This window comes from Psammomys obesus, unplaced genomic scaffold (genome assembly GCF_907164565.1).
Source record: "Psammomys obesus unplaced genomic scaffold, mPsaObe1.curated_primary_1811, whole genome shotgun sequence".
In the NCBI taxonomy this organism is placed as follows: Eukaryota; Metazoa; Chordata; class Mammalia; order Rodentia; family Muridae; genus Psammomys; species Psammomys obesus.
This window is the reverse complement of record NW_026596040.1, coordinates 22,529,777-22,601,357: the sequence shown is the minus strand read 5'-3', so window position 1 is coordinate 22,601,357 and position 71,581 is coordinate 22,529,777. Positions and strand designations below refer to the sequence as shown.

At 40.6% G+C, this 71,581-nt stretch overlaps 2 protein-coding genes across 8 annotated transcripts in view; one reads left to right on the top strand and one right to left on the bottom strand.

Moving 5' to 3' along the window:
• Positions 1–18,542: 18,542 nt before the first annotated feature.
• Positions 18,543–52,321, bottom strand: Csnk1a1 (casein kinase 1 alpha 1). 7 transcript variants are annotated; one of them, XM_055622958.1, is made up of 11 exons: positions 51,672–52,319; positions 50,967–51,073; positions 41,219–41,345; positions 40,124–40,222; positions 37,737–37,820; positions 34,437–34,576; positions 32,708–32,786; positions 32,017–32,091; positions 30,568–30,674; positions 28,888–29,036; positions 18,543–21,423 (listed from the first exon to the last, which is right to left on the bottom strand). In XM_055622958.1, exons 1-11 carry the CDS (start codon positions 51,792–51,794, stop codon positions 21,416–21,418), a joined length of 1,098 nt encoding a protein of 365 aa, XP_055478933.1. In that variant the 5' UTR covers positions 51,795–52,319; the 3' UTR covers positions 18,543–21,415. The 7 variants fall into 7 exon arrangements, with proteins under 7 accessions (XP_055478933.1, XP_055478936.1, XP_055478939.1 ...); XM_055622961.1 differs by having other exon boundaries at positions 28,924–29,036; XM_055622960.1 differs by lacking the exon at positions 18,543–21,423 and adding an exon at positions 26,975–27,057 and having other exon boundaries at positions 28,924–29,036; positions 51,672–52,321.
• A 13,344-nt stretch (positions 52,322–65,665) lies between these two features.
• The window catches only part of Arhgef37 (Rho guanine nucleotide exchange factor 37), a 46,084-nt gene continuing 40,168 nt past the window's right edge, over positions 65,666–71,581 (top strand). The window contains exon 1 of the mRNA XM_055622914.1: positions 65,666–65,759. The gene's annotated coding sequence lies outside the window, so the exon portion shown is untranslated. The remainder of the gene's footprint in view (positions 65,760–71,581) is intronic.

Sequence of the window (71,581 nt, the reverse complement as noted above, 5' to 3'; positions counted from 1 at the left end):
CACACACACACACACACACACACACACACACACACACACACACACACTTTTTTAAAACATCCTAAATGGACCTGTGGTGTTTTGAATGAGAATGGTCACTCTAGGCTCATATATTTGAATACTTGGTCTCTGGTTGGTAGAACTGTTTGGGAAGGATTAGGAGGTGTGGTCTTGTGGGAGGTGTGTCTCTGAGGTTTCAAAAGCCCACCTTCTGCCTTGTGCTTGTGGATCAGGATGTAAGGTCTCAGCTACTGTTCCAGCTCCATAGCTGCCTGCTTGCTGCCAGGCTCCCTACCATGACAATCAGACCCACACCTTCTGAACTGTAAGCCCCCACTAAACTCTTTCTTCTATAAGTTGCCTTGGTCATGGTGTCTTCTCACAGCAAAAGGAAAGGAGACAAGACAAACCTCTAGTGAAGGTGGGGCTAGCACCAGGACCACAGAGTGCAACAGCAGAGCTGAGCCAAGAAACAGAAGCCACATAGGTACACAAACACTCGCAGCCACACATAATAAATAAATAAATGCAATAAAGCAGGAAGAAATTGTAGCTCACTTGGAAAAGTGCTTGCTTAGCATGCACAAGACCCTGAGTTTGCCTCGGTAACCACCCTGAAACTGGGCATAGTGGTGTATGTGATCACAGCAGTGACTGAAAAGGTGGAGGCAAGGAGGATTAGGAGTCCAAGGTTATCTTTGAATATATAGTAAGTTTGAAGCAAGCATGGGCTGTGAGAGACCCTGTCTCAAAACAAATACAAACAAAACAAAAACAACAACAACAAAAAACCCCAACCATTACCATTTTGGCGGCTTTGGTGAACCAGGGCTGTAATTTAAAAAATTTAATTTTTTTTTTTTCAAGACAGGTTTTCTCTATGTAGCCTTGGCTGTCTTGGGCTTGCTTTATAGACCAGGCTGGCCTCAAACTCACAGAGATCTGCCTGCCTCTGCCTCCCTGAGTGCTGGGACTACATGTTTGCATCACCACGCCCGGCTGCTAGGGCTATAATCTTAGCAGAAGGACTGAGAGTTGAAGGCTGTTCCTTCTAGGCGATATAGCCAGACCCTGCATCAAAATTGAAGCAATGCAATGAAAACCCCTACTGATTTCAGGATAGTCTCTGGTTTTTGTTTTTTATTCAAGACAGCATTTCTTTGTGTAACCTTGGCTGTCCTGCATTCATTTTGTAGACCAGGCTGACCTTGAACTCACAGAGATCCACCTGCCTCTGCCTCCCGAGTGTTGGAATTACAGGCCTGTGCCACCAGGCCCAGATACATTCTTTGTTGTAAAACACAACAAAGTTTTTGCCTTGCTCTTAGGAAGAATAGGACAGAGTGAAAATTTATGTTTTAGTTCTGTTGTTTGTTTATTTGGTTTTGGTTATGGAGATCGAATCCAGGACAGGGTACAACCTAGGCAGAGGGCTCTGCCACTGAGCCACAGCCCCAGGTTAGAGTGAAGACTGTATACACAGTTGTTGTTTTTTTAAAGAATATTTTATTTTTTGGATTTATTTATTATGTACACCTGCACAACAGAAGAGGGCACCAGATCTCATTATAGATGGTTGTGAGCCACCATGTGGTTGCTAGGATTTGAACTCGGGACCTCTGGAAGAGCAGCCAGTGCTCTTAATCAGTTGTTCAGACACAAGAACCATCTAGCTTGTGTTTTATGATAGGTTTTCATGTGGCCCAGACTGATTGCCAACTCACCATATAGCTGAGGATGACCTTGAACTCCCGATCCTTCTGCCTGTTGAGCCCAAGTCCTGGGATGCGCCGCCACTCTCCCTGGCACAAGAGCTATCTCAGGATAAAGAAAAGAGTCAGCCCGGCTCACGACCTGTGTCCAAAGTCCAGTCCAGCCACCCATGCTCCGGGAGCCAAGAGCAAGTGGAAAGCAGAGGGGTTGGAGAGATGGCTCATCAGCTAAGAGCACTTGTTGCTCTTTCATGGCATCTAGGTTTGATTCCCGGTGACACGGTGACTCACAATCTTTTATAACTCCAGTTCCATGGAACCTGATGCCTTCTTCGGAACTCCGCAGATGACAGGCATGTATGCGGTGCACATACGTACATGCAGCCAAAAACACTGATACACATAAAGATAAATTTAAAAAAAAAATTGGGGGAGGGGTTAAGTGGGAAGCAGAAAAAGAAAGATTTATTCAATATGGCTACATTGGAAGAGGGGCAAAGATAGCCAGAGAATTCTCAGTCTGTCTTCCAGGCTTCTGGAGTGAGAGCAAAGTTTAGAGGGCCGAGGATATGCATGTCTGAGCAGTGCAGTCAAGGCATGGTCGCTCATCATTGTCTGGGCTTTAGCCTCATCTGTAAAACGGTCTGACAGGTTGTTAGCTCTGTGTAAAATCCCTTTACAAGTCTTCCATCAGGCTGGAACCTTTTCCTTCTCCCAGCATGAGATTTCCTGAGGAAATTCCTATTTCTTTCAGGTCCATTGTTTCAATAGTCTGAAATTATCCACATTTATTAGGCCAGGTACAATGTCAGAATTAAAGCCAGGGTCTTGAAGGTATGGCTCAGTGGCATCGCATATGCTGAGGGTCAGAGGCCTTGGGTTCACACACACACACACACACACACACACACACACACACACACACACACACTGCCTCGTGACTGGGGTTTCATCCTCACCAGCCTCGGCACTAAGGGATGTAGCTGCTCCACAGAGAGAATGAGGCTTCTGGTTAGAGCAAAGGCTAATGCACAGAAAAGTCACCACTGCAGCAGCTTTACCTTTATTAGACGTGGGAAGAAGCCAAGGAGAGAACCCTAATGGAAACTGAGATGATTAATGTGGCCCAAAAGAGGCAGGAATCCAAGTAGATTCAGATACAAAAGCCAAGCTAATAGCCTGAGCGAAAATGCTAAGGGCAGCGAGTCAGGGGCCAGCATCAGCCTCTGGAAAATTTTCCAGAGTGGGTCAGTGACTTAGTAGACTCTGCATTGTGTCAGCGCCAGCTGTAAATAGCTCAAACAGCTGACACCAAATGCTTCCAGCAAACTGGGCTTTGAAAAGCACATCATTGGATTGATCTGCTAATTACAAGGGCTGAGGACCCAGTTTGTCTGGCAGAGGCAGTGAGCTAGGTTGCTTGGGTGAGGGGCAGAAAACAATCCTGATTTTCAGCTCAAAGGAATTTCAGGAATCAGACACCGCAATTCAATCCTGCAGGAGAGAGGCATCCCTAAAAGGGTTTCAGCCTCTTACTTGAGACCTGAGGCCCCAGGGCAGAACAGCCCAGCAGTCAGTCACACCAGTGAATGGACTGAAAACTTGCACCTTCGTTCTTGTTCTAGAAAAGTGGTTCTCAACCTTCCTAATGCCTGGACCCTTTAAGACAGTTCCTCATGCTGTGTTGACTCCCAACCATAAAATTATTTCGTTGCTACTTCATCACTGTAATTTTGCTACTGTTATGAATCAGAATATAAATATCTGACATGCAACCCGGAAAGGGATCATGACCCACATGTCGAGAAACACTGCTTTAGAAGCTACTTCAGAACAACCTTTGAGAAAAGAGGTGGTCATGGCATAAGGTGAAGGAGAAGTTGGTAGTCTGTCTACTGATTTTTTTTTTTTTACATAGTCTCACTATGTAGCTCAGGCTGGCCTTGAATTTGGACTGGCCCTTTTGCCTCTGCTTCTCAGTTGCTGGGGTTACAGGCACGTACAACTATGCCTGGCTTGTTCACTGAACTTATATTCTAGGTCAGCCTTGAACTCCCTACGTAGCAGAGGATGACTTTGAACTTCTGATTCTTCTGCCACTACCTCCTGATTGCTGAGATCACCATGCTTGTTGAACGCGCTGCTTCGGACTGAAGTTAGCGCTTCGTGTATGCTAAACACGCATCCTGTTTAGTGAACTACACCCCTCAATTAGATGCTGTTTTTGTTTTGTTTGTTTTTCTCTGTGTAACAAACAGCCCTGGCTGTCCTGGAATTTGATTTGTTGACCAAGCTAGCCCTGAACTCAGAACAGTTCACCTGCCTCTGACTCCCCAGTACTGGGACCAGAAGTATGTACCACCACACCTGGCTCTAGCAACTACTTTTTGATAAAAGACATTTCAGGCTTTTTTCTTTTTCCTCATGATTCACAGAACTCTAGTGACCAAGGGATTTCAGACATTTATAGATGCTGGACAGAAAAAGAAAGTACTGGGACAAGATCCTATAGCTATCAGCAGCAAAGCTTTGAGTCCACTGGAAGGGCCGTCAACTACAACAGACACATGGAAATTTGACTCTTGGGCCTATAAAGTTACTAAAAATAGAAAAAAAAAAAAAAAAGCCTGACACTGCCTTTATTTTGTATCTACTTTTCTCTTAGAATTCAGGGTCAGGCTGCTGCCTCCATCCTACCACCCCCAAGACTGGGTTTCTCTGTGTAGCTCTGGCTGTCCTGGAACTCATGCTGTAGACCAGGCTGGCCTCTAACTCAGAGATTCACCTGCCTCTGCCCTCTTGACTGGGAGCTGGTATTAAAAGCTGGGCAGTGGCGCAAGCCTTTAACCTCAGCACTTGGGAGGCAGAGACAGGTGGATCTTTGTGAGTTCAAGGCCAGCCTGGTCTACAGCATGAGTTCCAGGACAGCCAAAGCTGCTACACAGAGAAACCCTATCTTAAAAAACAAAACAAAAACAAACAAACAAACAAAAAAGTGTGTGCCACCACTATCTGGCAAGGCTGCTGCTTTAACTCCACACATAGACATATTGGCCCTTCCCAGATTGTCTAAGAGTCAGTGAGAGCATTCTGAGTTCCCTTCCAGGCTGAAGACACAAAGATAGGAGAAATGGAGGTACCTGATTTCTCTAAATGTTCAGAAAAGGAGCAAATAATGCTCTAAGACCTCAGTCACCTTACAATCCAAGACCAGCACAGCCTTGCCAGCAGATCAACCCACAATGAGCTCACTCCCTGCCCTCGTGGCTTTTAAAGTCTTAAACTGGCATACGCTAATTATAATGGTTTCATTGTAATAAAATCACTCAGCCCCATTACACTTTCTTGTCCCCTTCCCACTTCTGCTAATCCCTTCCTCCTCCTAACTAGCCCCCTTATAATTTTATGCTCCCCCCAATCTAATGACATTAGAGTTGCTTCTAATGGACAACTTCCCAGTGGCTACACCCCTGGGAACAAAGCCTCCTAGCAAGCATTAACTGCCTATGATCTCCGAGGGGTGGGGGTGGAGGGTGGGACCTTGTGAACTCCTCCTCATATTTTAAAATACACACTTAAAAGATCAATCCTGTACTAAGGGTTGATGGTCTTTTTTTTTTTTTTTTTTTTTTTTAATTTTTTGGATGATTCCTTTCTAAAAAGATTTTTTTTTTTAAATGTGCATTGGTGGTTTGCTTGCATGTATGTCTGTGCAAGGGTCTCAGATTCCCTGGAACTAGAGTTACAGACAGTTGTGAGCTGCCATGTAGGTGCTGGGAATTGAACCAGGATCCTCTAGGAAAAGCAGCCAGTGCTCTTAACCTTTGAGCCATCTCCCCAGCTCTGGGTTGATGGTCTTAAAGGTCTAGCAATGACATGCTCAGATTCGTCTTGTCCTAAAAATTTTGTGTTTGTGTATCCTTGAGTACGCCATGCCTGGCAGACTGTGGCGGGCAGAGGACAACCTGTGAGAGTCAGCTCTCTCCTTCCACCATGCAGGTCTAAAGATTGAACTCAGGCTACCAAGACCAGTGGCAACCTTCCCTACCTACTGAGCCATCTTGCTGGCCCACGTTACTATTTGAATCACCAATCTTGCATTCTCACCTTCTCTGGTCTACACTCCCTCCTGAAGAAGAATGACTACATCTTTGGGTGATATCTACACTCAGTTTGAGACCCTATGTCCTATAGATTTTACCTGCCTCAACACATCATTGGCTGAGCTCTGGCTATTTGTGAGTTCATCACTGAATTGGTTCTAGTATGCTCTCCTTTGAACAGACACGGATGAGTTCTGACACCTGAGGAGCTCTCAGTCTGAACAATCACAGAAATATGATCACAAATATAGTTAGGAAGGAGCTACTGTGAGGGCAGGGGAGCAGCTTTCCTGGTGAGCATGGGGATGGACATTTCCCAGAGATGTGCACGCTGGGCTGGTAAAGCGGAAAGCATTTCTGAGAGAGGCCGGGTGCACAGTGAGTCTTTTGAGAAGCAAGTACCTGTGAAGTGGGGGTACAGGGGTTACAAACTGGAGCCGGGGTAGAGGCCCAGACATAGGGCCAGGCCTTCAGAAACGATAAAGGCCAAATTAAGGGAGTCAGTGTAGATGGATGTGAACTGAGAAAACAGAACCAGAGAAGCAGATTTAGCTTCGTTTGTAGATACAGTAAGCGAACAAATACACCGTTAGCCACTGAAATGCATGGCTCCTGACCTTCACACACGAGAACCTCAAAATCGAGCTTTCATGTGGCAAAGCACTGAGGCACACAATGAGCCAGAGTAACAAACCACCTGAAGCTAAGTATGGGCTGTAGCTTAGTAAGCAGAGCAGCTCTCAACTCACCGCCATAGTCTGTCAGAAGAGGCAGCACATGAGAACAGTAAGCACACATGAGAAAGTACTTGGGTTTTAAAATCTGCCTGTAGAGTCAGCCTCCCTTGGAGAAAAAAACAAAATTCAAGCTGCCAAATTTAGGTCTGCAGCACTGATCTTCTGAATGGGAACTTTAAAAGCTAGACTCACAAAACCTGGATCAGGTGTTGTTAAAAATTCCTTTTAGAAATAAGTGTGCTGGCTTTTTGCCTTTGTCCCTTCACCCTGGAGGTTGAGGCAGGTAGAGTTCAAGTTCAAGGCCAGCCTGGTCTAGAATTCCAGGCCAACCAGGGCTACCCAGTGAGACCCTGTTTCAACAAAATTAAACAAAACAAAGCAAAACATTCCTTTTACAGTTAGGGAGATAGCGTAGTGAAATTCCTGAATCTAGGGGGGGCTTTTGTTTATTAAGGGTTTTAAAATTATATACAGGTAAAAACCTTTACCCTTATTTTTGATAGAGCACAAGTCCAGTGAGCCAATGGCACAATCCTGCTGAAAAACTAACACTGCTCTAAGTGAGGTTCAATTGCCATGCTTCTTCTAGAATCTGAGGACAAGAAACAGCTACAGCAGAAATTCTTTTCATCCCTTATTCCTACGCCACCAACGCAGAGACATGGTCACTTACTCCCCCTGCTTCCTCAAACAGCTGCTTGTCATTTAGGGGAAAGTGGCAACTCTAAACCCTCAGTAGATCTTTCCTGGCTGTGTTTGTGTGTCTCCTAGCAACGGAGGGAGTTGCACAGCTTGTTTTCCTATGTGACAAGCCCTGAAAGAGAGGCAAGGAGCCAGTACAAAAGCCACAAGCTTACCAGGCCAGGGCTCTCTTCTTTCCTGGAAGGAAGACCTAACTTAGATCCTGAGGATATGCAGTAACCGCCTCTCAGATACTTCCAACTGTCTCTACAAAGCCTGCGACACAGAATCTTAGAACCAAACAACCTATGGCAGTCACTGCCAAAACAGGCTGGCTGTCCTAGCACCCCCACCCCTAGGGTAATATAACTTGTTGGTGGTATGCTTCCACTGGCTTTCCCTACTGCATCCTCCTGGCAGGCTCACACGGCTCATATTAAGGAGAAGTCTACTTTGCCCTTGTCCACCACAGCCATTCGAATTAGGTGTGCTGCCTCAACAAGCAATAACATCTCCTCTTTGACCTCTCCACATTGTACTGTTAAAGCCTCTGGGTGTCCTCTCCATTCCCTTTCTCCAGTAAGTTCATCATTCTCTGTCCTCTGTCCTCCTGTCCCTGGAGCTGAGTCCAACTCTTCAGTTGTAGACCAAAGTTTTCACTATAGAATTCTCCTTGCCCTGGCTGTCACACCCACACCCACACCTCTGTCCCACGCTGTCTTCCGAGTGTCCCAGAATTCATGTAGCTCTAGTTTTGGTAGAAATGATAAGGGATACATAGGGTAATGTTCAATAGGTAAAGTTCTTGTTGCAAGGACGAGGACTTGAATTCAGATCCTGAGCACCCATGTAAGTCGGGGGTGTGCAAGTGTAACCCCAGAGCTTCAGCTGCAATGGGGTGGCTACCCAAAGCACACTGATTGGTCTAGCTCAGACAGTTCTAGGTTGACTGTGGATGGGCTGGCAAGCTAGGGCAGCAGGTAAAGGTGCTTGCTGCCAAGTCTGAGCTGGAACATATATAGTGGAAGGAGAGAACCAGCTCCCACAAATGTATGCATAAACCACCTGATAAATGTGTATGTAAGATCACCAAAGCTGTTGGACCCTGCTGTTAAGGTCGAAGTCTGGCATTACTGGATAGCCCCTGAACTTGGTGATAAAATGATGGACTCCCTTCCTCAGCTGGGTTCTCTCCTCTCCTCCCCCTTTTCCTCTAAGCAGTGTCCCACAGCCCTCAGGAAGATTACAGGCCCAACCGTATCTCAATAAGAAACCCCTTTACTATGCACTTGGGAATTCCTGGAAATAACCTCCATGCTAATGAGACAGATGTCTTGGTGTCTCATCTCTCAACCAATGCCCTTTATTCATATCTGGAGCTCTCTCCCCCATACCCATAGGATAATTAAGTTTCATTCCCCTTATTATGATAGGACCGTGTTGCTGCGTGTAAATGAAGTATCCCTGGCACTCCTAGCCCCAGTAGAATCAAACACATTCATCCCCCAAACTCCTCCCACTGCCCAAAGTTTATAATGTCCCTGAGTCACAAAATAAACTCTTTTACTCCATTCCTCCACCATGACTCTCTGGGACTCGTCATCTATTCTGGGGGGGAAAAAGGACTCCCCTTCTCCCTGAATAGAATTCAATTTGCCACTGAAGTCCACTCTGAGTTGGTCTGGTTGGACTGCTGTTAGCATGGCAACTTAACGGAAGGGCTGTAACCATTCAGTATTATCGCTGGCTTTGGCACTCCCAAGTTTCTGCTGCTCTCTGGTACTGGCAATCTCATTAGAGAGAGCTAATTGTAACATAGTGGAAAAACTCTTTTCCACACTCCAGGTGAGATCGGGAGTCTTGCAACATGGACCTCGATCCATGTTCTCTAACTGTTCCTGAGGCGAAGCGGAACCTGAGACTCCAAGGTTCTAACTGTTCCTGCCGGGAAGCTGGCAATGCTCGGACTATCCCTCGAGAGAAGCGTGTACTTCCAGTGTGGTGCTCAGAGGTGACAGCCCAGCAGCAGCGGGTAATGCAGAATGACACAAAGTGGGGTTTCATTAACATTTGAGCAAGTCCTTCACCTGACTTCATTCCATTCACAACCAGAAATCTAGTGCTTGTCTTCTCAGACAAACAAGGCCATGCATCAGGTCCCAATTTATCCTTTTGTTTATGTATTGCCCTGGCTGTCCTGGAACTTGCTCTGTAGACCAGGCTGTCCTCAAATTCAGATCCACCTGCCACTTGCTTCCCAGTGCTGGGATCAAAGGCATGTGCCAGAACAACTGACTCATCCTGGTTTCTAATTGGCCTCTCTTTTCAACAGGATTCTCAAATTTGACTGTGCATGGTCCATGTGAAATTGCTGGACCTTACCCTTCTATGGGTTTAGGGCAGGGTTTGAGAATGGATTTCTATTGGGCATGCTCATAATTGCAGCACTGCGGCAGATAGAGTTCAAACCCAGCCTGCAGATAAGAACTGAGACATTGAAGAAGAAAAAAACCTCTTTTCTACCCCATTCATAGTCAATGGTCCTGGGCTATGGATGTAGCTTAGAAGTAGTGTTTGCATACTAATGAGGCCCTGGTTTCAACCCCCAGCAACCTGGCATAAAGTGTATGCATATATAATATGCATTTTGTTTTGTTTAAATACATATTTTTCTCATTTATTTATTTTTATGTGCATTAGCATGAAGGTGTCAAATCCCTTTGAACTGGAGTTATAGACAGTTGTGAGCTCTCATGTGGGTGCTGGGAATTGAACCCAGGTCTATTAGGAAGAGCAGACAGTGCTCTTAACCACTGAGTCATCTCTCCAGCCCCCTGTAATATGCATTTGTTTACTTTTTTTCTTGACATTTTGTTCTGTTCATTTCTTCTATCACTATTTCAAACATAGTACTTGGAGACAAAAAAGGCAAAGGGTGAGGAATCCAATTAAAAAAAATATTTAGCTGTATGTATGTCTGGATCTATCTACATGCATGTGTGTCCACAGAGTCAGGAGGCCATCAGATGTCCTGGAACTAGAGTTACAGGTGGTTGTGACACAAATGATGTGGGTTCTAGGAACTAAGCTCAAGACCCCGGGAAGGACAACAAGTGCTCTTAACACTGAACCATCTTTTCAGTACTGAGAATCTGAAGTCTTTAAATTAAGTAGTATCTTCCCAGGTGTCTGTGCGAATCTGTATGTGGGTTCCCCCCCCCCCAGGGGACAGGTTTTCCCTGTATGGCCTTGGATATCCTGGACTCACTTTGTAGACCAGGCTGGCCTGGAACTCACAGAGATCTGCCTCTGCCTTCCTGAATGTTGGGATTACAGGCATATGCCACTGCACTGGGCTTACATGTGGCTTTATGAGATGCTTTGGCAGCAGTTTAATGTATGGGATTTCCTTCCCCAAGTATACAGCACTTCTTCCTTGATGTAAGGCTAGAAACAGTAGAGAGGTTAAGGCTCAGCATAAAATGCTTCGCTAGCATAGATGAGTTCTAGATTTGAATCCCAACACTGCTGCAGACAAGAGGTACTTAGAAGACATTTAAATGTATTTACCTCAGGGGGCATTTTATCAGCCCCCAAATAGGAACCTTTCTTCAGTACAAAGTAGTACTTTCCCAACAGTTGGCATCACATACATGATTTCATAGAACACCAGATCATTTCAAGAGTGAACTTGTTTTCTAGTTACCATCACCTCCATCCTCCAAACACCTTCCCCTGTTTAGGTTCATGTTGCTGGGCCAATTTCCTCATTTTGTTTCCCCCTCCTGATACTAACACAAAGATTTTTTGTTTTTGAGGCAGGGTTTCTCTGTGTGGCCCTGGCTATCCTGGAGCTCACTCAGTAAATCAGGCTGGCCTTGAACTTAGTGGTCCACCTGCCTCTGCCTCCCAAGTGCGCCACTACGCCCTGAGCATTGGCAGCAAAGAGGGAAAGATCACACAGAATCTCTAGACCAGCGGCTCTCAACCTTCCTAATGCTGAGACCCTTTAATACAGTTCCTCATGTTGTGGTGACTCCAACCATAAACTTTTCGTTGCTACTTCATCACTGTGATTTTGCTACTGTTATGAATATAATGTAAATATCTGATATGCAGGATGGATGGTCATTGTTATAATTTGAACATAATTAAAGCATAGTGATCAATCACAAAACAATATGTAATTATATATTGTAGAATATTTAATTCTAATTACAAAGAAATGATATATATTTCTTGAATCATGGTGTAACATGGGTAACAGTCTTAATGACAACAGTAAACTATATGGCTACATTTTGCAACAGTAAGTGCAAAGTTGCTTCTTTCTCATCAGATCAGAAATGAACTAGGCAGTCTCTGCAAGAGCACAATGAAGATCATCTTCCACAGAAAGTCTACTTCTGTAGATAACCAACAAGCTGGAAAACCCTGTTCCACAAAGATATGTTGCTGAAAAAAAAAAAAAAAAGGTGGCGCAATAGGATATGACTGCACACACTTGATCCAGCATTTTGTAGTTGGCACTGTAGAGAAATCCGTTCCCATTGCGTCACTGTTAATAACGTCAGTGAACTATCCTTGTGCTGTCTCAGGAACATCTTCAACTTTGACTACAAATTGGCTTCTGGCATCACCATAATCTTTTTGCAGATCTGGTTCAATGTCATGTTCTTCAAAGAGAGCAGATAAGGTAAGCAACATGTATGTAAATTTTATTTTTAACCTTTTCTTTTCTCTTTTTTTTTTTTTTTTGCCAAAGTTGAAGTTTCATTTAGAATGATCAAGTCTTTTCAGACAAACTGAAGCATGTTGCATATGGGCCTTTGAGTTAATAAAGTTAACTCAAGATAGCAAAGATGTCAACTAAGTAAGCTATTTTCTGCGATTCACTTGTATTGCTGAAAAGTGCTTTGAATTGTGGTCTTGCTTTCAGATTAAAAAACATGCTGAGTTCATCATAAAGCTCAAAAACACGTTTTAAACCTTTCCTGCAGCAGCGAGGTGTTGTGGCGCATGCCTGTAATCCCAGCACTCAGGGAGGCAGAGGCAGGTGGATCTCTGTGTTTGGGGCCAGCCTGGTCTACGAAGTGGGTCTAGAACATCTAAGGCTACACAGAGAAATGCTGTCTTGAAAAACCAAAAAAAACAAAAACAAAAAACTCAAACAACCCAATAATAACAACAAAAACCAAAACAAACCAAACAAACTAAAAATAAAATAAAATAAAATAAAAAACCCAAACCAAACCAAAAGCTTTCCTACAGCCAGGCATTGGTGATGCATGACTTTAATCCCAGCAGAGGCAGGTGGATCTCTGAAATCAATGCCAGCCTGGTCTACAGAGTGAGCTCAGGACACTCAGTCAGGCAGGGCTACACAGAAATACCCCGTCTCAAAAAGACCAAACCAAGGGGGCTGGAGAGATGGCTCAGAGGTTAGGAGCACAGGCTGTTCTTCCAAAGGTCCTGAGTTCAACTCCCAGCAACCACATGGTGGCTCATAACCATCTATAGTAAGATCTGGTGTGTAGACAGAATGTTGTATGAATAAATAAATCTTAAAAAAAAAAATGAACCAACAACAAAAAACCTTTCCTCTCAGTAACCATCTCACTTCAGTGTGAAACAGCAGAGCGTTTCAGCACATGCAGAACAAAGTTGGGGGAACAGTTGGTTAAAAAAGTGTTTGCCTTTTGTTTTTATTACTTCTTATTACTCTGTGGCAGCATCTTTGTTGCTAATATTTGCTGATGAATCATACAGTGAGTTCCGATGACTTTTGGTGACTCATTCAGTACCAAACGCAGAAATCCAGATTCACATCCTACCAAAGCTGGAAAATCATCTGTGCAAACACCATGAACCTTTTCATAAGAGATCTTAAGCTCTTCCAAAATGAGTGAACTGTACATAGTTGTTTCAAGAGGTTTGCAAAAAGGAAACTCATCTTTAAAGTCACTGTCATTAATATACCTCACGTAAACCACTAACTGTTAACAGTTTCAAACATCTGTACTCATCAAACTGGATACCAAATATTGCAAGTTGAGCAGAATTTCCTGATCAAGACTAGCCGCCAACATGTCATCTTTCTTTGGACAATGTGCTTAGATAAGGAAAGTGCACTCAATTGCGTTGCAAATTCATCTCCCATCATAACAATGTCCCTGGGAGCTGGCAACAGTAAATCCTCAGCAATGGTGTGGTTTCATAGCTCTGGCAATTCTGAGTGCCACCAAGTATGAAGCTGCCACAGCTACTGTGATTTTGTTTGTGCTACTTGCAGCCTGGTGTCAAGTCTGGCTTTCCTGAGTCCACCAGCTCTGCTTCTAAAATAGCTGGTATCCTTGGCGGTAAAGCTCAGATGCTTGCTATCAAAATGGCAATTTAGCTTTTTCAGCTTCTTGTATTTGACTGATAGAACTTCACAACAAATATTACAGCTTCTCACTTCCTGCTGTAATACATATGTATGTCCATCCTCGATACATTTTCCTTCCTTTTTCTTTTTCTTTCCAAGACAGGGATTCTCTGTCCTGGAATTCTTTGTAGACCAGGCTGACCTCAAACTAACAAGAGATCTACCTGCCTCTGCCTCTTGAGTGCTGGGATTAAAGGTGTGAGTCACCACGCTTGGCTCACCTTTTCTTGATGTTCTTCTCTATACAATCCATCGTCATGGGATGGTTTTCTAATAAAAAGAACATATAACAACAGCTTCCATAATACAAATGCTTAGCCGGGTGGTGGTGGCAGTGGTGCACACCTTTAATCCCAGCACTCTGGAGGCAGAGGCAGGCAGATCTCGGTGAGTCCCAGGCTAGCCTGGTCTACAGAGTGAATTACAGGACAGCCAAAGCTACACAGAAAAAAAACCTTTCTCAAAAAACCAAAATACAACAGGAGCCCCCCACCCCCCCCAACAAAAAATACAAAAGATAATACATGGCACAGTTTAGCCAATACAGTTTGTTAGTCTCCTATGAAACTAATTTTGTTTTAAACAAACCTGTTTATTATCACAGGGAGGCAGCATTCACACTCTTCACAGCTGGATATAAAGATCGCTCAGCATCCAGATTAAGTTCCCATGGCACAGATGTATTTTTTTGTAGTAGCTGATGATTTTACACTTACCCAATAATTATGTTTTACCTCCATACTGCTACTTTCAACGCAGTAGCTGCCTTCTACATGTGTGATTGGTCCATTTAAGTACATTATTGCACTGTTATATACACCTGTATTGATGTTTAGGGTGTAGTATGGGGTTGGTCCAATGATGTCATCAGGCCCAGTACTCTCATGTGGGTATGTCTACATGCAGGCAGACCTGATTGGAGAGGGTTAAGAAGAGTGGTATCTCATTTCCTAAGACCATCACAGAGTATTCCTTTTCTGGTGGTCTTAGGCTAACTTGGTGGACCCCTTTGGAGCTCGCAACCACAGGCTGAGAACCACTGCCATAGACAGAGACCAAAATCATAAACCGAAGGGCAAATTCCCAACCCATGAGAGTTGCTTTGATGTGGACCTTACGTGCACTGCCCGCTGAAGCACCACGCAGCTGGGGCCCCTTTCCTAGCCTTTCAGACAACATACACACTTGGTTACCATGCATATCTTCTGGCCCATGTGTGCATGTGAGCTAAGGAGCTTGTGCGGAGAAGGAAGCAAGTTTTAAGAGTTTCCTGCATGGGCTGGAGAGATGGCTCAGAGGTTAAGAGTACTGGCTGTTCTTCCTGGAGGTCCTAAGTTCAATTCCCAGCAACCACATGGTGGCTCATAACCATCTGTAGTGAGATGTAGGCAGAATACTGTATAAATAATCAATCTTCAAAGCTTTGATGGGGTGCCCTCTGTGGGGAACCTTGGGTTTCATTTCCCATCCCAACCCTAACTTTTGCTTACCTTTGGGGGTAGGGTGAGGAGAAACTAACAAAGGAGGGACTTGGGAGGAGAGATTGGAAAGACAGGTCCACTCCTGCTCCTCTTTCCTTGTACTTGAATGCTCTAGAATACCTTCCTTTGAATATTCCAGAATACCCATTACACTGTCATGTGTTCATGACTTGTTGATGGTGTCCTGGACTATTTATTCCTAAGTATATACATGGGCATACATTAAGTGCAGTTGCCCTAAAAGACATCAGACCCTCCAAAGCTGAGATTAATGCTGTTGTGAGCAGTCTATCATTGGTGCTGAAAGTAAATTTAGATCAGTATTTGGCTCATAGCTGCTGGGCCCAACCTGATCAGACTTCTGAGGGACACCTTCAAAGATGCCAGTTTACCATGATCATCTATTTTAAGACTCACTAAGGTCACACTCTAAGTACTTGTACCCTAACAAAAGTAGGAAGACAAGTTCTCAATCACATGCAGAACCCCTACTGTGGGTTTAGCTCTGCGCTGGGCAGTAGGAGACAACTGAGTTATTCTTTCTCATTGTGACTGGGGAAGGAAATGACAAGCTAGATGGGTAATCCTGAAAGGCTCAAAGTTGCCTCCGGGTCTAAGAGCTCAACAAATGACAGATGTGGGTGGACCTGCATAGAGTTGGGTAGAGGATCCCTAAATAGGTGACCCCTGGAGGCCCAAGAAAGGGTCACAACCCCACAATGGCCAGGTTGAGAGCCACTGATCTAGGCAGTTACTTGCTACTGGGAAGCTTTGCTCCAGTGCTGCAGACACTGGGAAGTTGCCTGGAAATAGGCTAATTAAGTAATTGGGTCACAGACACAAAGGATCATGAAAGTGGACTGTTTGGGAATATGGGAAAAATATGAGTAATAGGTTGTCCATGATCAAAATATGTATTTGTATGAAATGTCATAATGAAATCCACTGTCATATAGTTTATACACTACTTTATATATACAGATCAACTAATATATACCCGGGCATGGAAATGTTCTAATTGTATAATTATTTCTATTCACAAGGAAAAATAACAACTCAATCTCATGTAACAGAATCCACACTATATTCCTGACCATTAGACAAGAATTGTATCTTAAATCTACCCAACACTAACTTGCTAATAGTATTAAACTGATTTAAAAAATTGTAACTGGGTGGTACCTTTAATGAATGCACTCAGGAAGGAGGCAGAGGCAGGCAAAGCTCTGAATTCGTGGTCAGCCTGGCCTAGCGAGCAAGTTCTAAAACAGCCAGAGCTATGCAGAGAAACCCTGTCTCAAACAATACAAAGGCAAGCAAGCAAACAACAAAGGAAATCCTAATTGCTTTTTAAATGAAGTTGCTGGCTGACTTTTTATTTTCTTTCACTACAAACACCCAAGGGGAGTTTACCACTGATAACAAGATTAAGTTTTGCTGAAGGAATAAGTTGTGGTGAAACCACTGTGGCTTAATGATGCTACTAAGAAATTTAAGAGGTACCATGTCATCATGCAGTGCCTTTAATCTCATTGGATCCCGGTGAGTTCAAGGCCAGTCTTTTCTACATAGTGAGACTGTCCTGACAAAAGTTGGTTTGTAGTTGTGACAGGTCATCTTGAGTACCTGTCTACTTTTTAGTTTCATTAGTAAGACACAGAAGGAACAAACATGGTTCAGTATATTCATAAAAGGCAAACAGGGAAAGTGGTACATGCCTTTAATCCCAGCACTTGGGATTAGAGGGGCAGGCGGCTCTCGAGGTCCAGGACAGCCAGGGCTACACAAAGAAACCCTGACTGCACCTGCACACACATACAAACTTGAACACATCTCTCTTGTGGGTCTGGTGCTCATAGGTGACACAGGCTTATTTTAGCACAGGGTAAGAACTTGGGAGTTCAACACCATCCTTCATTACACAATGAAAGACCTCAATATTAGTGCAACTTGAGATCTTTTTTTTTTAACCTCAAGGCTTTCAGCTTCAACTCCATGTTCTATTCAATGAGTGACTTCTGTGTTCAAGAGTCCACTCATGACTCAAGAACAAGCAAACAGCATCTAATAAAGTGCAGACAAATCTTACAAACCCGTGTTAACTCAAACCTTTTACAAATGCATCTCCCCAGCACCTATGTAAAAAGCTGGTGTCAATGGCTTCAGTGTTGGTCAAGTGGAGACAAGCTTGTCTGCATCAAAACCCAGATAGAGTAGACAGATGTCAATCTAATACAGTATGTTTAGTATAGCAGGGAAGGATTCTCAAGGCCAAGAGGTCAAGACCCAGCGGGGAAAACCCAAACCACACTTCGTTAATCCCAGCTCTTGGGAGGTAAAGGCAGATGGATCCGAGTTCAAAGCCAGCCAGGTCTAGATTGAGTTCCAAGAAAACAAAAACACCATTTCTCTCAACACAACGCTTCAGTACTGTCACATGAAATACACAAGGCTTTATGGAAAGCAGGGGGGTTTGGATGGGCAGTCCCACTTTTCTTTCATCTCACTGACAAGGATTAAAAATGATACAACTACCTAAAACCCTAGTTTGCAAGATGGATCTTTTCCTCTCAGCCCCACCAAGGCTTGTCTGGAACTTGTAACCTCTCCTGCACACCTTTTTATTTGCTGACATCTAAAAAAGAACTTTCTCCCATTGATTTTTACTTAAAGAATCAGCATCAGCAATATTAATTGGCACAGACACTGCCATTCTGAAACATCCAAGTAGGCTCCATGTTTCAACAGATGCACATTTTGATTATCTCCTTTCTGGCACCCAAAGGATGGTCCAAAGGTTCTTTTTCTGGTAATTTTCATTACTTTTCTTCTCGGTACTCTGAAATGTAGAATTTCTATTTGGTCTTTGGCTGATTCAGAAGTACACAGTAAATGGGTTAGTGGTAGAATGCTTGCCTGGCAGGCAGAAGACTCAAGGTCCCATGCCTAGTTGCAGCTGAACAATCCTGACCAACAAACCCACCAAAACATGTACTAACTACACTTGACATTATCCCAAACAGGTAAGGAGAAAGTCATTTAAAATATTTGGATACTACTGATGTGCCTCAATGACTGGGTCCCAATATGCTCTAACAGCAACACTTTAAAGCAACAACACAACCTGGGAATGTAGTGTAATGGGCCCTGGATACCTCTCACTTCCCAATACTACACACGGGACAGTACACCTGGAGTAAGTTCCTGATTTCTGCTACATGTGATACAGATATCCTCACATCCTGGTCATCATCTTACAAACCAGTTTAGCTCAGTAAGACAAAAATACAAAACACGAAACCCAAGCCCACTTTTAGCACATTTACAGTGACGTTGCAAGAATCTTCAGTTAACGATCTGTTAAGAATGGCCCTTTTTGCAATCCTCATGGCTCATTCTAGTTGAATTACAATAAACTATTCTTTATTATCCCAGCAATTTCCAGGAAAGCAGCCTGCTGGCTTAGACTACACCATCTCTTGTAGTTCATGATTTATAACAATTCACCTTGTGTTACAGTGCACTCTGAAAATATTTACAGTACGATTGGGACTGAAAGCAGGGAGGAAGTCACAGCAAAGGCAAGCCTTCTATGTCCACTTGTGGTTCATAAGAGCATATGCACAACCATGCGGGGAGACAACCAGCCTCTCCCTTCATATATATTCTTTTTTTTTTTATTTTCTTTTTATACCTTCCCAAAACAGACATTCAACAGTAGTTAGAATGGCCATCTCCCAACATTTAAAAAAGCTGCATCACCCAACGGGTGAACAAAGAAAAGAGTGGTAACCTAGAGTTCAGCTGAGTCAGCCACTGTGGAGCCTTTAGTGGTGAGGTCTTCCAATTTCAAAGTGATGTGTCTTCAACGTATACCATCATTTTAGTGGAAAAACATAATTAATTTGGTGAAATGAGATTCATTTCCAGACAGGATTAGTAACAGCATTCACTGAATTTCACTCTTCTTTGTGAACTGTGAAGAAAATGAATGGCAGCTAGACGATCAATGGGATTCCAGCTCCAGCTGCAGATGGAATGACAGTATACCAGGACAAAAACATTTCTATATTCTGATTCACAAAGCTAACAGCAGTTTTAAACCTGCAACTTAAATTACAGACCAATGACACCACAACCCTTTCAAATGGCAAAAATACAAAAAAGTGTTACAAAAATATTTCAGAAAAAGTGCATAGTCTAAGTGCATAGTAAATAAAAGCACTGAAAAATATCTTGCTAGAGAGGGAGTTCAACTTGGAGTTATTACCAAAGCTGAACTGTTTTATCTTACACAAACTATAATAATAATAAAAAAAAAAGTAGCTTGATGAGACTGATTTCTGGCTAAAAGTATCAAAGGGTTTATTAGTTAAGAAACATCTTAACCGAGAGGCATGGTTAGAAAAGAAACATGAAGCTGCCACATCATCAGATCCACCTCTTAAGACTGTTTCAGCTTTATGGTACCAATACATCTCAGGCAACAGAATGTGGCAATCACTGGATTAATTATTGCTGTTAAAAAAAAAAAGAAAAGAAAAAACCCACAAGAAATTAATTCTGACACAATCTTACCAAACACATATCAATTTACATTTCAAGATTATTTTACAAAATACCTACAGTTGCACAATAGGCTCCTGGCAGCATTTTCAGAAAAATGTTCTTTTAATTTATCCTCACATGCTGTAAATTAATAAATTACACCATTTAAAGAATTCTTGTCAGTAAGTTTTCCCTTCTCTTGGATCAGAGAAAAAAAAAAAAAAACCAAAACCAAAACCAAAACCAAATAAAAACCTAAAGAAACGAGAGCGTCCAAGAAAGACTGGAAGTGTGCACAGGTATCTACAGAAGTGTGGGGCTAGATGGTCAACAATCATTAGCTTCACACTGTATGACACTCTCTCAGCCATTTCACAAGGATTTTGGAAAAAAAAAATTATAATCTAGTTAAACCCTTTAACACTTTCACTCTTGTTCAGAATCAGTCCATCTGCTAGCAGGGGGCAGCAGGAGTCAATGCCAAAGTTCTGGCAGCTGCAGTACGGGTTTGTGCCTGCAAGTTATAAACAAAAAGTGAAAGAATGCCTTTCTCTTCAGGTCAAAAAAATTTTTCAGTAAAGGAATATCATAACAAATGGCTTGAAGTAGTCTTATCAAAAACTCAGGGCAAGCCGGGTGCGAAGGCTCATGTTTTCAGTCCCAGCATTTAGGGAGGAAGAGGCAGAAGTATCTCTGAGAGTTCTAGGCCAGCCTGGTCTATACAGTGAGTTCCAGGCCAGCTAGAGCTACAATCTGAGACTCTGTCTCAAAATATAAAACAGAACAAAAAATTGGGGAGATACACTTCATAGTGAGTCAGCAAGGCATTTTGTTGTTTAAAAAAATTTCACTTCCTTACAGAAACAGTTTTTAGTTTTTAATGAACTTGTAAACAAAAAGCTCCCATTTCAAAATAAAAACAAATCCCAGATCATATAGATGTTTACAGTGATTACATTTATCTAAGCAACACACATACATGTTCAGTTGTAAGACGGTAACTAAATTTCCGTGACAAATATGCTTTTTAATAGCAAGAACATTATAGAGTTAATGCAGAGTCCTAAGGATAATCTAGTAGTCGCTATGTTTTGTTTTTTTTTCTTACGTCTTCACTTTAGATGCTGTTATTTCTAGCACAGGTAAGCAGGCAGAGTCTTTCAAATGCTCAAACACTGGAATCTTTGGTTGCTACCATATCAGCTGGCTTGCAAACAAGAAGCCAGCCATTTAAAGAATGTTTTAAGTTAACAACTTGCAAACCCCAGGGATGGAAAACCCTAAGAACACACAATTGTGAACATTTACAACCATCACAACTGTGGCCGAAGACTGTTCATGCCGTTCTTCTGAAACGAGATCTCAAAGCAGTATAGTTCAAATAAAAGGTTTTAACAAAAAATTGGCATATGCACAATTTCTCCACCAATTCGTGTGTCAACCATTTAGGTAACTTTTCCACTTGAAAAAAAAAAATGCAATAGAAAACCAGACACCATGTTTCACTACCTCAGTTAATATTCACAATTACAGCGGCTACAGCTCAGGATCCGCATCAGCAATGCTGTCCAGAGCCAGTTTATACTGAAATTAAGTTCTTTACACCAAGTAAATGGTTGTCCACAACCACTGGCTAGTGTACATATGAACTAAAATGTCTAGATTTGGGGAGAAACAAATGCTGCTCCAATCATCTGCTCTGCTGCTTCTCTTCCTCAATTCATGCTTAGAAACCTAGTAAAAAAATTCAAACAGAAAAAAGATGTTACAAGTTTTAAGGAATTTTACAAGTACTCCCAAATTAGATACATAATCACTTTTTAATGGCTGCTGTTTTTATCTAAAACATCAGCTACCTAAATTTCAAAACAGAATATATGCATCTCTAAATAAAGCCATTTCCCTTCATCTGGAACGACCCAGGAATAAGTCTGCCATCAATTAAAGCCTCAGCACCCAATTCCAAGTTGAGTTGCTAGATTCAAATGAGGATGCCCAGTTCCTCACCTTTGGTACCCAGGACACATTGTATTTCAAAAACCCAACAAGCAAATGAAAAACAGATGATGTTACTGCAGCAACAAGAGAATGATTCTATTCTAACTAGATCAGAAGCATGAATTTCTGTGTATATAATTTCTGATAGAGATTACATAAGCTTTAGTGAATTCATTTAAAGCCTAAATCTATATACAATTTCTAGACAAAAACTTTTATATTAATCTTTACACTTCTTTACCTCTGCTGTTGCACTAAATAGATCGTGTAACATCACTGATCTGCAAACTAAAATGCTTATGTATTTCTTGTGCTGTCCTGCTGTACAGTTCCTGCTAGGTCACAAGGGGAAACCAGGGCTTCTTCATAAAGCTGCTAGTACTAACAATCTTTAGAAAGGCAGGCCCTTTTTGGCTTGAGACTGAATAAACACACCCAACAGCCATTTTGTCTATTCCCTTCTGAACACCTGAGATGACCTAACTACCTTCTATTTTTAAACTTCTTTAGCAAAGACAAAAAAACAAACCACCACCACCAAAAAACCCAAACAAACAAACACACAAACAAAAAACCCATGCTTTTGTCAGTAATAAATCATTCCTTTTTTTTCTTCAAACACTGGTAGAGTATTTTCTTTGGGCTTTGTGCAATATGTAAAATTCTGCTACTTTTAAAACAAATATCTTTTAAGAATAAAACTAGAAAGACATTATCAAGCATTTATAATCATCTTTTTTTTTTTTGATAAATACTATTTCACCAGTTAACTAGGAGCTTTTCATCTGGGAGGAAAACCAGCCACCCTTGTGTATTTTGTAAATACAGAGTGCTAAACTTTATGTGCAAAGATGTGTTTTACTCCCCCTTCCCAAAGTGTCTCCTAAGAACGAACAGGTATATAACAAACAATAATTTCATAATCCTAAGCTCACAGAAAGAAAACATTTTTAGGTTATGAAATAGCACTGGTAAACTTACAACAATCACAGACCCGTGTGTCGGTACATATACATGTGTAGCACACACCTATGCATTCAAGAGGTTGAAATTAGGTCCTTCCCAATGGCTCACCACCTTACCTATTTCAATGCAGGGCCTTTCACTGAACCTGGAGCCCACAACTTAACAGGCTTGCTCTGGGATCCTGTCTCTACCTTCCACATGCTGTGATTACAGGTGAGCTATATATCCATCCATTCTTAGGGGTTCTGGACATTCTGGTCCCTGGTCTGTGCTAAGTGTTCTATCTATAGAGCCAGCTCCCCAGCCACAGTAAGACACACTTTAAAAGGTTATCTAGTGAACCTAAATTACATCTATAAATCTGACCACTAAGACTATGAACTAGCTAAACAGAAATGACCTTTACCCCATCAGGATTTGGCTTTAAGTACTGAAGTTATTCATAAACACTGCAAAACCAAATATGATTTCCCAGCTAAAACTGGTATCCCTCCTTATAATAATTTACTGTAATGTTAATTATATTTTAGTAATTTGATTGTTACATTGAGTATCCTTCCACACAAGCAGATTTGAAGTAGAAAACCAGTCACTACAAACTAAAAGCCAAAATATAAGACAACTTGGTTTCTTTAATAAAGGGAAGCTCTAGGTCAGAGGTCTATCTGCATGGAGCTGCTAGGTCAGGCTATGGTTACAACTGTTGAAGGTCAGCCTAACAATATTCCTTGCAGGAGTCAAATGCAGACACAGTTCTTCAGCTACATAGGCCAATGGTAGATGTTCTACCCAGGCAGCATCTCTTCGACGAGCTGTCCTTTGGTGGGACTCAAGGAAAAACATTTTAGCAGGTCTCCAACATTCAATCTTCAACTCCTAACAAGCACTCTCTTCACTGTCTTTTAGTCTTTTGTTTGATTTTAAAATCTTGCAGTCTGGGTGGCACCTCTGGTTCTAGAGTACATCTTCACTGTAACCTCAGTTAAAATCAATGATGAACATGTCTTGTTCCTACGGGAGGGGGAAAATGAAGAACATTACCAAAGCTAGAGGATTAGTGTGATGATCCAGGAATTATGCTACATTTAAGTTTCTTCTCAAGTATTCAAACAGAAAACAGTGTTTATTTTTATGTAACAACCATACTTTAGCCCTTAAAAAGCAATCTATAAGAAATGTATCTTTTATTCATGAATTTCAAACATGTCCAATTTGTAAAAAGATAGAACCAGAATCCACTTAAAATAGTTATGATGTTTTGAGACAGTTTATCCTGCCTCTCTACATACCTCTGTATTGATCGGATTATAAATAAGGGCCACCAAGCGGCTATAAGGTTTATACATTCGTGGAGGGTGTTGGAAATTTAGGCTCCTTCCACAGTATAAGAACAAAACTGAAGTTATATTCAATTCAATAATCACTGTACAATGTCACTTATATTAACTAACTTTTCCTACAACAGTCTTATATGGGCCTCTGGTTATACAAAGTTAAAGTAGGTGAATTTTGAATCAAGCTGCCAGTATGTACAAGCTCACAGCAGCCTACCAAAACCAACAACCCAACTATCCTATTAACTCTTCTCTACAAACTAAAGCTGTGAAAGATGAAAGCATTTCTTAATCATCAACTGGCAATTTATGTGTTAACAGGCTCAAATTATCCTTGAATTGTATCAACAGGTTAACAATCTGAATTAGTGTCTTCTCAGATTTCATTTTCTAGCAGGTTTCTATAGTTGTTAAGCTTAAAATACCTGTTAGGAATGGATCCATCCCAATGGCAGATGGTGGGCATACTACAGCATTGAGGTTCAGGAACGCTGTCTTCTGAAGGTCATCATCCATAGAAGTGGACATGCTGACAGTTAATAGGTCCAACAAGCCTTGGAGATATCTTTTGTATTTTCACCTTCATTTATTCTTGGACTGTTTTATTCTCTCCAGCTTTACTATCCACAATGAACAAAGCTGACGAAAGTCCCAGACTTCAGCAAGAAGATTGAGTTCCCTGGTCTTCTTTAGGCTGAGTGTATTCATAGTAGATGAGTCTTTCCAGATCTCTCAAGGTCTTCCCTTCTGTGTTTTGGTTAAGTTGCTGAATTATCAGCTGTGTTCCTGGCAGCAGTTGGTGAAGCCAGAAAAGGTTAAAGCTACATGTAAATAGGAGGTGAATCCCTCTGCTGGGGAACCACTGATAATGGGTAATGTGAGGGAAAGACACTTCAAATCTTTGATGGCCAACACAATTTTCACAATCATTTATATTGTAATAAAGCAGATTAATACTTATGTCTGCAACAGTGAGCAGTTAAAGACAGTAGGATAGTAGAATCCCATGAGGATCTAGCTAAAATTCTCTCCCACCTTGTCCAAGAAACAGTGAGCTTAAACTTCATCTGTATGTATGTGTGCTTCTGAGAAGAGATCTCACAAGGGAACTCAGGCTGCCCTCAAACTTGTCATTCAATTATCTCAACTATTTGTAGGTACATTAGAATTAATTGAATTTAAAGGCTTTAAAAAATGTCTTTTTGTCTTTGCTCTTTCTATGTCACAAATAAGCACCTTTCTAATAATCACATATAGTTGAAGAACACCAAGTAAACTGGATTGCCAACGGCTCAGAGTGAAGAGCCCCCGCCCCTTACATGAATAAAAGCAAAAAAATTAAAATATTGGAGCACTTCAGCATTGGGGGAAAAAAAAATCTAAGAGACACAAGAAAAAACAACAACAACAACAACAACAACAAAAACACCCTTGTCTCTTGGTGTTGACTGGCTCTGGAATGCAGCAATTGAAAGGCCTAGAAGAAAATTATCAGAGCAGAAACCCACCTATTACATAATGAGCACATAAAAACTAAACAAGCAAGATTTGGAAGAACCCTTGAACACTCAGTGTGTGACTAGATCTTTCTGTAATCTATGAAAGAAATGTACATTAAAACAAAAACAAAACAAAACATCTCCGCCCCCCCCCCCCGGCCCAAATCAGTAAATGTTGCTTGCTGAAGATTTTTGAAATGGAATTCACTTATATGGAAGCTTCTGAGATTATAACAACAAAAAGTTAGAATGTATATCTATAAGAAGCACCTTTACATTTTTTTGTCTTGAAGACAGTCCCACTATGTAGCCCTGGCACTTCTCAAACTCAAAAACGACATCCATACGGATTATAGGCACGTGCCACCACCCCCAGCCACTTTCTTTTGAGCAGAGAGATAATGGTGTTACCATTATTGGAAGATTCCATGAAATCGAAAAGTCCTAATACAAAAACTGAACCTACAGTTTAATACACCGTATTTCATGTAATCAACAACCTACATAATGTGAGAGACAGAGGGTCTAAAGACTAGGTTTCTCATGCTTATTTTATGCTACCCTTAGGTGTATGTACACAGACAGCTTTTTGATTATACACTAATTTTTGACAGATGTTTAAGAAGTCTAAAAGCTCAAAGTCCCTTGTTATATTCTGCACAGTGGCCTAGCTTTTGTGCATCTGTGTATAAGTATGTGTGGTTTGAACAATCCCCGTGGTTGCTCCTCTAATGCTTTTCACTTCTTGGAGTCCGGGTCTTTCATTGGGAACCTGGAGCTCATTGATTAGGCTTAATCAGGATGGCCAGCAAGACTCAAAGCTTTGCCTATCTCCACTCTGCTAGGCAGGGCTTGACATACATCATTACAGTTTGCTAGCTTTGTTGTTTTGAGATGGGTCTCAGTCTTACTATGTTACCTTGGTTGGCCTTAAACTCAGAGATCTGCTTGCTGGTATTCAGGGCATGTGTCATACCAGGCTCAGCCCTTGCTGGTCTTTTCTTTCTGTTTTAGTTTTTTTCTTTGTTAATGACAGTGTAGCTTTGGCTGTCCTAGCTTGCCGGCTTTCAAAATGTTAGGTTCTAGGGATTGAACTCAGGACCCAATTCTTAGAGGGCAAACACCAACTTAGCTTATCTTTCTTGCCCCAGAATGACACGTTATCAAGCACTATTTTGCTAATGATCAAAATATATCTCTTGGTACCACATTCCACTCAACTACCCGGCGAGAGGAAACTCTATTGCTCAAGCTGGGCAACAGGCTGAGACTCTATTGCCCAAACCAGGCAAGAGTCTCAGTAGCTGAGACTCTCAGTGTTTTCTGGACTTAGAAATGTACCTTTGAAAACAGTCAATAGTAATGTATTTGCTTATTGAAAAGTCTAACATTACAAGTCCATGTATTTGTAATAATCTGCATGACCACTGTGTTTTTATCTGTTTTAAGATTTTAAGTTACTTTCATGAAAAAGTTACGATACAGGAAGAAGGCTTAAACTTTAGTTTAATCACTTTTCTTTTTCAAGGAAACATACTAACTCAGTGGATCCAACTTCTCGTCTTTAATACCTGGATAAAGCAGGACAAAAATTCTGCTTGTTTATTGATTAAGAAACATACAGTAAATTGGAACAATAAAACTAGGTTAAAATTAAGATACTTCTTTCTGAAGTCTGCTGAATGCCTGAAGAAAAATGTTCTAGGCCAGATAAGATTTCAAGCTACAATTTGTGATGATCCTATTATCCCAGCCAGCTTTAGGGGAATCAAAAAAAGGGCTTCATTTCATGCAAAAAAGGACCAGTATATTATGGCTGTCAAGCTTACTAAATTAGTTAAGAGACTCTACTTGCTTTCCCCCTCAAAAATGAAACCAACTCTCACTAATACTTGCTACCCACTTCAACACAAGCTTTCTTAGTGTATTAAGAACTTTGAGGGAAGCATCAAAGTCCAAACTGAGGCGCAGAGGCTGAGCAGCCTCAACACACTGCTATGCTCTGTAGTGTTGGCCTGATCATCAAACCCCCACCTGCACTAATCTTCAACTAAGCCCTTCCCACATACACAGACATAGAAAGGAAGCCCCTCAACTTTAATGACAGCTGCTGGGATCAGGATGACATCAGCTCAATTCATTTCTTCAATGTTCCTCAGATAATAGAAGACCCTCTTTTTTCCTTAAAAAACAAAACAAAACCCCCCAAAAACAAAACACAATTTTATGTAGCACTAGCTATCCTGGAACTAGCTCTGTGGACCAGGCTGGCCTCAAACTCAGAGATCTGCCTGCCTGTGCTTCCCAAGTGCTGGGACGAAAGGCACATACCACCATACCCAGCCATGGAATCTCTCTTTAAGTTTATTTGAAAACCATGTTCAGACTGGAGCAGTCTTTCAGAAATTAAGTAATCAGAAATCAAAACCCAAACCTTACCTGCCCACTACGTGCACAAAGCAGGCAGGTTTTAATAGGTAAGCCCCAGAGAGGGAGACAGTAAAATGGAGATAGGAGTTGAACTCTAAGGCACCAGAATAGGGAATGATGTGCTCTAACAGTTCTACTCCTCAGAAGCACTGAAAGTGCCAGAAAGAGACAGATACAGACTAGAATTTAATGGCATTTGCTTCAGTTATCTTCAATCGACAAGGACCAACTACAGGCTTCAGTTCCACACTGATCTCTAGTGCCTGAAGTTTCTTAGCATTTAAATAAAGCACTCCTCTTAAGAATCATTCTGAAATTAAGATGTCATAGCTCATTAGCAGAGAGAGAATTTATGATTTTGGAAGTTATGCTGAGCTTTGTAGTTAACAAGGTGCTCTGCAATTGAGAAGATTAACATGCTGAAGGCAATGCCAAAACTCACCTCTTGAAATTACATCATGGTCACATTTTCCCATTAAATGCTAAAGCATTAACATGCAAACAAAAATTTTATCTTAACACTGTTAGTCTGCAAGTAAGTCAAAATATCACGGCTAACCAGATTCTTTATTAAAAAAAGAAAAAAAAAATCAACAAGTGTTAGGTCTAGGATTTTGGATTGATTGGTAATACCATATTCCCAACACCAAATGTTTATTTTGGAAAAGGGTTAATGAATGAGTTAAAAAAGATGCAGTTGTTAAAAATGACCCAAAATCCCAAGAAAAATGATATAATATACACACATATATGTATATACAAATACATATATATGAAAAAGGACATTTGGGTTTAAAGTTAGTAGTCAAATTTTCCAAGGACGTCTTTTTTTTTTTTTTTTTTTAAATACAAAGCCAAATTATTTGTATTTTAAAACCACCTCCTTGATCTAACACTGTTAGAACGGAATGAATTACCCAATTTGCATTTAATTTTTTCCTTGTAACGTCACTTGGTTCTTGGCTACTAACCTTTCATGTTACTCTTGGTTTTGTCAGTTTGCTTGCCTGTGGGGGTTTGGGCCTGCTGACCCTGCCCACTGGAAGAGGCTGCCTGCTGTGCTGCTTTCTGCTTTAACATTGTCCAATCAAATGTATAGTCATATTGGTGGTTCAGGGTCCTGAAAAAGAATTCAAATGTCATGTTAATCTCTTAATAATACTGTTCAGCTAAGTAATCCTACTCACTTTTTAAGACAGTGGAGAGCATTTCCTTTATTGTGTAGCTCCCGTGGTCTGGAACTCTCTAGACCACTCTCCTCAAGCTCAGATACCTGCCTTCCTGTTTTCCAGAGTACTGAGATTAAAAGGCAAGCACCGCTGTGCCTAGACCCAGGGCACCTCTTTATTTTAAAGAGTATTTTCTAATAATCAGAGTAACTTCTAAGATTTTTCTCCCTGTAAAAAACTTTAAAATTGCTCAGTAAATAACTACTTCTCAGTTGTCAAAACTGAGGGGAAAATGTTAACCACTCTAGTCTTATGTATTAATAAAAACAAAAACAAAACAAACAAACCCCAAATAAACCAAAAAAACTTCAATCAGAAACTGCCTTTTAAAATTTCTCCAAATAAGCACCTAGAATAGTAGCACACGTCTTTAACCCCAGCAACTCAGAAGGTGGATTTCTATGAGTGTGAGGCCAGATTACACAGTAAGACCATGCCTTAAAAAGCAAAACAAAACAAAACAACTGAGTCATAAGTACTCTGAAGTCCAGTCTTAACTAGCTATGGCACAGAAGATGAATGCCCAATCCTCCAACCTCTATCCCCTAAGTGCTTGAGTCCTGGTATAACGCTGGAAGATTCTGTATTTTAATGCCTTTTCCTTTTTTTTTTCTCCCCCAGTTTTGCTGTGTAGCCCCGTCTTGGAAGTCAGAGATCTGCCTGGCTCTGCCTCCCAAGTTCTGAATGCCACCACGCTCAGTTTTAAATGTTTTTTTTTTTGGGTACTGAATAGGGTGGGTTCTGTACCATTGAACTTACTTTTAAAGATTTAAAAAATCATTTACTTTTAAAAACCTATTTTGAGATTAATATAATCACATAATTTCTTCCTTCTCTCCTCCAAACATACCTATATACTTGTGCTTGCTTAAAAAAAAAAAAAAAAAAAATCCATGACCTTTTTTGTTTCCCCCTTTCCTGAGACAGGGTTTCTCTGCATAGCTTTGGCTCTCCTGGAATTGCTTTGTAGACCCGGCTGGCCTCAATCTCAGAGATCCACCAGCCTCTGCCTCCCAGAGTGCTGGGTTTCCAGGCTGTGTCACTGTGCCCAGTCTATGACCTTTTCTTATGAATTGGTATACCCCTATCTCTCTCTCGTCCAGGAAAACCCTGCTCAGCATGTTTAACTTCTATGTATATGTTCAGGTCTGACCACTGGGCAATAGACAAACAATTGGTGTGCTCTTCCCTAAGGAAGACAATTTCTCCTGCTCTTAGCATTCCTTAGTTTAAGCAGTAATGCTGATGAGACTGTACTTCATATCCCTACGGAAGCCAAAGGTATGTGATTCTGTGACACTAAAGTTATGTTTGGTTAGGTGTCGGCCAACATGAGTGGTAGAAACCAAATCTGAGTTGTCAGCAAGAGCAGAATGCCCTCTTTAACCGCTAAGTCATCTTTCAGCCTCTGCAGCCACTGACCTGAAAAGGATGCGGAATAGCTGCCTCAGATACATGTAATCCGGAGCTTCCTCAAAGCGCAGCCCACGACAGTAATTTAAGTACATGGCAAATTCTGCAGGAAACCCCTATCAATACAACAATTGAAACAGAACAAAAAACAGAAACTCCAAGTTAGGGGGGGGGGGGGGAATCAAAGTTTTGAAATATAAGCAAAACAAAATGTATAAATAAGTTGCTTCAGTACCCCATAGAGATCTATGCTTGCTTTTCTCATAAATTTAAGTGTAACCTCACCATCTCATTTTAAAGTATTCAAGATGTTCTTGTTGTCCTGGCTAGTTAGCTTATTTTGTGGTTGTTAACAAAATCTAGACTCAGTAAGGAACTGGTGGAGCATTTTCTTGACTAATGACTAATGCTGGAATATCCTTCTCACAGGTAATGGTGGCACACCTGGGGAGCAAGCCCTCCATTTGGCTTTTGCTTAAGTTTGTTATTCTAGGTTCCTGTTGATTTCCTTTAGGGATAAGAGAGGAAATAAATGCCTTCTTCCCAAAGTTGCTTTTGGTCACAGTGTTTCAGAGCAGCAATAGAAACTACCTTTTCCTATAGAGCTGTGTTCCTAAACAATTCAGAAATTACTCTGTGGGCAATACAAAGACAACTGACTTTTTGTCACACTAGGAAAATAAGTAGGGTAGGTATGTCTTCTTCCCTATGATCAGATGTCTTTCTTGTGATGTAAGATTTTTTTTTTAAATTAACATGACTACTTTGTACTTACTTCCTATGCACTGTCTGGATATGGCTATACTCATGCATGATACGGCTCTCACATGTGGAACAGAGAACAAATTGTAGGAGTCGGTTCTTTCCTTCCACCACTTGTCTATGGGATCAAACTCAGGCTATATTTGGGGGCAGGGGTCCTTACCTTGCTGACCTTCATACCAATTAAGGTTCATTTAAAAAAGATTTATACTTATTTATATATGTGTACTCCGCTTGCCTCATGTGTACTTGCTGGCCAGAGAAGCCAAATCAGAAAAGAGTGTCTGGAGCAGGAGTTACCAGTGCTAATAAACCACCCAACGCATGTACCAGGAACTCAACTTGCATCCCCTGCTGCAAGTATTTTTTTTTTTTTTTTTAAGATAGAATCTCTCTACATAGCCCAGGCAGTCCTGGATAACCCCAACCTCCTGACTCTGATTCCAGAATGGTGGGATTAAGTCACAAGTGTGACATCACACCTGGCACAACAAAACTTCTTAACCACTGAGCAACCTCTCCAGCCCACATTTTTTTACTACTACTAAAGTCTTACTACTTTAGCTATGGATGCACAGAACTTGCTGTGTACATAGACCAGGACTGTCTCTGCCTCCCAGGTGTTGAGATTAAAGGTATGTATCAACACACCAGGATAACATTAATTATTTTTAAACAGCCATTACGTATACTGACCTTACACAAAACCTCAACAGGAGTGGACATCTTCTTTTCACTAATCTTTTCATATTTTTGTTTCTTTGTTGCAGCCTGTAAGAAAACGAGAGTGCAAAGATGGACTTATTACTTAGAAGAAATGCAGCAGTAGAGCTCACTAGACAGAGATATAACTAGAGATATAGTATGTGACAGCCAAGTAAAGAACGCATAGAATCAAGTTCATATTAGATAAAGCTACTCATGAAAGAATTGAGCATTTTACGTTCTCCTTTAAAGGTTCAAAATTGCTACTGAATTCTATACTACTGACTTACTGCACACTTTAACATCAAAAGCCCACCCATGTTTCCACCTAAATAAGGCTGGTGGTCACCTATGAATACCGGCACAAAGAAACTAGATTTTAACAATTTCATACTGAAACAATTAAGTTTTATTCCTCCAAATTAAAGGCAAAAGCAAATTAACTTTGGCGAACCTTAGATTTGAAAAATAATTTAAAGGACACCTTCTGTAATGTTCTCTTTCTTTTCTTTCCCCCCCTTTCAAAGCTCTCTTCCCTGAGATGGAAGTGCTCCTTACTTCTGTTGCCTAGGTTGCTCATAATCTACTGGGCCCATACTATCCCTAAATTCTGGGATCACCTGTCTCATATTTCTCCTTCAACTAAGATCAAAAAAACCCAAGCAATTTGAGTCTGACTTACTTTTAGCCCTTGCCATGGCAGACTGGTTCTATTAAAATACATCAAAACATATCCTAAAGATTCCATGTCATCTCGGCGACTAGAAAAGAGAATATTATTTTATGAACCAGATTATGGGAAAACATGAAAACTAAGTACTGTACACAAAAGAAAAGCAATGCTCATAAACCAGGATAATATCTGGTATCTTACAAAATTAAGCAATTAAATAAAAGTTCAAAACAGGTAACTATTCATAAGATTGTCATAAACCTTAAAATTGTCAATATAGCTAGATAACTCTCTATATTAGCAAATAAAATAATGAAAAACGAAAAGAAAGATAAGTCTCAGTTTTACAACTTCTAAAGACCAGAGGTGCTGAAATGAAACAAATGAAAGAACTAAGCAATAAAGGTACACACACACACACTTACACACATGTACTTTTAAGAGGAATATACTTAACGACAGGAATCATTTTTCTTGAAAAGGTAATACTTTAAAGCGCATAAAGTGAACGCAGTCACAGAGTATTCAGAAATTCACTATTTCTATTGATACATTTTAATTAGTTCTCAACCCAAATTGTTTTTGTTTAAGGAGAAAAAGCTAACCAGAGATAGAAGGGGACTGGAAAAACCAAACCTCAAGTGCAAAAATAGGAGACACAAAGATTGTGGTCCACTAATCACCTTCTCATTTATTATGAACCTCCTAATTTTTAATTTTTGTTTGTTTGTTCTCAGATTAACCTCAAACTTGGAGGTAATCCTGTCTCAGACTAGCAAAGTACTGGGATTACAGGCATGAGCTACCAAGCTCAGTTCTTACAGTGTTTTCTTTATAAAACTCCAGTTATTGGAACATGGGTCCAAAAATGGAGTTGTGCAGAGGAAGTGCTTGAAAAAACTCTTAAGAAAACAAGGTTAGAGTCTCGTGACTTCAAAACATGGAATTGTTCTTGGAATGTGCTTTCGAGGCCTCCCCAGCCCTCCTGGGTGTACTGGATAGGAGTGAGCTGTAGATTATTCACTACAACTGAGTACTGTTACTTGTTTATTTGCCCCCCCCAAAAAATTATTTTTTTGGTTTTTACCATGTTTCTGTCACATGCAGCTTGTCCTTTTGTCTATGTATACTATGTATACTTTACTCATTAGACTCTTAAGCCCCAGAGTATAAATTGTTTGACACGCTGAATAAAGTTGTCTATTACATGAGACTTTAGTCAGCCTCATTTTTAGGCTCCATTCTCCCAGTTTCACACTGCCAACTAGAGTGGTAAGCACAGACAACAAGACTCAAATGCATAATGCTTAATATTAGCACCTAAAAGGTAGGTATTATATTAAATGGCAAAAAGAAATGTCAAAATCTAATTATGTTTCCAATTTCCATGTTTTAACAGGCTTTCCATTCCTTCCTTTTAAAAACAGGGCCTCACAGTGTGGACCCGGCTAATCTAGTACTCACCATGTAGCCCAGAACGACCCTGAATTGCTAATCTTCCTGTTCCAGCCTCCTAGGGCTAAGATTGCAGATATATGCCACCATATCCAACATTTAACTTTCTAATCCAGAGACAACTTACAAGAAAGAAAATATAAAGTCCTAATTAATTTGCTTCTCTGCACTAGCTAAAAACAAAAGGTAAACAATAAGCAATTCCTTATGTTCTCAGCCAAGAAGCATCCTAAGACACCCAAAGCCATCAGTTTGGCTCAATTACGGGTTTGGTAAGACTCACCTCTGCTCAATACCAAGATGTGCATTGATGCTAGCATATCGGGCAGTGCCAGTGAGGTTTTTATCTTCTCTGTATGGTATGTGTTGCCTTGTCCTGTTGTCTCTGTACTTTTTGGCCAAACCAAAATCAATAAGGAATAACTTTAAAAGAGAAACAAAGAGACATTAGGTTTCTAACCTTTTTCAAATAAACAGTCTTTTACTCTTTAGTACATTTAAACACCAAAATGTAGTATAAGTAGAACAGATAATAGACTTAACATACCAATAAGCTTTTAATTACTACTCTTCACAAGAAACAATAACCCCCACCATCACACCTAGCAATTTATCCTTGTTTATGTAACTCATCTGCTCAGTTCTTACACACACAGTAGCCTGTCCTCACATATTAAGTATGTACGTGCCCCACAGTAGAGTTGTCAGGTATGCTTATAAAATAATGACAGCCTTTTTATAGGGTAAAACAAACATGTTTCGAATCTATGCACAACTCTTCTGGGTCTCTTCTCTTCCAGAGGGCACACTTCAGTATTTCAATCAAAAAGCTTATCATGTAAATAACACAATCCTCAAAGTCTGATACAGTTAATAAAACATTTTAAAATAATAAAAAGAGCATGCATTACATTGTTTTAAGATATCTTAAAAAATGTTAATCCAAAAATTAAAAGCATAGCATTTAAATTAAGGTGGCTTACAGATTATCTGCTTAAATGAGCTAACCCAAAACCACATTAGCATTTTAGAAGATAATGTTTAGTTTTATATAATTTATATGGTACCCAAGGAATAAAGTACTAACAACACTTTTTGTAAGTAACTCAGATTTGACCTACAAAACTGAAGTTTTTAAAGGGAAAACCTATTTTTTTTATTATAAGGTAACAAAATTCATTCCTGTATATCAATGTATTTGAAGTTTTAACTTTTATAAGAAAAAGCTCTACTTAACTTACTATGCTATAATAAATTCCTACCTTCAACATTATCAGGGTAGACATTTTTGTGTGCACATAGAACACACTCAGACTAGTGACTTTTCTAATTTCACCTATACTATTCTTTTCATTAAACTATTGGGTCTCCTCTGCCAGTGTGGAATCTGTGATGTTTTAGGAAACATGTTACCTTAATCTTTTAAAACAAAAAGAAAAAGTTCCAGGCTAGCTAGGCAGAGTTATATATAGTGAGAGGCCCCCTAAAAAACAAAACATAACCTGTTTCTGCCAGGTACTATCAACTGTACTTTTATTTGGTCTACTATAAAACAAGACTAAGTTACTACTGAGAGCTACACTGGATAACAAAAGTCCTGTCAATCTAGTACTATATCCCTAAGCAATCAAGTTATTTAGGAGCATGGGTAAGTATTTTAATACATATAGCTTGCACTGCGCATCCCTGTCAGTAAGAAAACCAGCACCAGTGTACTAACAGTCAATGAGCATACAATCTGCAGACTGACACTGAAAACAAAAACTAACAACAAAGCATATTCAGCTTCATGGTATTTAAAACATTTATTCATAGAATCTGAGGTTTCCTTGTATTCCAAGTGGCTAATGTGGATTATGTATGACAACTACCACTCAAAGCTAAATCTCCATTTGCAACTCAATAAGCAGATACTGTGTAAACAACCAAGACTGATTCAAGAAACCCAATACTCAAGTTATTTCCTCTACAAAATTGAGGAAACAGTATTAAAAAAAAAAAAAAGTAAAAAGCAAAAAAAACCCTAAGTCAAATACTAACTCCTCAAATGCCCCAGTATTTAATAAGAAACTAAATAAAGATAGACCTAATAAGGAAAGTCAGTATTAGTTAAGCGTAAGGACCGCACCTTTTCATTAGTGGAACAAGTTACTTTCCTGTAAACTCTTATTATTTGCAACCTAATTAGCTTGTATATTAACAAAATATTAAAACATTTATTTAGATTATTAAGTTGTTATGCTGCAAAATGTACAAATGGATGGGTAAGTAAAAATGAGGCTATTAAGTTTTTAAAAATTGTTTCTTTTTATAATGAATGCATTAACTCATGTGCTTTCACCCCCAACCAAGATGTACCACAGCAGTAAGCTCTTTTGGGGGTTTATTTTTTGAGAAAAGGTCTTAGTATGCAACTCCCTAAGTTATCTGGAAACTCCCTATGTAACTAGTCCTGGCCTGAACTTTCTGTGATCCTCCTCTACTTGTGGGGATCACAGGCATGCATCACCCCACTCGGTCTAATAGTGCTACTGAAGCTGGGTGGTGGCGGTGCATGCCTTTAATCCCAGCGCTCGGGAAGCAGGTAGATCTGAGTTCGAGGACAACCTGGTCTACACAACAAGTTCCAGGACAGCCAGGGCTATACAGGAAACCCTGTCTCAGAAACAAAACAAAACAAACAAAAATTTATATTGGGTCAGGCATGGTGGTACAGGTAGGTGGATAGGATGACTTTCAGTTTGAAGCCAATCTCATCTACACATCAAGTTCCAGGCCAACTAGAGCTACAGAGACCTGGTCTCCAAACAAACAAACAAACAAACAAACATACATACATCATGGGGATGGGGTAGGGCAGGGCTACAATTTCGAGGAAGTAAATAAACTATAAAGTGATTAAATTACTGAGTTATTTAGCCTGCCCAAATCTAAAACAGATGATATACTGTTATCTTCATGTTAATAATGGCCACTGACCATTTAGGTTTTTTTTTTTTAACCTCCTTATATTGTCACTATTCTATTATAAATACAAAGTCTTCTAGTCTAGAGCATATAATGCTCTGTAAGAAACCATTTGGTGAAAGCTAAGAATTGACAGCCTGAGGAATCAAGTCTGAGAAATACTGACTGTGAAACCTGACCTATACTTACCTGAGGATCTTAGGGAAAGAGGAAAGTACAACGGAGTGGTCACTACAGCAAAGCGAGACTCAATTGTGTATTAATTTCTCCAACTCCAAACACCTTTTTAAAGCTAGCCTACCTCAAGTTTATTTTTTAAGTAAAGGCTCCAATACTAAACTAACAGCATTTCCTCATATCAATGTTAGACATCTAAAACAAAGACAGTATCCTATTTTTATTTAGGTTTCATCTAAGTTTAAAAGTTTTAAGCAAAAGCCATGAAAATCTTAGTAATGTTACATGTTTGCCAAGTATGTCTGAATAATGCCAACGTAAGAGGTGCTTGAGCAAGATCTATATTCTCCAGAGTTAAGTAAAAGTATTAAAACAAAACAATAAGAAAGAAAAGCACATGAATTTGGGGTTGAGGTTGGAATAGGAGACAGTTTCAGACCTGGTTTAATCCTGAGAAAGATGGGTCCTGAGAAGGACTAACAGTCATGCTTCTTTTCCTCTTCCCCACTGGAGATTCTAAACACTGAACAGACAATAGAGGTGGCAGTGCATCAAACAGTAGTGCGTACATTGCAACAATGGCCGGCGCAGACAGGCAACACCGAGGCATCAGAGAAAGAACAGGGTAGCCAAATGCCATCCTTCTTCCACCAAGCACTGTAGCTTCTCAGTTTTCCAAATAAAAATCACATGCTCAAGAACATTGAATTCTAGAATACTTAAGTTTTTAATGCCATTATGATTGTGTCACTGCCTGAAACAGGGGTATCAATGGTGACATTTGGCTATTTATTTTTTAAATAAAAAATGGGGAATTTGGATCTGCAATCTTTGATACCACAATCTGCCCTTCCCCCCAAAAGAATGTATGGGGGAAAAATCTTCAGTAAGGAAGAGGTAGAAGGCATTTAGTCACCTTAAAATTTATTTTTAAAAGCATGCAGGGCCGATTACTGGAAGAGATGAGCAAATTCACTACAATCGGAGTGGCTACTCCTAAATATCAAATTCAGAACAATTTCCAAGTTAACAAATTTAACTTCAAAAACCAAACTCAGAAGCTGCCCCTACCCCATCAAGCCTGATCCCTTATGGATACAAAACTACTGGTACAAGCTGACTGAAGGAGCTGGTCTTACACAATGGGCACTTTCAAGCTACCGTAGTACAGAAAACACCAAAAAACCAACTATAGAAACATAACACTCAAGTGTCCAAGAGGAACATTTTTATGTGAATCTTACAGGAAGCACTTCACTTCTGTCCTACAGTCTCTGAAACTGCTACAGGTAAGCAGTGACACAAAATCATTTTACTCTGTACGAAAGACAGATTCTAAAAAGGATAATGGACTTCAAGACATCTATGTGATTAAAGGAACTACTCATAAGAAGGGGGAAAGAGGGTGAGGTTTTACTACCTAGGCCATTGTTTAAAGGGAAGGCAAAAACCATGTACTTACTGCTCTGCTACTGTGCAGAACAGGGATAACATAGGAATAACGGGTGTTTAAGGGTAAGAAAACAGGAAGGAGAGGGCTGGGAAATGGCCAAAAGAAGAATCAAACTACCAAAACTGCAGGAGAAAAAATTAAGACCGTTATTTTTTTTCCAACCAATTACCAGGTTTTACAATAGTAACTAAGAACCTGGATGCTTCAAAGAGAGAAGCTACATTTCTTCACATGCAATTTGGGGATGCAACATAAATTATATGGCTGAAAAGCCCTTCAATATATGAAGTTCATTGAAAAATCTAATTGCCTAAAACTTGGTAGGACCAACATTAATATCGCTCACATTAGTAACACCGGTTCTAATAACGGCTCCAAGTTGGCATTCATACAGGCAAACAAAGTAAACATTTACAGCTGGACCTAAAACACCACATTCCCTAACTGGTTAACAAATGGGAAGTTTCCTTCCAAAAAACAAACAAAAAAGGCTCCCACCCCCCCATTTGTCCTGAAGTTGAGAATTTCTGAGATCATCAGATCGGAACATGCTTCGTGCATTGCCAATGCTGCCTGTCTGCCCGAGCTCAACATTGAATGAATAAAGAAAGCAATTCACTCAATAAAACTAAGCATTGCAGACAAAATTTCAATATAATTAGTTTCTAACTGCAATCATGCGTTACTACTATCACCCCATATGTGGAACCATGTCAGGAACCCCCAATAAGCACTCATTTTGCTATATGAATGTTCAATTCACTAGTCAGTATTTTCCTGTAACAGCATGGGGGAGGGGTGGAGAACTCACCCAATTTGAAACCCAAGTAATAAACTGTAAGCTACTTTTGAAGCAGGCCCAAAAGTTATTCTTTTAAATACACCAATCCAAGGACTGAAGATTTCTCAGTATCAACCATGCTCAGTCAGCAAGTGTTAATGCCATACTGACAGATGGGTCAGTGGTTGCCACACTGGCACAAGCACATGTATTACAAAACCCACAGTTTAGTGTCCAAAATTAAGATCTGATTTGTACCATCAAGGAGGGGTTATATGTAAATGTTTTCACTATTTAAGTGAATGAAAACTAGATACAATTGTCCCAAATTAAATTTAGGTGATTAAAACTCAATAAAAAGCCCTTGGAATTTTATATTTTCACATAAATAAACTAACCTTGGTTGGTTAAGTTGGAGAGAATATATTTCAAGTTACTAAGTTAATAGAGTTAGGTGATTATGCTAGCACAATCTCTTAAGCAAATTACAGCAAATTCAATTTACTATGGCTTTTTAAAAGATTCAAGAGTTTATCAAAGCAATCTGTATCAATATTTTACTCTGTTCTTTCATGCACAGCATTTAACTAACCTTATTACAGTGACGCCCAATACCCATTAGGAAGTTATCTGGTTTAATGTCTCTGTGTATAAAATTCTTTGTATGCACATATTCAATTCTACTGATCATCTGAAAAAGAAAAAGGGTAGAAATAATACATGATAAAGATAAAAGAAAGCAACTCATAATTTCTCAAGTACTCCAGTATGTTAATTATTAATAATCTATAATGACAGCACTAGAAAAACAAAAAGTGGAAGAACAACAAAATCCTTCATCTCTTTCAAGCCTGGCTATCTGGGCCTAAACTTGTAATGGTTTTTGGCCTGTTGCTCTGCTAGTATGAATAATTAAAAACACCGGCTGCTGGAAGTGATGGTACTCACCTTTAATACCAACCAGCCTTAGTACAGGCAGGTGGATCTCTACAGGTTCCACACAGTAAGAAAGAATGGTTTCTAAGGACTACATTCCCAGAAAGCAGTTTTCAGCAACTTCTTTCTCATGTTACTGGTGTTACTCTTCTACCATAGAACCTTAATTTATTTTTGTATTGTTCTCTCCTTGCCTTTTAACTCCTAGAAGGGACGATTTATTCTACTTTGGATACTCAAGTAGTAAACCTAAGGAGTCTCAAGCCAGGCTGGCATTTCTAAAATATCCTGGTGTTGTTGCTTCAATGCTATTAATGTTCCAGATTTTTTTACGTTAAGTATCAATTTGGCTAAAGATTAATTTTTTGTTATTCTGGTGCCTCATTAATTAAATAAAAAAGGTTTTCCATCACAGACAGGATCTTGTATAAAGCCTAGGCTGGACTTGAATTGGTAACCCTCTTCAGCTTCCCAAATGCTGAGATCTTCAAGAGCCTGTGCCACCATACACAGTAAAAATTCAGAATGCTACACGTAATGCTGTATCTTATTCCCAGAGGAACCCATTTATAAAACACACCAGACTGTACACCTGAACAAATAACCTGCTACTGTAGGACAACAAACACATTTTTAATGCTTTTTGAGAAAATTAGTGACACATGGGGTTACAACTACTCTGCTCTATGAAATGTTGACATATAAATAAGCTTTCTCAGTTTTTAATTTTTTTTTTCAAAAGTTCACACACCTGGTCAGCTAACATAAGTACAGTCTTCATAGTGAACCTTCTTGAACAGAAATTGAAGAGGTCTTCAAGGCTGGGCCCCAGGAGATCCATGACTAGCACATTGTAGTCTTTTTCTTGTCCATACCACCTAACAAAGCAAAAGTCAATACAAAACATTAATTATCACTTAATATCATATAATTTCAATTGTTTAAAGGTTAAGGCCTATTTCTTAGGCATGGTAGTTCACACTTACTAATCTCAGTACTTGGGAGACTAAGGAAGATGAGTTTTAAACTAGAGAGATTCTATCTCAAAGACAGATTTAAACTTTTTGTTTATCTAAGGTAACATTTTCTCTAGTCACAAGACAAAATCATTAATACTTTATAAAAAAATAAGGAATAATAAGACCTTTTCCCTCTTGCATGGCCACCTAATAACTTTTCACCAGCATAGTTCAGTTTTGTAGCCATCTGTATTACTTTAATTCTTTGTAACTGAAAAAAGGACCCCAGCCATCCCACCACACTTCAGGAAGGCCTCTTATCATTGGCTCCTGGCTTCCTTCACACCAAACTGCACCTCAATTATTTGTCCTCTGAAAAGGAATTCCATTTTTGCTTAGTTTAGTATTGTAAAAGTAGTAACAAAACATGATTTTTATCTGTTCAAGAATTGCTTCAGCTATCCTATGTTATATTGTACATAAGTAAAATCTCACTCCAACAACTCAAGTGTCAATACTGTTAATTTTTCTTGTTGCAAGGACCAGAAATCACTACAAGTTTTTTCACATTTTAATGTCTGTAAACACAAATTCTTCTCAGAAACAATATGGAGACAAGCTGGCTATATACAGCAAGCCTCTGTCTCCAGAAACAACTAAAACTGATATAAATGACTTAAAAGCCTAGCCTGGTTTCTTTGTTAATACTAGGTACTAAAGCCAAGATTTTACCATATTTAGAAATATGTGTTAAAAAATACCGAAAAGGAGAGAAAAATAAAAGCTATGTCAAAGGCGTTACAAATCTGCATGTGGCTGTGCTTGTCAGGAGCCTGAGGCAGAGCTTGAGGCCAGCCTAAGCTACAGGGTAAGATGAAGTCCTGTCTCAAAAGATCAAAAGAGAGCACTAAGTACCGGTCTCTAGGAAACAAAGTGTTTTAAAGCTATTATTATTATTTTTACAATTTTACTCTAACATGCATTCTGTTGATAAACAGTCCTGATTTTAAAACATCAGTTTTAACACAAGAATATGAAGGTTTTTCTAGAGGATAGTTTACTGTACAATGTACTATGGTTTATCTTTTTTAAAAAGTTATTTATTTTAACTAGTCATCCCAGATACTCAATACTTTATCTCATTAATGCCATCTATCAGAACACAGTGGGTTTCAAGAGAAATACAAAATAAAACCTCATTCAGTTGGCTCTAAACTCAGACCTTTACTGATAGAGCACATATTCAGTTGTATCAAATTTTCTCCCTAAAATCTTAGTAAAAAGGTCATTAAACATACAATGTATACTTGTATAAAAACCATGTCAAATAGTGGCAGGCCTGTTATAGGTAACTACGCACTTTCCGACTGGGTGAAGCTAGCTGCACAGGGAGGAATTCGCATCTGGTACTATAAACTTGGTCAACACTCTATGGTTGGGAACTCATAGGTGGGAAAGCTTCCACTATCACATTGCTAACTGGAGAATGTGTGCATATCAGAATGTCAGTGCACTAGCACTGCTGCCAGCTGCACTCACAGGCTCCTTCCGGTTTATGTTTATGTGCTTACTGTCAAGACTCCTAAACAGTGCCGAAAATAAGTAACACAACTGAAGATGAGCCTTAACTGGGACTTCTATATCATGTTCTCAAGACTCAGGGAGCATCCCAAAAGAATATAAGAGCTAGAGAAAGGGGTAGAACATTTTCTTCTGGACCTAAAAAATATGGCTATTGTACTCTTGAACTCTCTCATCAGTTCTGATTATCAGCATAAAGCCTACACACCACTCAAGCTATTGTACATTTATGAATCTGATGCTCAAGTAGCTGACACAGAAATCTGTTGAGTCTCTTGGTACTCAAGTTATGGACAACTGTAAGCCACCATGTTGGTGCTAGGATGTGAATTCCAGTCCTCTGAAAGAGCAATGCCCTTAAATTATTGAGTATCTCTCCACTCATGTAGCTACTTACTATCATGGTTAGGATCTGAAAAAGACTCACTTCACTGGATTCAAACAGATGACTTCAATGGTGTTGTCTCCCTTGAATCTGACTGTACTCCTAGTTTTATGTGAACTTTGTACAAGCCAGTCATACGAAGAGGGAACCTCAATCTGTAAAGTGGCTCCACTAGATTGGCTTGTGGGCAAGCTGTGATGCAGCTTCTTGATGTGAGCAAGTCCAGAAGGTACCACTCTTAGGCTGGTGGTCCTGGATACTATAAAGCAGTCTGAGTAAGACAGTAAGCAAGCAGTATCCTCCATGGCCTCTGCATCAGCTTTTGCCTCCAAGTTCCTAGCCTGAGTTCCCTCAGTTGTGCTATGCTAAAATAAACTAATAAGCTAAAATAAACTCTTTCCTAAAAAAGTTGCTTTTGGCCATGGTGCTTTGTCATAGAAACAGATAGCCCTAACATAAGACACTGACCAGTGAAAGCAACTGAGGGCTTTCAGGTACTGCCTAAAGCTTATTCTTACACACTATCTTCTTGAAGTTAAGAAAGCATCATGTCCTTACACGTTCAATCTCAGTTTGAGATTTATACAGTTCTCCTTATTTTCAGAGGAAGACAAACTTGCTGGTAGCACACACCTGGCTCATGACCCATAGCCAAAAAACATAATTTTCGACTTTTCATTCAAGTGTGCCTACTTTAAACTTGCTGGTACACAGTAACCACTCATGTAGGAAAGAACAGCTTTTTATATCTGCAGGTCACTATAGATATGCTACGTTAAGTATGCTCATAAACTTAAGAATGTCAAAGCAACCAAGACAGTTTTAACCACCAAAGAGTTCATCTGAAGAATAGCAGCTAATATTTATTTCTATATTAAGATTACAGAAGTTCAAAACTGGAATACTGATTTCACTTAGTGGAACCTGGTGTTAGGAATTAATTTAAACCTAGTGCCAACAACCCCCACACAAAAACAATCCAAACAACAATAAAAAGGCATAATTTAGAACAGAAAAAGAAAGCCAAGTGTGGTGGCACATACCTCTAATCTCATCACTAGGAAAGCAAAGGCTGGTAAATCTCAAGTTCAAAGCCAGCCTGGTCTACACAGTAAGAGAACCCCACCTCAAAAACAAAACAAAAATAAACACGAAGAACAGAAAAAGTAGAGAATGGTATTCATAAAAGCATGACCTCCAGCCCAGAAGTTTTTACTACACTTCTAACAAATAAAGTGTGTGAGACACATCTAATATAACTGTTTCCAAGCTTTTCAATTTCAGATAAGGGCTGGCATGACAACAAAGTCTGAAAGTTCACTTGTAAACTTCTCCACCGTGCATTTAAAGGCAATACAAATTAAGCACAGGAACTTATTCTACCTATACTTTAGCCATTGTAGTGGCTTTAATATAAAACAAACAAAAATAACAATAAAAACCAAAGCAGCAACCGCTGTTGGTATTTACCTAGAAATTTAAATGGCCAATAGTAATAAACCTTATGATAAGCTAAAGAACCCTGAATTTTTTTTTTAAAGACAAGATTTCACTTGTGGTCCAGGCTGGCCAGGAATACTGAGATTACATGTGTGTGCTACCATACCTGGCTTCTGGGACATTAAATTTCAACAGTACAGCAGCTCCTTTACAACAGTATTCAAAGCAAAAAGAGCACGGCCACATTTCACTGTGTGAATTAGCAGTTAGCCTTGGCCCAGTCTTGGTCTAATACAAGTATTAGAACTGGAGAACATTTCAATTAGAAACTAAGGAACTTAACTATCCATGCATCAAACACTTCTAAAATTCAACATGTACAGCTGGATTTAAAAAAGTAAACACTCACATACAATGAAGCCAGAGTAAGTGTGTTTTTTATACTCTAACACTATGCTGAGAACCTACCAGCAAGACCTATTTCTTTTCCTCAAAGCACTGTAGGAATGCACACAAAACACCATGTTTTTACATACAGTTTTAGATACTCCTTTCTCCAAAACAAAACAACCAACCCAAAAAACCCCAAATCATCTGGTTGTATGAGGTTCACAGTATAGCCTCCAGCACCAGTCTGATACGGCATTCTGTAAGCACATAAATTAAGAGTCCATTGATGTTTTTCTGTGACAGAGTTTCTCTAGGTAGCCCTGTCTGGCCTAGAGCTGGCTCTGGAGACCCAAGCTAACTTCAAACTCAAGACATCCACCTGCCACAGCCTCCCAAGTGCTGAATTAAAGGCATGAGCCAACACAGAGGTGAAGGTATTACTGAGATATAGTTCAGAAACAATAGGGATAAATAGGCTGAGCAAAGAGAGGCAATGGTTTTTAAACCCTACATAGTGTAGTATGGTTGTTCCTATATTTTCACATCAGAATTGCCCCACAAGGCCTTAAATAACTATGTCACATACAAAGTGCTATTTTTACGAAACTCCCAACTTATAGGATTGTTGTAATGATTAAAAGAGATAATTAATATATAATGCCTGGATAGTGTTTGACTCTTGTTCTTCATTTATTTATTTTTCCAAAATGTTTATGTGTATTATATTAGTGACCACAGAGGAGGGGTTGGGTTCTCTGGAGCTGGAGTTGGTTATTAGCCAACATGGGTGCTGGGAATATAATTCAGATCTTCCACAAGTGTAGTACACATTCTTAACTACTGAGCTTGCCACTGGTTTGTTTTGTTTGAGTGCCTTAAGCAGCTCAGGTTGTTCTTGAAACTCCTGCCTCAAAAATTATGGAATTCTAGGTTCAAATACAGTTTGGCTTTTGCTTTTTCCATTTTCATTTAATATCTAATGCTCTTCAAACAATCCTTTTTTGTATGGTACTTTCATAATCCTATTAAAACAGCCACACATTTCTACTGACTGGTCACTGAGACTAGAGAATGGCAATATTCTAGGTCTTCAATGGGAAAGAACTGAGTATTCAACCAGCAGCCATCACAACTACAAAATTATTTTGTCATGTACCCTCTACAAATACCTAAAGCGAGGAGATACTGAAGGCTTTGCTATTACTTTGTTTTATGCAATTTTTCATCAAATTTAGAATAACACACAACTACAATATAAAAAATAAGCTGTGGTTATAAAGGACAAGCAATTCATATACATAATTATTGTAGCTCAGGAAGGGCATACACTTGTCAAAACTAATTCAACCACATTAGCACCTGTATATTTCACTGTATGTAAATTATACCTAAGCTTTAACCAGAGAGCATCATTTTAAGCTCACTCACTTTAAGCTATAAAAAGACAGTTATGTAAATCTACTCATAGCACCCATGAGGCAGAAGGATCTAAGTTCAAGGCTAGCCTTGCCCACAAAGGCAGACAGTTACATGGTGAGAACCTGACTCAAAAAGATGTAAAAAATTCTAGATTTCTGTTTATACAGTTTTCTTCTTAGCAGACTAGTCTTGCTATGTCACCCAGGCTGGCCTCAGACAATGCTCCAACTGCTGGGATTACACTGGTATGAACCACCACGCCTAGCTATCTTAAATACTGGCACTTAAATTTAGAATCTCCCATATGTTAAGCATGTGGTCCAGCACTGACCCACAGTGCTAAGCTAGGTTTTGTTTTTTTGTTCAATTAATGTGTGTGGATAGAGACGGGAATTGTGGACAGTGAATGAAGCTAAGCGTGGCTCTTTCAAATAGAAAGGTGTGCAGTATAGAGTAGGCTCGGTATGACCTTGACATCAAGGTGATAATGGCTCTCAGGAGAACTAGGAGCCAGAAGACTAGGGACTCTCCTGGGACTCAAGGTTTAATTTGTATAAGTAGATAGTCTTTATACATCTCTTTGGTTTTATTTGGCTCAAAAACACCATGCCATAAATTAACAATATAAAACATTTCTAGCATACTGTGATTTAGTTATACTTTGAAAGAAGTCACTTTTTATAACACTTTCAACAGCTGTTTTCCTCTGTAACATTACCACCACATCCACAAGATATACACTTAATAAATAGCAAAAGCTTAAGATTACAATTGTTTAAACTGCTTTTAGCAGGGAAAAGAATTAGCTAATATTTTGTAAATACCCGATAGGTATTTTCTAAAATACCTGACATCCAGATGCAGACAACAGGAAGGCATGGTTAAAGTAAAAAGTATTTTTCCATATTCTCAACCACCTTCTTATACACAATTTTCCTATAAAAGTATATTCTACCATTATATGTCTTTCTAAAAGTTGCCCAAAGCATATGCATTTAACCCTAAGTCTTGGAGGTAGTTTCACAAAATAACATTCTGACATAGCACTAATCTCTGGGGGGGGGGGGGGGGATGGGGGATGCTTGTAACTATCAACTGGAAGGTCTTGTGTATTCTGTATGAATATATGTCATGTGTGAAATCAGATCCTCAAATACTCTTAACTGCTTAGCCTCCCCATTTCCATTCAGCACTTTCCCACTCTCAACAGAGCTAAAAGCATAAATTATTAATGTTCTTTTTAATTGTATAAATGAGGAAAGTGATGAGCCTCAAAGAAGTTTAAGAGACTCTAGATCACCCTAGTTTCAAGCGCCTTGAGCAGATATAGAATTCAAACATTCAATACCTAATTGTTCTACTTGGGTAAGAACTCAGTTCCTGTTTAATCAACTTTTTCCTTTACAGAAGTTAATTTAATTCAAAGCAGCACATCGAAAAGGAATGTAAAGGAAATATTAATTCTAGATGAGCTCACAGATGTTCCGCAAGCCAAAAGGATTTAGTTTCTTATAGCACACAACTAGATGCCATACTTTCACTCCTGAGGCTGAAGTTCTAAGTGGCTTTAAGTCCCTCAAAGTATACAGGAAGAGGGAGGCCAGGTAATTTTGAGACTTTTTTTTTCAAAGATATACCAGAATATCTTAAAGCCCATCTTATGAACAGATTGCATGTGTGCATACAAAGCTAAGTATGAAAGGGGGATGCACATGATAGGTGAAACGAGGTGAAATTTTAAAAGTCTTAAAAGTAGTAACTAATGGATACAAAAGAATGCTCTATTCACCTAACACTAGCCAGCCAACTTACCTGAATCTTTACCAAGTAAATATTTATCAGATATATTCTATGTATAAGTGACATAGAAATACTGAAGAATATACAAGAACGGGAAAATGCTACTTCCCTTTAAAACCAACAAACCAATGTGGCCAGCACTACAGGGAAAGACAGAAGAATCTAAGTTTGAGGCCAGCCAGAACTGAACAGTGAGACCAGTCTCAACTGAAAACAAACAAGCAAAACCAAAACCCAACACACTGTCTGTATTTGTTTCTATGTACCTACTCCTACCATTGCTAAACAATCTAACTTTCCCCATCCCTACTTAATTACCACATTCTGCCTTAGGAACCACTCCCAGAAGCCACTCTATTCTTGGATGTCCTCCCCAACCAGTCCACCAAGCTTTCATCCTGAAATCTCATCTCCTTTCCCAGGAAGCCTTAATTTAAAAGCCAGGTTAATCTATTTAACCCCACCCACAGAAAGCTTACAAAGGCCATAACTCTCTCTGGATTCACCATCTTATAATAGGCACCTACTAGTCTGTTCACATGTTAATTTATTCATCTGGTTATTTGGTATACTACTCACTACCCTGAATGATCTGTATCTGTATGGTCCTTAAATATGCTACCAGACTAAAGAACACATTAGTATTGGATTAGCATTATAAATGCAACGATCTAATGTTTGTTTTTTTGTTTTTAAATTTACAATACAAATCTCCCATTACAGGGCAATATGGGGCATGACAACATGTGAAATGAACCAAACACAAATGACCTGACAGAGGCTGATTCTACTTAGGAAACCCCAGGAAAACAATAGTAATAGAGGCAAGTCAGTAGAGGCCAGGGGCCGCATTTCCTCCCATGACAGTGTATATTAGAAACAAAAATAATTAAAAAACTCAAACTTGATCTCCTCCAATTTCACTTTAATCTCTGCCACATAAATCTGGATTCCCCCCCCCCCCCCACGAGCTCATTCTCATTTACAAATAACTAATGCTGCGGTTATCTCCCAGCATATTTACTAAAAATGTTCAGTTTTAAAAAATGTGTTTCTCTCTCTTTTTTTGTTTTTTTCTCGGTGTAGTCTTGGCTGTCCTGGACTCATTCTGTAGACCAGGCTGGCCTGTAACTCACTGCGATCCACCTGCCTATGCCTCCCCCAGTGCTGGGATAAAGGTGTGTGCCACCACACCCCTAAAAAATGTGTTTTTAAAAGTGGCGTTATTTAGGTTGAAAGTAATTCATTAATTCAGGATTTAGGAAAAAAAAAAAAAAAAAAAGGAAGAAGCCAGGTGTGGCACAGCGCTCCTTTATTCCCAGCAGAGGCAGGCAGATCTCTATGAGTTCCAGGTGTCTACATAGCCCATTCTAGGCAGAGGAATAGTAAAAGAAAGAATATATTATGTAGCAGTCCATTTTAATTCTCAACTAGGATTCTGTTGTCAAATGCTATGTTTGAGTACTGCTGGGCAACAGTGATGTTTAAACTATAGTTTTCAAAAATAAAGTTAATTTAAAATTCTTTCGCTAACATTAAATATTTGAAAGAGCAGTTTTTATCCCTATTATCATTTCTATTTACCATTAACATACCCTTCCAACAAAACCAACTCCCCTTAAATGTTACCAACAAGATAACTCAACAGGTTGAAACCACTTATCAAACTTCTGTTAAGGGAAGTTTTCTTTTATACAGCTGACCAGTAGATTTCAACAGTTGGTGCTGTTCAAAACTGCCTTTGCCATTACCCATAAAAACTTTCTAAGAACTGAAACATGTCAAATATTACCATTCACAAAGGCAAAAAGCAATGAACACACTGGGCAGGGACATTAAGAATGTTCGTTTAGTACAATTTAACAAGTTTAGGTTGCATCTGCTGCAGAGATCACATACTGTCATGTCATCTTCCCAGAATCTCATGGCCTTATGAAACTCAAATTCTTGGCGTTTCATGGGTTAATCCATTTAACGCTGCTAAAGGGACATCAAGGAAGCTTAATTTGTAAATCCAAGCTGAGAAAAAGGCAGGAATATGGGGGTTGAGTCACGTCGCTCCGCCATTTTCTAAGCGGAGGAGGAAGACATGTTGGAACAAAAACACAACAAAAGAGCAGCCATTTCCCAAACCAGCTCCGATAGCAAACCCAACAGATTAAACTCGGTTACATTCACACCTTCAAAACCACTTCAGTGCACAAAGGTACGAACATCAAAGGTCACCGTAAAGATAGCAAGAAGCCAACCCTTCCGCGTAGGGATCAAAGACGACCTGCATAGTTAACTGCAAACGAAAGCCTCGGGAAGCGGAAAAATAACAGAAGCTAAATGCAGCAGTGCAACAAACAAATTTCCACTAAGTTGAAGAACTAAAATTTACCCAACGATTTCGGTTAACTGTGGAATCTGGGGCGGACTCAGTACCGAGACCGATGCATCCGGTCCCATTACCAGTCTCAAACCCTATCACCATTTCGCAATTCCCTCTGTAACTGACTATGTATGTGCTCAAAGGTTCTTACCGTATGTGAGGGATGCCAACCCCACCTTGAAGGATCTTATACAGTTTGCTCTCGTACAGCAACTGGGGATGCCTGGCCTTCTGGGACTCTAGCTTCACTGCCACTTCCTGCAGAGAAAAGGGGACGATGGCATCAACATCGCTACACAAACTTACTTGGGAAACGAGGATAGACGTGAGCAATGCTTGCTTCTGGTGGCCGCAAGGACGTGAAAAGGATGGGGAAAGGCCACCTTTGTGATTACAAAACACAAGCAGCCTCAAAGGCCTTTTCTGAGGGCAATGGCTAACTCCCCAGGTCCTCCACATCTAAAGGATTCATCCAGAAAGGAAATATTGGAACATAAAGCGAGTTATTATTTTTTTTTTTAAGGAAACTGTTCTAACTGGAACAAGAAACCATTAAATTTAAGAAATACAAAGAAAATCATGGCGATCACACGACTTCCCCCTTCTCATCTTAACGATTAAAAAGACGAGACAGTTTGAACAAGGTGGGAAACCTCAGAGTTTACCCAGCCTTTCTATCGGGTTTTTCCTTTTTAGGGAAATAGCAGGGGAGGCTGCTAAGCCAGGAAAACTGGCTCGCTCCGGACCCCCCAGTGCGTGCGTGCGTGCGTGCAGTGGGAAGAGGCTTGGAATACTTAGGGGGGGTTGGGGTGAAAATAAGCCTAGCGTTAACGTCCCCCCCGGACCGGGTGATTACCTCGCCATTGGTGATGTTGATCGCCAGATAAATGTCCCCGAAGGAGCCAGATCCGATCTTCCGTACCAGTTTGTATTTCCCTCCGACGATAAATTCGGCCTTGGAGCCGCTGCTGCTCGCCATCCTGAGACGCGAAGATGGAGGCGGGGGGCTGAGCCCCGACACCTCTGGGAAGAGGATGGAGGCCTCCGGGGCTGTTCCACCCGGCAGAGCGTGGCAGCTACGGAAAACCGAGGCTTCTGTTGTCGTTACAGGGCGCAGGGTCGGCTGAGAGAAGCCGGATCGCTGCCGCTCGCTGAGGGCCAGGCCACAGTTTGCTGAAGGGTGGTCGCGGCTGCTGAAGCTCGGCCACTTGCTATTTGGGAGGCCACCGATGTCTCGAGTTCGCGGCGACGTCGCGGGCTGGGAAAGGGGCTCGGTGTATCAGGGCGGCGGTCCCACTGCCACCAATGCCGCCGGCGCCGGCCCGGAGGGAACCCGTCACTCCGCCGAAGCCGCCATCTTGTTACTCCAGCTCCAGCCAACACAAAATGCCCCCAGTCCCCGGGAGCCGCTTCTTCACGGCGCAGAGCACTCTGGGAAAGGGATCTCGGGCCCTCTTTCGGTAGGGTGGGCTGCAGGAGGGAGGGCGGAACCGGATCCGCGAGAGTCGCAGCCCACGCTTGAAGCGTCACCCAGGCACGCCCCGCTGCGCCTGCGCACTGATATGCCTGCCGACTGCGCAGGCCTGGTGCGGCTAGTCCTCTTCCCCGCCCCGGGCTCACTTCCACTTCCGGCCGTCTGCGGATCCGCTCTTGCTACCTGTTAGTCACCTCAGACCCCCGAGGCCTGTGTCGGGCTGTGCGTCGAGGGCGCGTTAGGGAGTCACCTTCCCACACCTCCTTCCCAAATGTGGCCAATGAAAGCTTCTGGTCTCCTTGGGAGTTGAGTGTTGATCCTTATTCCGCGTTTGAAGCGCTCTATAACCTTTGATCCTTCAGGTCACTCTGTGAGGCCGTCCTTTTCCAGCCCATTTTCTGGGAGCAGGGTTTAGGAAATGGTTCAGGTTTTAGTAGTGCCTAGCTGATGACTAGTAGGTAGAGTTCAGGGCTTGCTAGCTCCTCTCCCCCCTTTTTTTAAGATAGCACAAAGAGTTTGTGGAATTTGTCTTGTCCTATGTCCGTGTGGCCCTATGAATAGGCTTGACCCGAAAGGAACAATTCTAATAGATGCTTTTTATAATACTCCTAACATACTGCACGTAAAAACTTGGTAACAATAGATTGTGCACAATAAAAGTTGTTACACACACGCCCAAAGAAACAATTTCGTTTGCATTTTGAGAGGTACAGTATTGATGCAAGCAATAAAAATAAGTTAGAAAATAAAACTGACAGCGTTTAAAGCTTAAGGTAATTCTAAAATAAAATCAATAAAACAATCAACTTGACCGTATTTTCAGTTACAAAATTTGATTGAAAATTGAGTGTGAAATTAGGTTCACAAAAGCTCCTGTGGGTGCTATGAAACACGAATATGGCCTAGGTTGTAAAAATTTTTAGTCAATCCTGTAATAAACATTAAAATAAAAAATGAAAAAAGTTACACTTTTATTTTGTGTTATGTGTGTGTGCGAGCCTGGAGTCACAGGGGCTTGAGAGCCAACGGCTATGGGTGACAGAGCTGATCTCCAGGGCCTCTGCAAGAGTAGCAGGTGCTCTAAATCACTGAGCCATCACTCCAGACCGGGGTGGGGGTGGGAGCAAGCTTTAAATGCGGCTTTGAAAGCTGGTACAGTGGTTAGAAACAGAATGTACCTAGGGTTTGACAAGTAGTTCTGAAGCACAAACAAACCAGGGTTAGCCAAAGCTTACGTGAGAGTCGAAAAAGAAAAAAAAAAAAAAAAAAAAAAAGGAATCTTGGTGGACAGGTACAAATGCTCAGTTGCTGTGGTAGGGAGAGCACAGAGTGGACTCCAGACACACAGAAGAAATGCTTCTGCGGTTCTATGATTTCACAGTAAATGTAAAATAAAGTTTATAATTTGGCATGTGTTATTTGTTCCCGGAATATTATAGTCACTATCCAGTACTGACTAGGTACTAAATATTTTCAAATATGAGTGGCCACAACCTGTGCAGCTGTGATTTCTATTGAGTCAATCTTACGATTTTCATTTACTTGCCACGGGAAGGCCAAACTTGGCGGTGTTTGCTTTTAATGTGGAAACTGTTTTTAGGTATTAGTTGTGACTCAGTATTCTCCTTTAACTCATGTATCATTCTGCAGAAACTTTCATCCAAAGTTTTTGAAGACTTGGCTTTATTTGGGGTGTGTTATTTAAACTCACCAATCATGCCATACTCATTAAGTTGGCAGCGGCTTTGTAATTAAAGGAGTCTTCATGTGTGCCAAAATATAATCGTTGGCACTTATCAGATGAATAATTTTAGAAATATCATTTTGAAAATCAATAAAAACTTTGGACCCTGGAGAAATTTAGAGATCAAGTTTGATAATTACATTTTCAAATACAATTTACAGAGCACTTTTGCACATACCATTTTGCCCTCCTATGATAAACTGATGTGCCCAAGATCACATGGATCTTAAAGGCAAAGACCCAACTAGACACCAACCTAACCAAGAAAAAGAGAACTTTTGAAAAGGGTAGAACACAAATTTAAAGAATTGTATCCCAGTAATTACATCTGTATTTATTGACAAATCTAGATTAACTTTTCAAAAAAAACCAGTGTAACTCAAGAAAAGCTCCCTGGTAGAGTGTTTTTTGTTTTTTTTTTTGGGGGGGGGGTTAAATAATAACAAACACAAGTTCAGGCACATTCAAAAAAGACAAACTGGCTTGTTCACCTCAAGGATTTCAAACCTATAAATCAGTAGGACAATGCAACACCTTTAGAATACAAGTACCTTTCCAGGTGTTGACTATCAAACACCTCTGAGTATACAGTCAGTAGCAGATGGAGGAGTCAATGAAGTGATTGAAAACATGAGGAAAACAGGAATGTGCTTTTGGGTCAGAGTCATGATCTGTTTGGCCTGTTTCCCAGTGTTTGACACTGACATCAATTTTGTATTTTTTGTTTTCAGTAGAGCTTTCCCTGAAGGTAGGAGACAGACATGGGTTAAATAACTTCTAAAAGTCCTCTTTTTTTTTTTTCTTTTTGCCTAAAAAAAAAAATTGTTTAACAGAGAGGGAAAGGAAAAAAATGACCTTTACCACCCAACACAATAAAGTAATGAAATTCAACAGCGAAGATCCAGCCAAGTCTTTCCTCTCCTTCTCAGGATTACTCTGAAACAATGCTGGAGGCCTTGACGTGTTTGTCTGAAATGAATGTTCTGCAGTGTAACACACAAAAGCTGGAAATACATCCTGATAACAAGAAGGCGTACATCCTTGTGTCCTGACTAAAGCTGGGACTTGAGCATGAATTAAAAAAATAAAAATGTGCCAACATTGACTGGCCTTCTCTACCCCACTCCCACAATTCTGGTTAGAACGACTTGATAATATTTAGATTATCAAATTATATTTTTAATTATTTTATTCAATTCATATGAACCATTAACGTACCGCTTGGCGCTTAGGGATGTTTTGTTATTTTTGTTAGGAAGACTTTCCTTAAATTCTGCAGCTTCTGTAATTTCTATGTGCCTTTCTTTTGTCAAATCGCCATTCTCTCCCTCTGCATTGTTCACTAGCGAGGGCATAAAGCTGTGTTCCCTGTGACTCATGGCTCACTCTAGTAATCCACTCTTCTTTGTGAGACTAAATTTGGAGACGCTTGAGTTACCATTCCTGAGGAGAGCTGGTCCTAAAGCCACATCCTGTTAACTCTCACCTCTCCATGCTGGTGCCAGGAGGCATTGATGCTTATCACAGGAAATGGAATGACTGCTCCATTTGCTGCCAGCTGAGAGCAACACAGCTAAGCCTTTGCGCCGTGCAGTGAGCAGGGCCAGAGTGGGAATGTGTGTCTGTGGTGGTCTTGGTGGTTTGGGTTACAGGGCCCTAATCCACCAAGATAAAATACCCAATTATATTGAAATGCCCTTCATACTTAAAGAGTATTTTGTAGTTCATGAGTTCCTTACTTCCAGTTGGGTTCTGACCAAGCTCAGAAACCCTAAAAGTGTTTCCTACCCATGTTGTCTTGGTGGTCAAATGATAGACTTCAGACTTTTCTACTTACCTGGTAGCCTGTTTAGCTCAAATGAGATACATCATGACATTTTTTAAAAGTTGTTTCGAATTTCAAGCTCTGTTATCATACTTTTTTAGCTCATTTTTCTTATTGTCCCCCCACTGTGCCAAGGACCGTATTGCTTTGCATTTGTTGAAATAGGATATGTGAGAGGAGACCTTCTCAGACATAACCTTCACAAAAATATATGCTGCTGCAGTTATTATTAGATGATTCAACAAACCAAAGGTGACATTCTCTAACCTCCTAGTGGGAGGAGGTAGGCTGCCAGCTAAAAAAAGAATGTCACAATTATTGTTTGATGGCCAAAATGAGAAAAGGCAGCAATTATGACATTTCCACAATTCATTTTTCATGTAGAAAATTCCTGTTGACAAGGTGTTTGTAGGTGTTTAAGTGAACAGGGAACAGAAATAAGAATTTCCAGGCTATTCTAAAGGCCTGTGAAACTGCCTTCTACTCAATGTGACATTGGGTTTTCACATGGCATCTATCTGGACTGATGTTTTTTTAACCATGGTAAGGCAATCGTTGCTTGCAATACTTACTGCATTTCTTTTATAATATTTACAAAAATTTATAATAATATAATATATAACATGTAATATGTAATATATTATGTAATATATAATGTATAATATATAATATTAGTCAAGGTCTCACTATGTAGTGGCTGGCCTGGAATTTACTATGTAGGTCAACCTGACCTCAAACTCACAGAGATCCTCCTGCCTCTATCTCTGGAGTACTGGAGTTAAAGGCAGTTGCCATTACATCCAATCTATAATATTATTTTTATAACACATGATCTTATGCCATAAATGTTACATAGGAAAAATTTTTCATTGTTTACAATTTTTTGATAGGACAGCTGAGGCAAATCTGCTTGAATTCAGTTGTTTTTTTTTTTACATTGAAGAAGATTATTTTTATTACTCAAGTCCCTCCATTTCAGGATTGCAAAACGGACCAAGGAAGGAAACTACAAATTTATGTCATAATTAAAAGAAGCTACAAAAACAGACCATCTACTTATAGAGTCTAAAACATGCCACAAAAAGGAATCAAGAACCCGCATAGCAGCTTGGATTTCAATATTTATACAATACTGCCATCTTGTGGGTATTTCCTATCGCAAGCCTTTTATGACACACACATAGCTAGACTATCTAGCCATATCTGAAGTCAAATACTAAACGTCCAGAAATGGCCATTTCCAGTCACAGAGAAGGAAGTAGCTCCCAAGGAACTATCAGTGTTGAACTTAGTCTACGAAAAAAAATCTATGATGGTTATAGGGCAGGATAGACGAAAAAGACCACAACAGAGCACAGTTACTGTTCAGGACAATAATACTCCAAAGAACCCTTTCTTCCTTTTAATATAATGACATCACACTGTGTCATAATCACTGTGTAGTGCATTCTGTCTCTCTGTAGACCATGATCTATGAGAATGACTCTCAAGGAAGTTTGCATTTGGTGACTTAATGAGTGAAGGACAGAGGGACACATTCAAAGTCATAGCTGTGCACATTTTTTAGATTTCCAGATCAATCAGTACTCTTCCCACGATACTACACCTATTCATGAATAACAAAAGCATGTTTGTGACTAAGACAAATTTAAACATGTTTAACCATCTAGGTAGCCACTAAGAAGGTGGCCATTAGGCATATGTATTTGGCTATGAGCACTGAGTATAGTTACTGAGTACTACTGTGAGCCGGTCAATATGCCAAGTGATAATAGCTTTAATACCCCTGCATGGAGATGGTTTCCAGGCTAGATTTAGATGGTCTGAGTAAGAAACACCGTTTTGTCTGTGGTTTTTAGAATCAGCATAAACTCAGTGAATCACACAAAACACTCCATTTTTCGACATTCTGGAGTTTATATTTTTTATACATTATTTCATTTTTTTTTTTTTTGTCAACCAGCTCTGTGAAAGACATATAGATTCAGCAGGGCGTGGTGCTACACGGCTTTAATCCCAGCATTCCGGAGGCAGAGGCAGGTGGATCTCTGTAAGTTTGAAGACAGCCTGGTTGATAGAGTGAGTTCTAGACAAATCGAGGTTACATAGTGGGACCCTGTCTTAAAACAAAACAAAACAAAACAAAACAAAACATACAGGTTTTGTACTGTATTTACCCCAAGAAATTAAATTCCAGAAATACTAATTAGTATTTCCAAAGTCACAAAGATAATTAGAGGGGCCAGTATGTGAAATTTCAAAATTTATTTTCCGTCTATCACATGTCAAGGACCATTTTATTTACTACTAGATTCCAACAGGACTATTATTTGCTGAGAATTGCATGACATTCTACTTCTAATTTTAAGAGTATGTGTATACACACACTTTTATAAAACTTCTAATTATGTGTAACCGTATGCCTGTATTCTTAAATATTTCTGTGTATTACCTAATTACAATGACATCTTTTTATAACTTGTTTTTTTTTAAATTTAGGTGCATGTGTGTGCGCGTGTTTGTGTGTCTGTCTGTCTGTGTGTGCATCTAAGTGAACATACATCACAAGCGTACAGGTGCCCAGAGAGCCCAGAGGAAAGCATCAGAGTTCTAGAGCTGAAGTTAAGGGCAGTTGTGAGTCCTGTCTGGCTGGATGGTGGGAACTGAACCAGGTGCTCTGAAAGAACAAAAAAGTGTTCTTAGCCCACAAGCCATCTCTCCAACTATAACTTTTTAAAATAAGGACATTTAATGTTGACACAATACTGCTATTGAACCCATAATCTGTATTGGAGCTTCCTCAGTTATCCTAATAATACCATTTCCCCCCAGTTCAGCATCAAAAATTGCATTGCAGTATTATTTTTCCAAGATTTATTTAGTTATTATATATACCTGCACACCAGAAGAGGGCACCAGATCTCATTATAGATGCTTGTGAGCCACCACGTGGTTGCTGGGAACTGAACTCAGGACCTCTGGAAGAGTAACCAGTGCCCTTAACTAACTCTGAGGCATCGCTCCAGCTCCTTTGCATTATTTTCTGTCCTATCCATTTTTGTCAACCTGGAATCTTTACCTTTTGTTTATGGATATTTTTGTTTGTTTTGTTTTATTTTTGATGTGGTATCTTACTACACATTTCCCGATTGATTTGGAATTCACTATAGACCGTATGCTTGAACTTAATGGCGATTCTCTTGCACCTGTGTCCTAAGTGTCACGATCACAGGTGTGTACCTGGATTCTTTGTTTCTTTGAATTCACATCTTTGAAGGTTACAGGCCAGTTGCTTTGTAAAATGGCCTTTAGTTTGCATTCATTTTTATGGTTACATATAATTAGCTCCAGGTTATAAATCTGGAGTAAGAACACCTTTGCAGCCACCTTTTCTCCTTCCCTTTGCGTCCGTCAAGGTCACACGCTGCCAGTACATCTCAGTGTCAGAGAGATTAACTTTCATATCAAACTTTCACTATAGCAACATCCATTGGGGATTTTTCTAACAGACCGTTCACTCTCTTTCCTGCAAGGAATGGCTTCCTAGTCTTCATTTATTTCTTCATTCATCCTGTTATTCATATCAGTATGGGCTTGTGAATTATTATTGTCTTAAATGCTTATCTTTATTTACGTGTATGTGTGTTTGTCTATGTGACTGCATGCCGTGCGTGTGTTATTTCTAAGGACTAGGGGTAGTGTCTACAACCATTGGAGCTAGAGTTACAGGCCACTGTGAAGGGTCTGACATGGGAACTGAACCCTGGTCCTCTGGAAGGACAGCAAATCCTCTTTCTTACTGAGCCATCTTGTCAGGTCCTAGATTATTATTTATTTGATTTATTATTACTTGTTGATGTTGATTTTGATAAATTAACTCAGATTTGGCCAGAAAACACCTGTAAGCTAACTCTTTTTATCATTCTGACTCTTATGTTTTTCAAAATGTATCCCTTTAAGTACTTGACATTTTATTTCTGTCCTGAAAAAAACCTGTGTTCTGTATTTTTGTGCGCTCAACTTGACACACTTGGGAAAGAGAACCTCAGTTGTAGAATTGCCTGTGAGCATGTCTATGGGAATTTTTTTCTTTCTTCCACCTTTTTGTTTGTTTGTTTTTATTTCATTTTTTTTTTTGAGACCGGATTTCTTTGTGTGGCCTAGGCTGTCCTGGATCTCGCTCTGTAAATACGGCTGGCCTCAAACTCAAGTGTTCCACCTGCCTCTGCCTTCCAAGTGCTGGGATTAAAGGTGTGAGCCATCATCATCCGTCATCGGGAATTTTCTTAATTTGTTGTAGGTGGGCACTGCCTGCTATGGGCAGTGTCATTCCTAGGCAGGTGAATGTGGGCTGTATAGGAAAGGGAGAAGCAAATTACCAAACAAGGTTCTTCCATGGCCTCTATTTTAGTTCCTGTCTCCAGGTTCCTGCCCTGAGTTCCTGCTCTGGCTTCCTTCAGTGAAGGACTGCGAAGTGTAAGACAAAATGAACAGTTTCCTCCCCAGGTTGGTTTTGGCCACTGTTTTGTTGCAGGAACAGGAAATCAAATGAGAACACACTGTTTCAGGCTTATCAGGCCCTTCTTGAAAGAGCCATGGCTCCTTTTAGTGAGGAATGGTATTTAGAAGCCAAAATCTGGGTGCTGAGTGTGCTCGCTGTTCCTGGTTTGTCTCTATGAGTTTAAACAAACAAACAAACAAACAAAACAAATTTTTTTTAATTTTCCTCTCTCTCCCATTTTTAAATTTGTATACGTCCAATTCCAGTTCTTTCCTAATATCCAGAAATTTGGTTCCTCTTCATCTTTAAGGTATCTTTAGTTGTTTGTTCAATGATCGACTATCCAGAGGGTAGTCTCAAAACTACTGACTTATATCACTGAGAAAAACAAACCTACTGATTAGAATTTGGTATTTATTAAAAATGACATTTTAGAGATCTATTTATTTTATTTGATGTGTGTGAGTATTCTGCTTGCCTGCATGTATGTCTGTGGATCATGTACATGCCTGGTGCCTGAGGAGATCAGAAGAGGACATCAGGTGCCCAGAAATGGAGTTACAGATGGTTGTGAGCCACCATGTGGATGCTAGGAATAGACTTGGGTCCTCCGGAACAGCGTCTAGTGCTTTTAACCTTTGTGGCCATCTCTCCAGCTCCTCAAATTAAATTCTTAATGTAAAATAAATAAGAATATCAATCTTACCACCATATAAATTTGTTTTGTCATGAGTGATGGTATGGTTTATACTACTAAAATTTATACCATCTGATTTTTGACTGTGGGTACAGTGTAATCGGCCAGGCTCCTGCTGCTATGCATTCTTCACCATGATAGTGTGCATCTCCCGAAACTATATTCAGAATAAACCCTTTCTCCCTTTTTTCTTTTAAAAAAAATGATATCAATAAAAATAAATGTATACAAAAGAATTGTTTTAAAGTAAGTTTCTTTATTATTTGTTAATCATTACATGTTTGGGTCTGTATGATTATTTAAAAAAAATTTAAATTACAGTTTATTCACTGTTTATCCCAGCAGTAGCCCCCTCTGTATGATTATTTTATATACTTATGTATCTGGGATTTTAGGAGAAAAGTGTCACATGCTTTTAGTCCCGGTGCTCTAGAGGCAGAGGCAGGCTGAGCTCTACTAGTTCCAGGTCAGCCTGATCTCTCTATGGAGTTCCAGCCCGGATGAAGGACCAAACAGAACAAAGACTGACATCTACCAACCTGGAAACAATTGTATCAGGAGATGGCTTGGACCAGAAGTTGTAAAACTTCCCTGAGTCAGAGTCTCAGGCCTTGAAGATAGTCACCAAGTCTCCACAATTGTGTGAACTAAGCTGTTGAAATAAATCTTTCTCCCTTCCTCCCCAGCTTGCTCTGTGCTTGTGTCTGTACATAACCTGTCATCATCTGGAGAACTCTGATTAATACACCTCAATTAATTCATTTATTTTTTACTTCTTGCAGATCCCTGACAAAATGTTTTCTCCTTAGAAAACACTTTCCTTCCTGTGATGCTTGGGCTTCATAATTTGACAGGATTCCCAATCACTTAGGAGACACACCTTCAGGTGTGCCTGTGAGGGTATTTCTAAAGATGGCTAATTGACAGGGGAAGACCTACCTTCCATGTGAGTGGTACCCTACAAGGTGTGGCCCAGACATAAAAAAGTCTAAGGAAAGCACAGCGTGAGCCTGCCTGCCTGTCTTTGCTACCACCCTCTGCTGCTAACATCAGACTCCAGCCTTGCCAGCCTTCCAAAGTGGATTTAATACCAGCCACTCTCTAGGATACATGCAGGATTTCAGCACTGGATTAGGACTTCTGAGACACCCATTTCTTGTACAGGAGCAACCTGTGGTTAAGTGGATGTGCTATATACATGATCAGGCTCAAGTATATCCTGAGGGCATGAGTGGATTAGAAACAATAGCCCAAATTCATATGGTTACTCTTTATGCTACAGCATCTTCTACTCCCAAGTATGTGTCTATGTCCTCATGAGATGTGAAATATAGATTATTGAGGAGAAAAGACTGGGCCTGATCTATGGATGGTTCTGCACACTGTAGGGCACTGCCCGGAAATGGACAGCTGCAGTGTCATAGCATGTGCTGTGCTTGGATGGGTAATGTTCCCCCATCATAGGTGCTCGTGTTTGGGGACCTTGAGGCTTTGTTGCATGGCCACTTCTTCTCACACTTTGGTGTCTGAGTGCAGAGGCAATATAAGTGATCGTCTTCCTGCTTCTGCCACCTTGTCTTCTCTGCCCGCTGCCTGGTCTTTTCCACCCTCATGGACTGCATCTCTCTGAAACTGTAAGCCAAAGTCAATCCTTTCAACTATAAGTTGCTTTTGTCAGGATATTTTACCAAGGCAATGGTAAAATAAGTAACTAGGGCAACATGAAGCCACACTTTTGTTTTTATTAGGGGGCAAATGGACCCCAAGAACACTGACCTCCTCTAGGGATTAATCCACTGATGAGTTCATAGCAAAATGGACTATCAGGAGGTGGGGTCTAGTTAGAGGGGGCAGGTCTCTGTTCTCTCTCTCTCCTGATTTCTTGGAGGTGAGCAGATTTCCTTTATTGTGAAATTCCTCCATGGTGCTTCTGCCTTGCCACAGGCTTTACAGCAGTGCATCTGGACAGCCACAAAGACCTATGAGACCATAAACAAAATTTCCCTCTTAAAAGCTATTTTGTCACAGCAACAACAACAACCAAAACCCCTAATACACAGTTCATCTTAGTCTGTGATGTGGGGGGTGGGGGGCGGAGGAAAGAGAAGCAGGCAATTTGTAAAAGTTTTCAGCCAACTGTAGTGAATTAGCGTGAAGATGTCATGCGGCACTTGTTTGCAGGTATGACAGCCCATCGCCAGAGCCAGATCCTGGTGATGGGATAGCCACACTGCCAGTGTTAGAGCAGAGGCATCCTTCCTGTGGGTGGATCCTTCATGGATCCGATCCTCGAGCCCAGTGGTTCTCAACCTTCCTAATGCTGCGACCCTTTAATACAGTTTCTCATAATGTGCTGACCCCAACCATAAAATTATTTTATTGCTACTTCATAACTGTAATTTTGCTACTGTTATGAATTGTAATGTAAATACAATTATGATATGTGACAATTCAATACAATATAATCATGTATTTATATGATTTATATATATCATATAAATACAATATATGATATGTGACCCTCAAAGGGGTTGTGACCCACAGGTTGAACTCGCTGCTCTAGCCTCCTGTGGGGCCTGCCCATGATTCTAGCTTGGTTCTTCACCTTTTTTTTTTTTAAGACTTATTACAATATTGCTTAATATTTGTTAAACACACGCATGAGCCCTGAACCCTCTCTCTCTCTCTCTCTCTCTCTCTCTCTCTCTCTCTCTCTCTCTCTCACACACACACACACACGCACACACACACACTATTTGCATGCAGGCCTGTGTGCCATGTGTGTGCAGGTTCATGTGGAGGCCAGAAGAGGGCAGCAGATCTACCTGGAGCTGGTTGTCAGCTGCCCAATGTGGGTGCTAGAAATTAAAATTAAGTCCCCTGGCAGAGTGGCGAGTCTCTCCTAACTGCTGAGCGATATCTCCAACTCTTCAGATTTTGTTAATTCGAGATCCTTCAACGCATTCTGTTTCTGCTTCATTAACCGGAGACAGTTTTTGTTACTGAAGACACTAGCATTCTAGTTGGTCCATCATTTCTAGATATATTTAATGCCAGAGTCTTATCTGGCATTTTATAATACTTACCTCTAAACAATACTACAGGTGATTTTGCAACTGGTTTGGGTGTTCTATCTGGGTTCCCTTAAGTCTTGTAGGCCTCTGGGAAAGGAAGAAACAGCCAAGGAAAGGGTAGCTGTTCTGTGAGTCTCAGAATATCTGCTGACCCATTTCAAATCACTTCTCGCTCTTTCTCTCAATTCTTAATTTGTACCTTGGCAGTATGCCAGGTGCTGAAGCAATCCAAAGATCAATGAGAAGCAATCCTGAGAATATGCTTTTGAATTTTAAATGAGACAAATGTAATTTTTTTTTTTGAGACAGGGTTTTACTGTGTAGCCCTGGCTGTCCTGTAACTTGCTTTGTAAACCAGGTTGGCCTTGAACTCACAGAGGTCCACCTGCCTCATCCTTCTTCATGCTGGGATTTAAGGTGTGCTCACTACACCTGGCCTGGATTTCTGGCTTTTTGTTGTTGTTTGTTTCATTTTTGTCTTTTAATAATGATTTATTGAACATTTACAAAGAAATGAACATCACCTTACCCCTAGTGACAGTAACCCAAAGAGTCTGGCACCAACCTGGTCTACATAGTGAGTTTCAGGTCAGCCATGACTACACAGTGAGATCCTGCCTTTAGATAAATTCTAGGGTAGGGCCAGTCAGCGTTGTCTCCATAAACAAGCTTAGGTTACTGTCGGTTTCACAGTATTTTGCACTTTCAACCGTGAGTTTAGTGTCTAGGACAGGGGACCCTGTCTGTGGATTAACTTCTGAGACTTCAGTGCCTAGAAGGGACTCTCACTGCAATACGAAATAAAACACCAGCATTTTCATGTCCCAGAAGAAACTGCTGGCAAGTTTGTCTAAGATTGCGTGCACAGAGCCTTGGGGCAAGAACCCGTGGTGCTTCACAGGAAGAACTCAGAATTTAAGTCCCAGCTGCTTAGGTTTTGGTGGACTTGACCCAAGCTAGGGTCATCTGGGAAGAAAGAAGCTCAATTGAGAAAATGCCCCCATCAGACTGGCCTGCAGGCAAGTCTGTGGGGGCATTTTCTTGATGAATAATTGCTGTGGGGGAACCCTGCTCTCTGGTTTGTAGAAGAAAGCAGGCTGAGCAAACCATGGGCAGAAAGCAAGTATACATCATTACTGTATTGTCTCTGCTTCAGTTCCTGCCTCCAGCTTCCTGCCCTGCTTGAGTTCCTGCCTTGATTTCCTTTGAGGGTGGGCTGTGATCTTGACATCCTCTCCCTTTGGTCACCGTGTTAATCGCAGCAATAGAAAGTAACTAAGACACAGCCCTCAAGTGTAGTGATTGGGGAAGAAGAACAGAAACCATGGTCAAGAGGAAGGCCCACGATGGGGCTTGCAGTCCCGCTAGGGGCGGGTGAGCAGTCGGGCAGGTGAGTTGGCAGGTGCGGCGCTGCCCCGCCCTCAACCGGCGGAGGCGAGGCCTGGGAACGCCCTCGGCGGCTGGGTGACTCAGGGAGCGCGCGCGGAAAACAACCTGGCCTCAGAGTGGCAACTGACAAAGGCGGGGGCGCGCTCTGCGCGTGCACAGCGGACGGAGGAGCCTCCCCGGGTCCTGCAGCCCGAGCCCAGCGGGCGCAAGTGACACCTGAGGGCAACCGGCGCGTGCGCGGTGAGTCCAGCCCGGCGACGCGATGCCGCTAGGAGGGCTGCCGGGGAAACAGCTGCTGGACAGATGGGGAGTGCAAGGTGGGGGACAGAGAGGCAGGGCGCGGCCGGATCGTAGGTCACTCGATGCTGCGTCTCCAAAGTCTTAGGAGCACAAGCCACCCGATGCAGGTGTCTCCACCGAGCCGTGTTCTGGGTGGGGAAAAAGGTCCGGGAAAGTAAGCTGGGCTAGAGCAAATGGTTATTGTTCTGTTTCTTATCTTGCTACCTGTGTCGGACGTGAGGCGGCTTTTAATAAGAAACCATTCATTTAAAACAAAGGAAACATTCAAACGACAGTAAAGGATCCTGGCTAAGAAACTATACTTATGAGTACCCCGGTTGGCCGGGCAAGAAAGAATCAGAAATCCAAGATGGATTGAAAGGGAGAATTGGCCCGGTAGAAAAGTGGTGTTAGAGATGGGCTCAGAAAGCAGGGAACTGTGGCTCCTGCGTGCTGGTAACTTGGAGGCAGAGAAGCGCACCTCTGGCGTCGGTGCTGGTTCTTGGTCCTCTGGTGGTCAGTGGTCGAGCAGAAAAGCTGCCCGCTGCCCATCCTGGCAGAACCTCTGAGAACAGTTTGTTCCTTAGCAGAGAGGGAGACTTCCGACCTCCTCTATGATCTGGGAAGCCCAGTTTGCTCTTTTCCAGGTCCGGTACTTTTCCCTCCAGGTTGTTTTGAGTATAAAGCTTGGTACCTGGCACACAGTAGAGGCTCAACGCAAGAGCTGATGCTGATAATTCAGTCAAACACTGCTGTGCCAGTTAGGAACGACCTGGAAGGAATTGGGCTGTTTACAAAGTAAAATAAAACGAAAACATTAAAAAGTGTGTACATGAGTGGAGCTGGGGAGATTGTGAAATGGGTTAAAGCCTTGCAAGCGTGAAGGCATGAAAATGGATCCCAACACCCACTTAAAAGCCCTGCGCCCCACCCCCACCCCCGCGAAAAGAGCCCGCTGGTCCTACTGGGAAGTCTGTAACTCCAGCCCAGGGGATGGGGACAGGCAGCGGTCCCTGAGGCTTGCTCTCCAGCCATCCTAGCCAAATAGGTGAGCTGCAGTTTCAGTGAGAGATTGCCAAGTAATAAACAAATTAATTAATAAATGAGGTGGGGTGGGGTGGGGAGAGACTGAGGAAGACATCCTACCGGGACCCAAAAATGTTCACATGAAAGTATAATAAATATAGTCACGATATCCAATATCATGACTAGCAAAACCCTGAGGAGAACTAGCACATACCCTGGCGAGAGTAAAGGGGTTCAAGCGAAGTACCACATTCACTGTTTTGAAAATATTTGCATTTATTTTAATTATGGCTCTGTGCGTGCCTGTTAGTAGGTGTGTACGTGTGAGTGAGGTCAGATGCCCCCCAGTCCCCGTGGAGCTGGAGTTACAAGTGGTTGTGTGCCTCGTTACATTGGCAAGGGGGGGGGGGTTCAACTCAGGAACTCCGGGAGAGCAGCAGGCATGCTTAATCACGGAGCCCTCTCTCTAGCTCCTCAATTCACTATATGACCCAAAGTCAGAACTAAAAGTAGAAACTAGCAGATACTCTAATAAGGGTGGGCCCTAGGTGTCACCTGCCTCCTTCAAATGGAGCCGGAACCTTAGGGTGGGTTTTTAAAGGAGAGGACAGAGGACATGAACTGGGACCTGGCAGTACCATTCTTGCCCAGCCACATGGGCTCACTGAATTTCTGCCGGGGCACAGGGTTCGCCAACAGCTGGCTGGCATCTCCCTTGGATCAGCAGATTACTGTGATAAACACTGCCTTGGTTGATGCTGCTCCAGCTCAAATCAATGGCTTTTTATTTAACGGTGGAGGAGGGAGTGCGCCTGAGTGCTGGCACCAGAGTAGCATGGCATTTATCAAGCTTGTTGCTCCACAGCCTGGTACTTGTTTATTGACAGGCTGAAGAACTTTAAATCTGTGGATCTGGAATTGTGAAGACACAGACTGGGCAGACCCGCTGGTCTATAAAAAGACCTGTTTAAAAAAAAACAAAACAAACAAACTGTATGCTTTCCTTTCTCTACCCTTGGTAGAGCCAGGGAAGCCTGGCTAAGAGCAAGTAGCTGTTGTTTAATTTGGGTTAAGACACATACCACCTGTCTTCCCAAATATTTACAAAGAGAAGAAAGTGTGTGTGTGTGTGTGTGTGTGTGTGTGTGTGTGTGTGTTTGATGTCTTTGCTCTTTACCACCTCTGTATCACTCTTTTCTTAACTCACAGGGGTCCTTTTTCTTCAGCATGGTGATTTTGGTAACTTTCTTCTGGCTTTATGCTATGATTTTGTTTCACAGTTGTTTCTTTCCTTTTAATTTTATTATTTTGTGTATATGAGTGTTTTGCCAACATGTATGTGTGCCTGTGCAGTGTCCCCCCCCCAAGGAGCCAGAAGAGGGCACCAAATTCCCCCGAACTGGAATTATGGCCGGTTTTGAATTGACATGTGGGTGCTGGGAACTGAATCCAGGTCCTCTGGGAGAGCAATCAGTGTTCTTTTTTTTTTTTTTGCAATCAGTGTTCTTAACAGCTCAAAATATTGCTCCAGCCCCTGACAGTTGTTTCTAACCTTTTGACTTTTCTTTCTTTCTTTCTTTCTTTCTTTCTTTCTTTCTTTCTTTCTTCCTTTCTTTCTCTTTTTTCATTTGTTTTTGTTTGTTTGTTTGTTTTGTTTTGTTTTGTTTTTTTGAGACAAAAACACAAAACAGGGTCTCAGTATGTAGCTTTGGCTGTCCTGGAACTCACTATGTAGACCAGGCTTTAATTAAATTAGACTTTATTAAATTAGACCTTTAGACTTCAAACTTTAGTCCTCAATAAAGGACAATCTATAGCAAACATACTTTCTGTTTTAGGGGAAGGCCTCTGCTTACTTGATGACAGTTGTGTGCCCTCCCATACCTTCCCATATGTTCTAGAACAGACTTTCTTGAGAGATGATTTATAGAACACCTAGACATTGCTAAAATGCTCCAGTCCAGCCCATTGAACCAGATCCTTTTGAGGGGAGTGCTGTGCTTGATTTGTATGTGTGTCTGGTGATTCACATACCGTGTGGTTACCTGTGTGCTGCAGGCGGTGGTTAGTGTGGAGGACTCTGCCCTCTTCTTTACGCCCTTCTGTGTTGTCACTTAGCCCTATAATGAGCCTCTTTCATTACAGAAATACATTAGAGACGTTGTTCAAGAAAATATATAGGTAGAAAATGAGAGTATGAAAGGGTATTCAAGGTTATCAACCTCGGAGAAACATTAAAGATTGACCATGCCAATACTGCTTACACCGCTGTCAAGCCAGAAAACTGCCTTTCAAAGAACTTAACATTTCCTTGTAAGTTAAAGCACCTTACCACGGGTCCCAAACATCCCACTACTAAGTCTAGTTCAGTGGTAACAGGGGAACAAGTTAGGTATCAGGAAACAACTGATTGTTTATCCAGTATGTTGACATACAGATAAACATATAACACATATCCCCATAATGTATGTATGTCCATAGTAGCCAGTGTATAGCCATAGCATAATATTATGGAGCAGTAAAGAGCGATGAGCTATTGCTACATGCTACTGCATGGTTGGATGTCAAAATAACTCTTCTGAAAGAAAGAGGCAGCCATAGAGAGTACATAGCATCTAGTTCCCTTTTGTATAAATATTCAAGAAAACTGCCATCCCTTTTCAGATGTCAAACTTTTTGGTGTCTTTCGAGAAGGACCAAAGACTTGTGTCAGGGCATATTAGTCTAATTCTGTTTGCAGTGGCATCACTGACGATTTAACCATAGTTCACTGTGTTCATCTTTATCATTTATTCAGTTTCTTAACTGAGCACATATTATGTGCTAACTCTAGAGCAGACAGCAAGTAATATGTTAGTGAAAAAATTAGGGCACATTTTCCTGCCTTTGTGAAAGTTTGTATTTCGTTGAATGAACCAACACATAATAAAAGGGCATAGGAGTAAAGAGAGACTGGTCTAGGTTATTTTTAAAAATACATTTATTATTATTATTATTTGTGTGTGTGTGCGCTCACCATAGCATGTGTGTGGAAGTCAGGAGATAACCTTTGGGAAGCGGGGTCTCTTGTTTCTGTCTCTGCACTGTGTTCATCACAGCATAGCCTTTCCATGTTAACTGTCCTGAGAGCTTCCAGGAGATTCTCCTGTCTCTACCTCCCATTTCAATGTAAGAGTGCTGGGATTGCAGATTACAAGGGTTCCAGGAATTGAACTCAGGTCATCAAGCTTATGAGGCGGACCATGTGCCCAGGCACTCACCTGACTTTTAAGTAGAAGAGTAAGGTGACCAATTTCATGTTTTTGTTGTTCTGTAGTTTTTCATTGTTGTTGTTTTGGGGTGTTTTTTGTTTGTTTTTTTTTTATTTAATTTTATTTTATGTGCATTAGTGTGAAGGTGTCAGATCCCTTGGAAATGGAGTTATAGACAGTTGTGAGCTGCCATGTGGGTGCTGGGTATTGAACCTGGGTCCTTTGGAAGAGCAGACAGTGCTCTTAACCACTGAGCCATCTCTCCAACCCTTTGTTCGTGTTTTTATGTTCTCAGTATTGGGCATCGAACTTAGGGCCTTGTGCAGGCTAAGTAGAAGACGTGCCCTTGAACTTTAACCCAACCTTCCTTTACCCCTTAAGAGTTTATTTAAAAAAAAGTAAGTATTTTAAATTTTATTTATTTATTTATATTTGCATGTTTTGCCTGTATGTATGTATGTCTATATTCTGTACACCACATGTATGCCTAGTGCCTAAGAGGTAAAAAGAGAGCATTTATTCCCTGGGACAGGAATTATAGTTGTGGGCTGCCATGTGGGTGCTGGGAATTGAACCCAAGTCCTTTGGAAGAGCAGCCAATGCTCTTAACCACGTATCCATCTCTCCAGCCCCTGTTAAAGATATTTCTCAAAGATGAATCCTAGTTTAGTTTTCTTTTCTTTTCTTTTTTGTTTTGTTTTTGTTTTTCAAGACAGGGTTTCTCTGTGTAGCCTTGGATATCCTGAAACTCACTTTGTTGAGGCCAGGGTGGCTTCAAACTCACAGAGATCCACTTGCTTCTGCCTCTTAGTGGATACTGGTAATAGGACAGACCTCAGAAGTTTTACTATTTTAAAAAAAAATCTAAGCTGGGTATGGGAGTACACGCCTGTAATCCCAGCACTCTGAGGAGATAGAGGCAGGCTGATCTCTACAAGTTTGAGGTCAGCCTCGTCTACAAAGCAAGTCTAGGAAAGCCAAGACTACATAAAGAAACCCTGTCTCAAAAAAAATAAAAACCAAACCAAACCAAACCAACAACAAAAAGAAAAAGAAGAAAGTCTATTTTACAATTTCATATGTACACACAATGTATCTTGATCATATATACAACTCCCTCTTCTACTTTCTCTAGACACCCACATCCCTTACCTACCCCCAAATCTCCCCGTTTTTTTATTACTCCATGTAGTTTCATTAGTTCTGTCTGCACGTAGATGGGTGTGGAACCATCCACCATCGAAAACGCAACCGCTTCCCAGGCAACAACTGCCAAATATTCTTCAGCTAAGGGTGGAGAACTCATGATTTCCTCCCCTACCCATGATGAAATATTGACTGTCTCAATCATCTGCCGGTAACACAGAGTTGCTGTGAGTTTGTGAATGCATCAGGCGTATTATGTCCAGAAGAAACATTTCACAACACTCCTCCCATCCTCCAGCTCTTATGCTCTCTCCAACCCCTCATCTGCCATGTTTCCTGATCCCTACAGAGGAGATAAAG

Bases quoted from the DNA above. Each gene is read 5' to 3' on its own strand.
- Csnk1a1 (XM_055622958.1), bottom strand. From the start codon at position 51,794: ATGGCGAGCAGCAGCGGCTCCAAGGCCGAATTTATCGTCGGAGGGAAA. The intron at 34,577-37,736 runs GTCTGAAACTGT...TCTCTTTTAAAG, and splicing joins CTTTCTCAGGATTAAACCAG to TTATTCCTTATTGATTTTGG. The intron at 32,092-32,707 runs GTAAGTCAGACT...GTTTTCTTACAG, and splicing joins TGCCATGGCAAGGGCTAAAA to GCTGCAACAAAGAAACAAAA.